Source organism: Chlorocebus sabaeus, chromosome 14, assembly GCF_047675955.1.
Source record: "Chlorocebus sabaeus isolate Y175 chromosome 14, mChlSab1.0.hap1, whole genome shotgun sequence".
Lineage (NCBI taxonomy): Eukaryota > Metazoa > Chordata > Mammalia > Primates > Cercopithecidae > Chlorocebus > Chlorocebus sabaeus.
The window spans coordinates 41,713,096-41,785,184 of NC_132917.1; the positions used below are offsets into that span (position 1 = coordinate 41,713,096).

The window sequence follows — 72,089 nt, forward strand, 5'->3', positions numbered from 1 at the left end:
CGACCTGTAAATAGAGCAAAACATGGCAGCCCAGCCCATCGCAATATTATCGTTCATTTCTCTTTCCATAGTGGAGGTGACAGCCCCCATAAGAAAATCGGAAGAGACACAAGCACATTGCAGATCTAAAGGAGAGCTAAGTGTTTTCAGTTACACACCAGCAGGGCTTCCCTCTCTGCACAGCCCTGGAGTCTCTTCCAAGTGGAAAATCACACTCTGTCCTTCAGCCTGAGAGTGAAGAGAGAAGGCAAGTAAAACAAGGACCTCCTGAACTTGGCCAGCACTCCACCCCTGCTACCCCCCACCCCACCCAGCTCAGTTCCTTGGCCAGTGAGATAATGGAAGGTTCAGCCCTTGCAGCTGACGTGGGGTGGGGAGCAGACGCCCACTCTGGGCACTTCCAGCTGACACTGACCTTTCAGTCATGGAAACATTCCCCAGACCGACACTAATCGGGGGCACATCTGGCGTTTGGACTGCATCCAGATGGGGGTTTGTGTTAGTCGAGTCAGCATGATAACCCGCTGGGGAGGGAGGGAGGGGAGAGGACACAGCAGCTGAGAGCAATCCCCATCCTTGGCTGCGTGAGGGAGAGGTGGTCATGCTGTGGCCAGTGAGTCATAGACTAGAGACCACCTAATCCCTGTCCACCCCTGCTCTCCCTGCTCCCTCCAACAGAGGACAAAACTGGATCCACCCAGAAAGGCAACTCGCCAGAGTTGCACAACTGGTCAGCAGCAGACTGCGATCTCAGTGTCCCGGGAAACAATCTCAGTGTCTCATCCACTCTATCGCACTGCCCACTTTCTACACTCTCTCAAAGTGTAGCGTGTTATTTCGGGATAAAATACATGCTAAGGTGATGAAAAGAGTCCAGCTGTTTCTTCTCTTTCACTTCCTCTGATTTGTAAAAGTATAGGATGATTTTCTAAGACAGTGACAAACCACCATCGCTCACACCCATTCCACCCACCCCAATTCTTTCATCATAGCTTCTTTTCTGGATTTGGAAGAAGAGGCTGCCCTTTCTGACTGTTTCATGGACTTTGTCAGAAATCAACACAATGTCTTATCTCCCATCCCTAGAACGAGCAACTGCAATTGGGAATAAGACTTCATAGTATCGAAGGTCCAGCTACACAGGTCAGGAATGACAAATGGTCTTGGCCAGCTCTCAGCCTCTGCCTTTACAAAGTCTGACACCTGTTGCAGTCACGAATTGCACTGCTAAAGAGGTAATCAAGCAAACCAAAGCCAGGATAAAAGGGATTATGTCTCCACTCACCCACACAGAAAGAAGGCTGTCTCCAACGGCAGAAGGAAGTTCTTTCCATGGGCCCTGGAGCGCCCTCCCCACTTGTGGGCACCATGGTTCAAGTCTGCCCCAGTGATCCTCTCCTGTATAAACCTCCAGGTCCAGATTATGGAAACCAGGAATCTCATCCAGCTGCTCAAATAACAAAGAAGTTAGCGGGATCTTCTGGTATGAATAATTGTAACTGCAGAGATCTATTTAGCCTTAACCCTTTGCTATAAACCTATAGAGAAACAAGGAAGCAACCCAGGTAAAAGCAAGACAATGGTCAGTGGTCAACTTCCCAAGGTAGGTTTCAGCTTCCACATTAACTAATCAGCTTGCAGAGCTTGCAGCACCTTCTACATCCAGCCTCTAGACAAAGGGCAACTATCATCCACCAACCGATTTTATCCTCTTCTGGAAGAATCAGAAAGGAGAAATGTCTTCACTCCATTTCTCCTACCCTCCTCAAGATCACCTCCTCCCCAAACCCCTCACTTCTGTTGTCCTCTCTAAGAAATATGCTTTATCCACTCCAATGGGCAGGACAGTAGTAACTGAGACAGGAGAATGACCCTCCTCCTTGCTTTAGGGAAGTTATCAGTTCCACCCTCCTTGGGAAGCTCTGTAGTCTCTGAGAAGAGGCTCACAGACACCATCACTCTACCTAAGCCAGTTAGGTCTTCTGCTGGTGCCAGCCTCTTTTTTCCCCACCAATGAGTTGGTACAAAGCCATTCCGTGTTCCATGCCAAACCAGTTATTCGCAACACTCATCAAAATCCACCTCCGTCCACTAACTCAGCACTCCTGCTTTCCTAGCATGGCCAACCTTCCTAACACCCTGACATCCTGGCCTTCAGCTTCACTATTTACATCACATGAGAGATTTAGGTTTTGAAAGCCCAGTTCCCTCTGAAGAAAGTATGCAGATGATTCATCTTCTCTGAAAAAACTACCCATCCCAGGCCTTAATATCCATGCCAAAAAGCTCCTGAGATGGGGCTCGGAGAGGACAGAGTGGGGGAGTTCTGTTACATGGGAGAGCACTGTCTCAGTTTCCAAATGAAAAAGATGACACTCTGTTCTTGGGGCACTGCTTTGCCGGGGTGTCCTGCAGAAACCAAGGAAGCTTCCGTCCTGGAGCCACTGTGGACACAGCCTTGGATCACCGTGGAGCCTCAGACCACACTGACTCCTCCCTGTCTCCGTGTCTAACCCCCTCTCACATAGAGAGATCTGACCGACCACAGACATCCCCTCTGGCCTCCCGAGTGGTTTCTTCAGCACAGCTTCCAGAGCCAAATTAAACGTTCACTCTATGTCTATAGACAAAAAGGGTTTTGACTAAACTCTGTGTTTTAGAGAGGGAGTTAAATGCTGTTAACTTTTTAGGGGTGGGTGAGAGGGATGACAAATAACAACTTGTCTGAATGTTTTACATTTCTCCCCACTGCCTCAGGAAGGTTCACAACGAGGTCATCCATGATAAGGAGTAGACCTCCCAGCCGGACTGTCCCTCAGCCCCCAGAGGACACTCCACAGAGATATACTAACTGGACTTGGAGACTGACTCACACTCCAGAGAAAAGCGTGGAGCAGGGGTGCAGGGAGTGGGGCCAAGGTCCCAGGGACAGGATGTCTAGGAGAGAGATTGGGGTGAGGGTAATCCAATGCAATTACTGTGGCAGCTCAACATTGAAGGGAGGGGGAAGAAAGATGTGCAGCAGAGATGGTAAGCTCCAAAATTTGAGGCTTCAGCTGCTGGAAAGTCTTAGGGGCAGAGATAATAAGACATAACAGACTTTGAGGGTTTACTACACACTAGACGCTCTATGCATTTACTTACTTATTATCTCTTATTTATTACTTCATGTAACTCTTATAACAAACTTATGAAAACAGAAACCCTCACATAGCCATTTTACAGATGAGAAAAGTGACATTTTTGAGAGGATAGCTAAGGATAGCTAGTAAGTAAAGGAGCTGGGACCTAAATCAAAGCCTTTCTAACCAGAGTACACACTCTTTTCTTTTTCCAGGGTAATTTTTTTTAATTTTTATTTTAAGTTCTGGGATACATGTACAGAAGGTACAGGTTTGTTACATAGGTATGTGTGTGCCATAGTGGTTTGCTGCACCTATCAACCTGTCATCTAGGTTTTAAGCCCTGCATTCATTAGCTATTTGTCCTGATGCTCTCCCTCCCCTCCCCACACCAGACAGGCCTTGGTGTGTGATGTTCCCCGCCCTGTGTCCATGTGTTCTCATTGTTCAGCTCCCACTTATGCGTGAGAACATGTTGTGTTTGGTTTTCTATTCCTGTGTTAGTTTGCTGAGGATGATGGCTTCCAGCTTCATCCATATCCCTGCAAAGAACATGATCTCATTCCTTCTTATGGCTGCATAGTATTCCATGGTATATATACCATATTTTCTTTATCCAGTCTATCATCGATGGGCATTTGGGTTGGTTCTATGTCTTTGCTATTGTAAATAGGAGTGCACACTCTTGACCACTACACTGGAGCACCAGGCCCTAGAAATCGTGACTATATTCATTAACCAATTAGAAACTAGTATGTGGAGGGTATTGGGAGCAGGTTTAAGACTCTGAAAGATAGTCTGGCTTCATTTTAACCAGGGAATTAATCATCCATTCCATGCAGCACCATTTTCAGAAAAGGCATTCCCTGGCGCTCACCCTAAGTGTTTGTATTCTATGGCTAGATAGGCCAGTGTATAACCACTCCTTTTTTCAACACTTCTTCCAGCAAAAACACAAAAGAGCATGGTGAGCTGAGCTTATACTCCTTACCAGAGGCCTCTGATGTCCCATCTGTTAGTAGGATACCAATCCATGGCTCCTCACTTTCTAGGAGTCTCAGAGGAGACAGTGGACCCTGGAGACACCCAGGACACAAAACCAGAGGAAGATGAAGAAGCTCCACTCACCTCTCCCCTCATTCTTGTCCAGAAATTTGCTCTATCTTCCCCATTTTTTGCCCTGTCCAAATTACCCACCACAATTAGACAAAAGGCCTCAAGAGGTCTGCAGAGGGGCAGGATGAGGGCAGGGGCCAGCTTTGATCCTTCAGTTGATTGTTTTGTGATTACTTTAGACTTGGTCTAGTCAGGAAGAATCCGTCACTCTCAGCAGGCAGTGGGTGGGGAGAGGTACCAGCAGACTTAGAAGTATATACGGAATGTATTAAACCGTGGTGCAAAAAGAAAGGCCTGAGAGGTTAAACCAAAGAGGGAGATGCAGTTGCACAAAGTTAGGGGATTGAAAGAGTCCCCAAGGTACCAGAAGGTCCAACATAGTAAGAATTTTAAGAGGTGATAAAGGTAACTTGCTGTCAGAAGAGGCAGATATTACTAAAGAAACAAGTGAAATTGATTCCTTTCTCACGCCACCATAAAGGTGAATGGCTACCAGATGGTCAGACAGAAATACCTGTCCACAGGCTGCTGGAGAGAAAAATAAATGCAAGAAGAAATCAGATCCTCCTCTGAGCAGGTGAGCAGGAAATTAAAATATCTGTACACTGACCACAAAGCAAGACCACACATGGTCGTCAAGAGGCTGTTCAGAAGACAGCAGGAGTGGAAGTTAGCGTCTATCCTGTCTGCCGCCCCACACGCAGCGAGCCTAGTCACAAACCTCCCAGTATCAGAGGGAAAAGCCTTTGGAGAAATCCCAGCAGAACCAACAGGAATAAAGATGGGACAGCAGAGACCCAGGCCACTGTGGGAAAACCAAGCTCACATCCTAGAAGAGTCGTTGGTCCAAGTAACAATTCCTTGAGCACGTGCTATGTGCCAGGTCCTCAGCCGGGAGCTTTTTCAGTGTTTTTCTAAGTGTAGGCAGTTTCTGAAATGGCTCTCAGTGATTCTTGCCTCCCATGTAATCCCTTCCTCTAAGTGTGGGCAGGACTTAGGGACTTGGTTCTAATGAATAGAATATGGTAAGAGTGATGGGGCGTCACTTACTCCCATCAAAAAATCTCCCTGGATTTGTGCTTCATAGACTCCCATCTCTCCACTCCAGCATGTCTTTCAGATTCTGGGCATCGGTGAGTAAATCTTCTTCCTCTCTTTGAATAATCATCTTTTCTGTGGGCTTGTTGCTACATTTCTCCCAGAAGACACCCACATACACACACACACAGCATGCACGCACATCATTACACTAGTTGGAGGAGGGAGCTCAGCCTCCTCTTGCCCTTGCCATTGTCCTGCTCCTTCCCAATCAATCTGCCAACCACAAATTAGCATTACACAGGCATTTACAGTGTAGCCTCCAGGGATAGATAGAAGCTGCTAATCCTTAAGAAGGAGCGCTGGTACAATAGCAAGTGGCCTGCAGCCTCATCTCCGCTCACGGGGGTGTTCCTGTGCAGCAGCATCTTGCTCCTTTGTGAGCTGGCCAAGTCAACCACAGATGGTGGAGTCACTGGGCCTTGGGCAAAGAGGAGACACTGGAAATCTAAGGAGCACCAAACTTTGCAAATGCCTGCATGACACGCTGTTCGCTGTTCGATGACTCTATTTATCCTCAGCAGCTGATCCTCTTGGAACGGATTCCTTCTCAGAGCTTCCAGCCTGGTCTTTTGTCAGTATACCCTTCCATTTTCCATTTCTACTGGTTAACATTAATGAATGGCTCCAACTGGGACCAATCCAGGGCATGAAATCCCTGGGGGGGGGCAAGTCTGTAGTTCCCACCTGCTCCACCCTCTCAGCAACTTGGATTAACAAAGCTGGGGTTTGTTTTGTTTTACTTTTCTTAAGGGATTGATTTGGCCCTCTGAAGTATGATTGAAATTCCTGATCCCAAAGGAAGGCAGCCCTGGCTGGGTTCCCAGGGTCGTTTCTATCCCCAGGCATGGTCTTCAGAGCCCCCAGGGGCCTCTGATTGCAACTCTGCCTGCTGAAATCCCAAGGGCTGGCTCCTGCAGCAGCCTCCTCTGAGGCTTCCTGCTCAGCTCCTGGGCCCTTATCCTGCAGCTGGGTCTGGAAACCAGAGGAGCTTGCAAGAGGCAAAGCCTCTTATCACAAACATTTCCTGCCTACTCCCGCCTGACCCCGCATACCATAGCCTTTCCCTGGCTAGTTGGGCCACCAACGCAGCCCTCACACAAAAGACTTGAAAGGCAGGGTCCCCAGACTTGTCTCTACTCCAGATTCTTCTCCATCCACACTGTCTCCTTTCTCTAGGGAGCTCACAGGCTCTTCCAGGCCACCCAAACGGTTCAGTCGCTGAAAAACATGGAAGGAATTCAGGTGGAACCTGCAAGAAAGAAGACAAAAGGCAGGTAGGATTTCTAGTTCAAATAGAAGATGTGACTCACAGCTGGAGTTGGGCCCACCTCCCTGAGGACCCCACTGTGCTATCTCTGACCAAGAGATGGAGACAGAGTTGAGAGAAAGGCCTGCACACCTGTGTGTGTGTGTGCATCTCCCTGGCACCCCCATGTTGTGGCCTCCCCATGTTGTGCTGCAAGTGTGGCTGAAGCCATATGGACTGTTGATGGTATGTGCTGAAGGTCTAGGAGACAGGGCCAGAGGGTCTAGCCAGCCCAACCGAGCCGTGCTCAGCAGGTCACTAAATTCCACAGCCCCTGTCCCCTCCCCACACCTGGGGCACCCTAGTCCCACCCCTTCCCCCGGCCTACACTGGCCTTCCCTCTGCCTCCTGCCCCCAGCTCACTGTGTGGTCCAAGCCCTCTGCCACAAGAAGAACCAGGGAGGGAGGGATGGGCCTGCGTGTTTACAGTCAAGCATAACTGAGCCTTTATTTTAAATAAATAAAACTTTTAGCTAGTTTTTATTTTCTCTTTCTTTCCAAAAGCAGTTTTGTCCCTCCTCCTCCTCCTCCTCCTCATCATCATCATGGCTGAGCCTTTATCTGTGGGGCCACCCAGGGAGGGGCTGTGGGAGGATGGAGGAACAGAGGCCAGACTGACCCTGATGCTTCATGTCTTCTCAGGCCGTGTGAAGTTCTCTCTCTCTGTCTGTCTCTCTCTCTCATCCTCACAGAGCCTCAAGGTTATTAAGAATTCAGGGATGTCCAGGTCTGAGGAATAGAGACTAAACAGGAAGCCCAGGCTTCATCGTCAGCATATTGTCCATCTGTTCCCCCCAATCACAGGGTTGCCCACCCCCCATATGAAATTGCCATCCATCTGTCTTCCTCTTTGGTCTGTCATCTCTCTGTCTCCCCTGTTGGACCCTCATCCATCTGCCCCTCCCATGGGACACCGTCTCTCAAGGTCTCTTTTGGGTTGTCATAAATCCGCCTTCCCCATGGGATGTTCCATCCGCCTGTTACCCCATCGACCTATCAGTCTATCCGATCCCCTTGATCACCCTTTTTTGTCCATCTGTCTCCTCCCATAGGACTTACTTTTGCCCATCTGTCTCCCCGAATGGGGCCAGCAATGGTGAGTCTCTGAGGCATGGAAACAGTTGGGATTCTGTTCTGGTTTTGATCCCAGCAACCACAATAGTAGCTACCATCAATCAAGTGTCTATGTGCCATACACTCTACATACATTATTCCCTTTTGCCCTCCAACAGCCCCGTGTGTGCTTATTTCCCTATTTTACCAGAAGGAAACAGAGGCTCAGAAGGGTTAAGTGTCTTGCCCAAGGTCACACAGCTCCTAACGGGAGACACAGGGTAAAAACCGGCTCTGCCAGTATGGAGTAGGGGTGAGGACACAGTCTTCTTACTCCACCCCCAGAATGTAAGACTCCCCTTCCCCTGGCCTCCCTGCACATTTAATTTACACTTTGCTGCTGGATGTTTTCAGACTGATGAAGTTTCCTCCCTGCCCTGGCTCTGCACAAAAAAAGTGAGGGAAGAAAAGCAGCCAGATGTGAGAGCATTTTGAAGGTCTTTTTGGGGGGATGGAGAGTGATGTTAAATAAACATCCAATGGTATTCTTTCTGCAAAACGATCCATTTTCATGGCACCCAGGAGTTCGTCCAAGGGTCTCTGGGTCACTGGGGAAAAGTATTCCGTGTGTTTTGGCTCCATATTCTTCCATTGGCCACAAAGAGCTAATTCTTCCAATTAATGAAATCAGCACCACTGATGGAGATGTACTGACAAATTATTTTCAAGATGAATACATTCACACCCATGGTGGGACTGATTGGCCTGAAGGATTTGGAGGCTACAGAATGAAGGTCCCCCTGCCCACCGAAGACACTGAGGTCATTCATGGTGGCCGGGATGTTGGCCACCACCTCAAGGGACGCCTCTCTCCACTGGAGCCATGGAGACTGGACTGGGTTGTCTGTGTGGAAGGGCTGCCTATCAATGGGCTTCTGTATGGCCTCAGCAGGTCCCCAGCACCCCCCACCCCCTACTGCCCCAGCCAAGTCCCCTTCAGGGCCTGGTCTGAAGGGCCTATTCAGCATTTAGGACTCCCTGATGGGAAGTGAAAGAGAGACAGACAGATGCTTCCGTGGAGCTGGGGAATAGCTAGAAGCCTGGAGACAGGAAGGGAAGCTTGAAGCCACCAGGGAGGAGCCCAGAGAGAAGAAAAAAGGCAGGCCAGAGGTCCTATAGGATAAGAAAGAGAAGAGGGGAGGAGGGGAGGCTGTGAGGGGGAAGAGAGAGGGTGGGAGAACCAGAGGAGGGGGAGGAGGCCGGAAGGAGGCCTCCATGCCGAGGGAGAGATCCCAGTTGGGAGACAGACCAGAGCCAGAAAGCAGTGTGGGATTTTTTAAGCCACAGATTTAATTTCCTGATGATATTTTTTTTCAGGCTGATATTCACAGCATTTTTCATTCCCCAAGCAGATCTACCAGTCATGAAAAAGTGATCCAGAGTGAGCTGAGTGATGGGCCCAGTTTGAACCTGAACAGACCCATCAGGATAGCCCAAAGTCAAGGCAACATGTCCTCTCTTTTTCTAACCACTAGAGACTAAGGACAAATTTTGCTTCTGGCTGGCCTTGGAGGAGGGGAAAAGAACAGTTTCTAGGCAGCGCTGGTGAATAAGTGACAATGCAACTTCAAGGGCTAAAAGATCTCTGTTAATCATCTCTTTGGTTTCTGTTTTCCTGTGTGGGCCCTGACTGAATCAGTATTCTGAGCTTTGAGAGTTATAAGTTAGGAGCTAAAGAAACCAAAGCCCAACTTTCTCCAGGGCATCTTATACCACTACCACCAAGCCATCTTTCTAAAGCCTTATTTTCCTGCTTAAAAATCCATCTGTGCAGCCCTATGCTTACCAAATAAAGTCTACACCCTTCAGCCAGAAAAGCAAGGCCCTCTAGAACCCAGCTGCTCCAAGTGTGGTCCAAGACCAGCTGCCTTGGCATCACCAGGGGCCACGCCACGGACCTGCTGAATCACCAGGCAACCCTTGTGCGGTGACAGCACGAGAAGCCCTGCTCCTTACTGCTTCTGACCCACTCCAGATAATCTCCTGCTGCTGCCATGGAGGAGGGCTACTTCCGCAGCAAACTGGAAGTGTAAAAGTCTTCAAATATACCTTTCGCTTATCCAGTTCTGAGTGCTGGTTCCTGACTTTCCTTTATCTTAAAGATGCTTCCCCTTGTACCCCCTTGAGGAAATCTCACCCACATTTAAGACCCAACTCAAATGCCATCTCTTCCAAGGATCCTTCCCTTCTTACTGTCCCCTTTCCTTGCCAGAGGTTAGAACTTCCAAGGCAGTTTGTTTGAATCTCCCTTGGAGTGCTTTCTACCTTCTGTCTTGCATTTTGATTACTCATGTACTTATCAAGGGGCAGCATTGTGTAGTGTTTTGCAGGGTTTCCTGGGTTCAAATCCTTGTCCCATGGCTTCCTAACAATAGCACCAAACAAGTGCTTAATCTCTTTGGACCTCAGTCTTCTCATCTGTAAAATGGGAGTAATAATGATACCTCCTCATAGAGTTGTTGCAAGGATTTTTAAAATATATTTATTGAATACCTATGTGCCAAGCAATGGAGATACAAATGTGACCAAAACCATATAGTTCTGTTCTCATAGTGGATTACAGTGCTTGTACAGTGTTTAAAACACAGCGAGTGCTCAATACATTTTAGCTATTATTATGCCTTATCACATTCACCATACCCTGGGCATTTGTGTAAGGCAGGGAGCATATCTACAAAGATACATAGGTGTTATAGCCCCAATATCTAACACAGAGCTTGGCATATAGTGTGCACTCAAAAAGTGATTGTCAACTGAGATGACCCAAAGAACAATGTTCTTAATTGCACAGGAAATGAGAGCTGTCATCCCTAAAGCTCAGTGCTTACCCAACATGGCAGTCTTCCCAAGGTTGACTGTTTTGTGCCCCTTTTCCTAGAACCATAATTTGTTTAATCAATGATTGCTGTTATTTTTCTAATAATCGTTGGTTAAAAGTTCTGTTTCCTCAGTGTGGTTTCCATGCTGTCCTCTCATTGGTTTCTTTCTGTGTCCCACTCCCTGCTTCTCCTCTGAAAGCTCAATGTTATGTTTTGGGGTGGGTTTTTAGGGGAGCAAGTGAAATATTTCCACTGGACGTAGTATTTATTTTATTTTTAACTTCTTTGTATAACTTAATCAATTGTCTCATTAACATTCTTTTGACTCCCCCAAAAAATGGTTTCTTAAAATTCTTATTCTGTGTTTTCATCTCCAGGGGAACACTTGGGCTGGGTTTTCTACCAAGAATGACACAATTCTTTCCATAGCTACATAGAGGTGGAATTTGAAAACCAAGAGAGTTGTATTGGTCCAGCTCTATTGCCTTAGTCCTACGCCCCAAAGAATTCCTCATACACACAAGACCCCAACTCTCCCACTGGCCACGTTTCGCAATGCTGCCTCTATTAAAAATGTTCTCTTTCTGGTTAAATCCTAATGGAAAGTGAAATAAATACCATTTAAAAAGCTCTTTCAAGATGAGGGTCATTCCAGAGTCCAGTTGCCTTGAATTACAATGATCCTTGACATATCACTATTTCCTTCAGACTCAGTTATTGTATTTTTTTTTTTTATTTCAATCAACAAGCATTTTAAATTTCCTTTCACATTTCCTTGTGGTGACCTGGTTTTGTTTATTTCTCCTTTCATTTTTTCAAGATGGGGTCTCACTCTGTCACCCAGACTGGAGTACAGTGGCGCAATCAGAGCTCACTGCAGCCTTCAATCCTGAGGTCAAGCGATCCTCCCACCTCAGCCACTCAAGTAGCTGGGATTGCAGGTGCAGACCACCATGCCTGCTTCTGGTTTGGTTTAGAGGCAATACAAATATCATATGTCTCCTATAGTTCTGTCCCATCTACAATTTGCATGTCTCAATCTTCTTTTTTGTTATCCACAGGCAAAATATTATTCAGTGCAAGCTCCTTCCACCGTGATAGGAAAAGATTTTCCCCTGTATTGCCTTGGCTTTAAGAAAGGGAGAAAAAGACAACTAAAGTCACTTGTTTGGGATTTCAAGGAACTGGGAAAAAATGGAACCTCTGGCAAGTGGGAATGTGATCTACATGGGAGAATCTCTGAGAAGACACCTGCTCTTCCATTCGTCTTTTTCTCTGAGGCTCCTGGAGCTGCAGCCTCATAGGAGTGACTCCTTGTTGGAAACTGGGGCAAAAAAAGTACAGCACTGGTAAGGACAGAGGGCTCTGTCTGTGGAAAGGGGACAATTGGTGAACTTTCGAGCCCAGGGGCAGGGGCAAGGTTTCCAATGTGAGCTAGACGTCTGGAAACTCAATCTCACCTAGAGTATCGGTTACCTCACAGACTCAAACCCTCTCCTGCATAAAGGGTGGCAGTAGCAGGGCGGGCCTCTGACATGAAACCCTCTGTTCACTTCTTAATTAACTCTAAGAAATGTGCATCAGAATCTCTTAGAAAGGGAAATTGTTCTGCCCGGTAGAAGGACAGTAGTGTCATCAAGATAGGAGTTTGAGTACGACAAAAATATCAAGAACTTCCCATGTCTGCCTTGGCCCAGAGAATTAGACATTAGTGGGGTCACTCTTTAGATCATGGGACCATTGCTCCCTGCCAAATTTCTGCTCAGGGCTTGTTTTCTAAAGAGAATCATAAGAGTTACCCTTGCCCTGCCTACTGTTTTGATATCAAATGTCCTTGGTACTCGAGCATGAAAATATGAGGAACTCTCAGATCCTGATTCTACACACTTTGGCAATTCCAGATAAGCACCTGAATTACAGAATCCTATTTAACATCTGGGTGTGAATTCTCTCCCCATTCACTCTGAGCCTGCCACCAGACTAGCCCTCTCTAAGCCTTCATTCACGTATTCTCCATCAGCATTTAGTATAGACCTATCAGTATGCTTGACACTACACTAGGGACTTGAGGTACAAACAGGCCCAAGACATGATCTATGACCTCAAAGGGTTTATTTTCTAGCAGAGAATACAAATGTATGGATTAATAATAGCAGCTACTGTTTATTAAGCCCTTATGAAATGCTTTTTCTTTTAGTGACAACATCTCACTAAGATACCCAAGCTGGAGAGCAATGACCATACAAAGGTGTGATCATAGTTCACTATACCCTCAAACTGCTTGGCTCAAGCAACCCTCCTGTGTCAGCCTCTTGAGTAGCTGGGACTACAGGCACACACCACTGCACCCTGCATATGATATGCTTTTGATAAACATTGAGCTAAATAGTTGTAGTAGACAGCCTCTAAAATAGCCCACAATGATCTTCTCCTGAAATTCACATGCTTGTGTAGTGCCCTTCCACGTTGACTAGGGCTGGTATAAATGATAGGATCTATGGAAACAACAGTACATGACTTCTGAGACCAGGACATAAATGACAATGCGGCTTCCACCTTGCTCTCTCTTGGATCATTCACTCTAGGGGACTCCAGATGCCATGTGGTGAAGATACTCAGGAAGCTCTATCCTGTGGGAAGGTCCACATGGAGAGGAACTGAGGCTGCCCACCAATAGCCAGCGAGGAATTGAAACCTTCTGCCCATAGCCATGTGACTGAGTCATCTTGGAAACAGTACCTCCAGCCACAGACAAGCCTTCAGATAACTGTAGTCCCATCTAACATCACGACTGCATCCTCACGAGGCAGAACCACCCAGCTAAGCTGCTCCCAAATTCCTGACCCACAGACAGAAAACAGTGTTTATTATTGGTTTAAGCCACTAGATTTTAGGGTAATTTGCCATGCAGCAATAGGTAACTAATACAGAGCTTTGTGTTCATTTTCTATTGACTCTTCAGGCCAGTCCTAGTGGGTATTTATTATTATCCCAACTTTACAAATGAGGACACTGAGATTTAGAAAGGTTATCGCAAGAGGCAAAGTCACAGCTAAATAGCTAAGTCTTCTGAACTTCAAACTCTGTGTCTTTAGCCTCTATGTAATAAAATGATTTTGGCGCAAATGCAGAAGTCTATACAGGGAACAAAAGGTCACAGTGGGAGTAGTGAACTCTACCTGGGAAGTCTGGAACTGGAGGGGAGGAGGAGGCAGGGAAGACTTGTTATAGGATATCAGACTTGCAATGAAAAGGAAGGATGAGCAGATGTTCACCAGGTGGGCAGCAAGGAAAGGGATTCCAGATGAAGCAGCATGAGCAGGGGCGTGGAGGCACCAAACAGCCTGTGTTCAGAACCTCTGAAGTTTCCAGACCTGGAAGAACTGAGGCCTTGTGGCTTGTACATAAGGGGATACTCTCGGTTCTTGCCCAAGGTCTATTCTTGCAGTCACAGGACAGAACCCTGTGCCCCCCAAATAATTAGCACATTTCCTACAAACTAGTGTCCCAATCTCTTCTCTTGATTAACTTAAATCCCCATTCACTCCCCATTTCTTTCCTAGGTCAGTTCTTTTTTTTTTTTTTTTTGAGATGGAGTCTCACTCTGTTGCCAGGCTAGAGTACAATGGCGTGATTCAGCTCACTGCAACCTCTGCCTCCTGGGTTCAAGCGATTCTTCTGCCTTAGTCTCCCAAATAGCTGGGACTACAGGCACGTGCCACCACACCCAGCTAATTTTTGTATTTTTAGTAGAGACAGGGTTTCACCATGTTGGCCAGGTTGGTCTCGATCTCTTGACCTTGTGATCCGCCCACCTTGGCCTCCCAAAGTGCTGGAATTACAGGGATGAGCCACCATGCCTGGCCAGTCAGTCTCTTTTAAAGACCCAGCTCCCTGGCATCCCCATCATGCATACCACTGTTCTTCTTGGCAGGCAACTCTTGCTCCTTACAAAAATGTGGTTATGATGCTTATATTTGAATTCATAACATCTCTTTTCTACTGCAAAATACCATGTAAACTTTACTTTCTTCTTTAGCAGGGTCGCAAGAATGGCAAATTAGGGAGATTCATGGGACCAAGTGTATTGGATTATAGAAAGGTGCTTTTAACTTTTATTAGGTTGGTGTAAAAGTAATTGCGGTTTTTGTCATTACTTTCTTCGAAAATAAACAATTACTTTTGCACCAACCTAATACCTTTTCTCATAGCAGCCTTCTGGATCCTTGGTGGATTATAAATTAGAGACGCACAGTACGAGGAATTAGTAGCTGGTTTAATAACAGTATCCACACCCCAAAAATATTGACCATGGGTTTATGTCAAGGTCTAGAGGACAATCTATATTGGCATGACCAACGGTTCTGCCCTCAGCCCTCTCCCAGGCAACATCTTTTAAACTAATAACTTGAATGAAGATATAGAAAGTAGGTTTATCAAATTACCTAATGGTTAAAACAGGTAGGTAGCAAGCCCATGAGATGGCAGAACTAAAACTGTCTCCCAAAAGGCTAACATGAGTCAAGTCTTACCAAGACATCTTTACTTGACATGTAAAGTCCTTCACTTGAGTTCCAAAAGTAACTGCACAAATACACAATGAAGATTTCTGACTCGGGGTAACTGTAAAAGGGAAGAACATTAAAGAGTTTTAGCTCTAGTTGAATGGAAGCGAAGACACAGCCTGTGCTAGGGGAGAGGAGGAGGGACAGTTGGATTCTGAAGGTTTACTGCTGAGATTCGACAGCCTCACCACCAACCCCAGGCTGTATTTAGTAACTCGCACTCTACTCCATTAAATCTGTTTGGGTTTCCAGCCCCCTCCCCGTGGCCCTCACCCCAGACTGAGCCAGGAGCCCTTAGAAGGTAATGAGAACACTGAGAGCTTGGAGTCTGGGAAGAGCTTGGAAATGAGAGCGCTCAGAGCCTCTCCCTGCGCGGCCCTATCCCTGCTGATAAGGCTGAGAGCAAAGCTGGCTGACAAGTGATTGGAAACAGGAGTTCCCAAACCCTTTAACTCTTTCCTACCCTGCTCGTGTGCTGGAGTCTCCATCTCCCTTGGCTTCCCCCTCTCTGTATCAGGGCTCTCTTCTCCCTCTGCCAGGCTTTCCATCTACTCCGCCTTTTGTCCTGATGAGTACTGAATGCTGTCCTTCTGCCTGAAAAGCAGTCACTTTCACCACCAAAGATGCAGGCTGCCCAGACAAGTCAACCAGGGAGTCTCCCTCTGGTCCAGACCCTACCAAGCTCACTTAAACAACCACACCTGTGCTTGTCCAGCGCTGCTGTTCAGCAAGCAGCAGGAACCTACCAGGGGAATGTTGGTCCTGTTTGGTGTTTGGGGTTTCTGGGAGCGGAGACCCCAAGGCAAGTCACAGAAACCTAAGCCCAGAGCCATTCTCAGCTGCCCCTGCTGGCTGGGGAACCCTATCAAAGGACTTCAGGGGTCACCCTCTTAAGCCAGACCTGACTTTGCTAGGTGATCCTAAAGGCCTTCCATTCACTTAGCTATTGCCTGCTTCGTGGACAGACCTCTTACAGGCATGGATGACGAGGGGTCTGTCTGTGACAGTGGCCAGCATGACTGAAGCTAAGAGGTAAGCTTCCCTCCTTACCCTGGGGATGGGCATTAAGGAAAAGCCAGGCTTAAGAGCCACAGTAATTAAGTGTAAAAGAAGCTTCCTTCAGTAGAATGGAATTCAGATAAACTGCCATTATCATGCAAAGCAGCTTTGCACCTAAAAGCCCTTACTCAAACAGGCAGTTTAATTAAATCCCTAATCTCCTCTGGCCTATTTGACCCCTTCTCTCCTCCTCTTATCCCCTTACCACCCCCACCCCCTGCCTCAACCACACCCTTACCTTCAAGATTCCATTTAAAATACCCCACCTGTAAGTGTGCAAAATCTACCCAAAAAAGGTAGGTCTGGGGTCCTCTTTAGAGTTTGGTCGCTGTGTCTTAGGGGTTAGCTCCCTGAGGCTCAGACAGCTCTGACTTGGGTGCTGGATGCTGGCAGCAAGAGTGAGCATGATGGTGGTGATTCCCACAATGGCCGTGGTCAAATGAAGTGAGGGGAGTCAGCATCACACTCCCACCCACTGATTCCGGCTCAGCCCCAGGAGGCTGATGCCCATTTATAACCCACCCCGTGCCATGAAAAGTCTGCAGTCTCCCTCTCCACAGTAAGTGTGAGGCAGCCCTAACAGGCTTGGATGTTAGGACCCTGCTGTTAAACCAGGAGGGACAGGGATGGAGAAATTGACCTGTCTGTGGGCATCTCCATTTCTGAGGCCACACTGGTGGCTGCTCTGAAGCCTAGGAGGGATGCTAAACCTGGTAGTGAGATTTGCAGGGAGAAGCCTGCAGCTATGATCTGGAGTAGACTACCTGCTGTCGGTAGGGGGAGAGGTTAAGAGAAGGAAGACTGGAATGGGGTGGGAGGGTGACGAGGCTGAAGTGCACTGATAAAGAAAAACCTAATAGTACCTTCTGACATCTGCAAAGTGCTTTATAAGTTTGTGCCTTCGTTCAGGAAAAGAAAGAAAGAAAATCATGTATAGAGTATGCCAGGCACCATGGCCTGCTTCTCTCTTCAATTTGAACCTTGTAAAGTAAATCTCCCTCCCTCCCCACTCCACACACAGGAGAAAAAACTGCGATGCAAGGAGGTGAAGTGACTTTCCCAGTGGCACACAGCTCATGACTGGCAGAGCGAGGATTCAAACACTGGCCTGCCTTCCTGAAAATCGACGCTCTTTCTGCTAAACCACAGCTCACCCACAAGGATTACAATGTTGGAGCGGGGATTAACCACCCAAGAATACTCATGGCATCGTGGGCCAAACTCCATCTCTTCTCCTTCATGCAGCAAGAAAGTTTCCATCTCAAAACAAGCCATTTCCTCTGAGCAGCGGTCTCGGCAAGGATGAGAAAATCAGCCCTCAGCCCTGTGGATGCAGGCCAAGGGAGCTGGGCTTGTGGAGGGCTTCTTGGGGTTCAAACCCAGGAGAATAAAGAGTCCCAGAGGAAACTTTTCTTTGCAGGAAAGAAGTGTCCGGGGCCGTGGTGGGGGAGGGGGCATCTGTAAGTCATATAACAAACACCAGACCTCTCCATTTTATACCTCATTCCTTTGGTGGGGGCAAGCAGTGGAGCCATCTCTATTTGGGAAACAGTGAAACTCAAATCACCATGAACCCTGCACTTTCTCTGTTAATCGTGTGAACTTCACTGTGCCTGGAGAATGCATGGACCTGCATTAGACGAAGTTATATTTCTGGAATATTACATATATATCTGTGCAATATATCAATTATATGGAATATATATAGAATATATTACATATAATATATGCGAATAACATATATTCCTATACATTATTATATATAATATAATCCTAATATATATTATAATGTGTATTATCTTCTATTTCCTTGTATTGTGGGTTTTCTTTGCAAAGAGTAGATACCCTTTCGGGAGGTTCCAATAAATCTTATGAATAAATGACTGAAGCTGGCAGTGTTTGAGGCGGCACAATACCCAGCCCCTGAGGGAGCTCCTAAGCTTTTGATTCTCCGGCCCTGAGCTGGTTCTCCCCAACCGGCCCTGTCAATTTGTGGCCACCTCGCTCCAAGCCAGGTATTTCCAAAGGTCATCGACTTGGAATAACAGGTGCTACTGTTTTGACTTCAGCAAGACAGCCTGGGACCAAAGAATCCTCCATAGCTTCAGGGCTGATGTGGGTGGGTTAAGAAAGTTGGATTTTGGATGAGATCTGTTACAGGGTCCTTTGTCTCTCTTATAGCAAAGAAAACTGAGAAGAATTTTAAAAGGCTGCCTTGGTCTCCAGAATCCCTCTGGAAGCAGATGGCATGTCAACAGGTTCCAGGGCAGGCTTCAGAGGCCCCAGACCTGGGAGCCTTATTGGAATGTAATTAACCTAAGTGCTGGCTGTTAGGATGAAAAGGCAGGAATGCAATTATGGAAGGAGCATGAGGTGAGCTTTCATTGATTAACCTGTCCTGTCTGATTCCATTCCCTACTGAGGTGATTTTGGGGGCCCTCTGAGGGTTGCCCTGTGCCCTCAGGGTTATGAGAAAGGAAAACAATCACTGCAGAAAGTGAATACCTAAAACAGAGTTCAGGAGGCCTGTGTGGACCCCCAAAATTGCCTGGAAAATGCACTTGTGCAAAATGCAAAGTGTACATTTTCGAGGAAGAGGCTGGACACTCTTATCACTTGCTTGAAGGGGTCTGCAGCCCCCAAAAGGTTAAGAATCTCTGTTCTAGAGGAGCGAAAGCTCAGCACAGTTGCTAGAGTAGGACCTCAGGAAAAGTTCCTTCAGTTCTCAACTTCAAATGGCCATCATCCATCTGAGTTCAGTTCTGGTTCTACCACTTACCAGCAAGTCATTTAGCCTCTCTGCACCTCAGTTTCATCTGTAAAATGAGGGACATCCCAGGGTTCATAAGATAATTGAATGATGTGCAAATACAAAACATTTTTATTTTAGACAGAGTCTCGCTCTGTCACCCAGGCTGGACTGCAGTGGCACGATCTCGGCTCACTGCAACCTCTGCCTCCTGGGTTCAAGCGATTCTCCTGCTTCAGCTTCCTGAGTAGCTGGGATTATAGGTGCCTGCCACCACGCCTGGCTAAGTTTTGTATTTTTAGTAGAGACGGGTTTCACTGTGTTGGCCAGGCTGGTCTCGAACTTCTGATATTAGGTGATCTGCCCGTCTTGGCTTCCCAAAGCTGGGATTACAGGCGTGAGCCACCACGCTGGTCAGAATGCAAAACTCTTTTTCTCCGTCTTGCTCTGTCACCAGGCTGGAGTGCAATGGCATAATCTTGGCTCGCTGCAACCTCCACCTCCCAGGTTCAAGTGATTCTCCCACCTCAGCCTCTTGAGTAGCTGGGATTACAGGTGCCCGCCACCAGGTGTGGCTAATTTTGGTATTTTTAGTAGAGATGGGGTTTCACCATGTTGGCCAGGCTGGTCGCGAACTCTTGACCTCAGGTGATCTGCCCACCTCAGCCTCCCAAAGTGCTGGGATTACAGGCATGAGCCACCTTGCCTAGCCAAAACTCTTAACCCAACATCCAGCTCTTGGTAAGCACTCAATAAATGGAAGCCATTTTGATTATGATTATCAAAGTCTAGAATATAAAGTGGACTGTGTACATGTACTCTTTAGGAGCAGTCTTTTGGCCCCAAACTCCATTCTATGGGAATCCCCAGGTAAGATGCTCCTCCAAAATGAAGTGGAGCCGTGTGACCCAGGGTCTTTAAACATTGCTTTCTCAAACCCTCCCCCAGTAGGGTACTTCTCCCCTAGAGGCACAGGGATCTGGCCACACTGGGAGACAGGCTTCTGGAAGTGGGGGCACATCAAGCATCTGGGTGGTACCAGTGCCTGGGCCTGACCTGGAGTCTTCACCAGCCTGCCCCTTTTGGGGAAGCTTCTGACAATTTTGATTACCAAAATCTTCCTGCCTTTTGGGATAATACATTCAAATGCTCCATTGAGACAGACTTCTGTATCTTTACAGGCCCTAGAATGAGACCAACCCAAGGCCCAGCATCTGCAGAATGTCCAAGGTGGAACCAGGAAGGAAAAACTAAACCACTCCTTTTCCCCTCTTCCCAACACACCTTTCTCTCCTCCCAGATCCTTGGAGCTCTCCTCCCTCAGAACCTACAAGCTGCCCAGTGGTCTTCCAGACCAGCCCCAATTGCTTCCAGCCTCCTTCCTCCAGCACATCCCTGCAGCCTTGGGCCACTGATCCTACGCCAAAGCCTCCCCCACCTCTGGGCTCAGAAGCAGGTGTAATCCCAACTCCAGCAGGGAACACCAGAGGGGAAGGTCACGGGAGAATCTTTAATCTTCAGTTCCCAGGAGAGAAGATACCCAAAGAACAGGGAGCAGGAGCCAGCTCCAGGCCATCCATTTGTTTATTCATCAATCATTCATTTATGCATTAATCATTCATTCCCCCACCCATCAATCACTCATCTGCTTATTTATTCATTCAGTGTGTTCATACCTTGTCCTTGCTTTGGTTACCGCAGATGTTGGTCCTCTCCTGCTTTGATCTGTCCCCTGTTTCTCTGGCAGTTGCACAGCAGAAGCCTTCTCATGTCCCTTGTTGGGTACTTGGCTGAGAGGCTGTCTCCCTCTCAGAGGTGCCTGAGGAAAGCCAAAGGGACAGTGCAGAGCTGTCTGCTGCCTGCAATTTCCCTTCCATTGCAAAATCCAGTCTTCTGGTCCATGGGTCAGTGGGAGAGATTGGGAGGGGCTGCAGAGGGGTTTCTAGGGCCAATCAAGGAATAATGGTCTGGACATCCTCACCGTGTGCGAGTTCTGGCTGTTTAAAAAAAAAAAAGAAAACACAATATGCTGATCCTTCTGGGAGAAAGGTGACTGTAGGAGACTCTAAGCCTCTGTGCCTGGTTCTGAGGCCTGAGCTCCGATCTTTGAGGGGGTTCGGGGAACATGGTATGGGAAAACCTGGGGCTGGAGTTTCAGAGACCTAAGCTGTGAACCTTCTGACAGGTCTCCCATCTTCCATCCTTCCATCTACTTGGCCCCCATAAAGTCTGCTCTCAGCCAGCAGCCAGAGATCCTTTAGTAAAAGACCATGTCCTGCCTCCGCTCAAAACCCTGCCCTGACTTTCAGTTCTCTCAGAGCAAAAGCCAAGGCCCTACTTGATGGGGTCCCCCTCATCTCCCACTCACTCCCTCCATTCAGCCCCCACTGGCCCCATCCTTCCTGAACTCACCAGCCACACTCCTACCTTAGGGCTTTGGCTATAGTTGTTTCTTCTGAAACAGGCTTGACCTGGATGACATGCTTGAAAATGACTCACTTTCTCACTTCCTTCAAGTCTTTGCTCAATTGAAACCTTCCCCATGAGCCTACCATGACCCATCCTATTAAAAATTGCAAAGCACACAGGCGCGCGTGCACACACACACACACACCCCACTCTCAACCCCTCTGCTCCTTAGCACTCATCTTCTAATGTAATACATAATTTACTTATTATTTTTACCATTTATTATTGTCTCTGCCTGCTCAAGAATAACTTCCAATAGGGCAGGGGTCTTTGCATGTTTTCTTCACTGATGTGTCCCGAGGGTGGGCCATTCCATGGATGCCTGGTATATAGCAAGAGCTAGTAAAATATTCCTTGGATGAAAGAATGAATGAGTTAATGGGCTGTAGGAAGCTCTGAGGATGAAGCTTGTGAAGCCACGGGCTGTGGAGTTTGGGGCTTCTTGGGGGTAGAATTTAGGAGGCCCACAGTGGCTTCTATCAGCTGTGCTGAGGAGAGAGGAGCCAGGCAAATTGCCCACTCCCAGCCTTCTCGGGGAGGAAAGGTAGGCAGCAGCGTCGGTGGGGATTGCGCTAACTCAAGATGCCAGCTCCATGCCGCTCTGGGGCTGGCCAGCGCTCTGGATGTCATTAGCTGATTTGTTCTGCTCTGCAGAATGTACTTTTCATATTTAGGCAGAAAAAACAGCTTTCGATCCTTGTGCCCTTTCTGCTGTGAGCTGTAGCACATGGCCTGCTTATTATGAATTAATCCTCTAAAGAGCATGTTCATTCTTCTAATTTAATTGTGCTTCGTTTCAGAAAATAACTAAACCCAGTGCGGAATAAACTCCAATGCTGATCGGTTTTCAAGACGTTAACCTAAGACAAAACACTGCTAGAGGGCAGCAGCAATTTGGAATCATTAAAGGGAACCCATGTAAATAATAAAAACAGAACTAAAATGCAGAATTAAATTAAGGAATAGGAAATTAAATTTGGGAATCTAATCTAAAATTGAGGCCTTATATGCCCAGGCTTACCCTGGCTTGGCTCTTCACTCAGGAGTGCCCAGGAGAGGAGGTTCTGCAGAGGTTCCCACGACCGGGGAAGCGGCAGCCCCTCCTGGGTGACAGTTTGCTGCTCTGGGAAGAGAGATGTGGGCTGAAGTGGGAGAAAGGGGACTTTCCTCCCACAGGGTCAACTGTGATGAAGACGAAAGCCACACTGTCACAGCTGCATCTGGATGGCTCGTCCTGAGCCCTGGTGACCGGTTCAGGAGAACTGCCTGCAGCCAAGAGTCCCAGCTGCCACTCACTAAGAGGAAGCGCAGGAAATGAGGCAGATGGTGCTGAGTGGCTGCTAGCCTGAGATGCTGGGAGTGGTCAGCCCTGGGCAAAGAAGCCGCACCAGCCCTCCTTCACCTTTGGGCCCTGGGCACCCTCCCACAGGTGACCCAGCTCAAGACAGAGGCTGAGGGAGTTTCCTCCTGCCCCGGCAATGGCCCCTAAGCAGAGTCCTGGCCTCCCCACCACCACCGTGAGAGCCCAGTTCCAGATGGAGGAGCCCCAGACTCCAGCATCACCATGGCAGGTCAGGCCTCCCCCAGGCAAAATGAGAAAGGGAAGATGGGAAGGATGGGGGCTGGGGATGAGAAGAGAGCCAAATTATAAAGTGTCTGCAAGTCAGATCACTCAGGGGCAGAGTTAGCACCTTGGCTCAGGCTTCATTATGTATTGATTTTTTAGACCCTGTCCCTGGGGTAGTCTCTCTTTTTTCTCTCCATATTTGTACCTCCTCTGGCTCTCTTCCTCTCTTTCTCCCACCTCCCTCCTCAAAGTGAAAAGAGATCAGCCTTCTGAGTCAGACAGACAGATTTGGAGCCACAGTTCTTCCTCTTACTTGGTACTAGAGCTTCAACAAACTATCTTGCCTTCCTTGACCTCAGTTTCCTCATATGCAATGCTAATAATATCTGCCTCCTTGGTTTGGGCTAAATGCAAGAAAGCACCTGGCACAGAGCAGGCACTCAGGCACTTCTGCTTTTTCATTCTCTGTTTCACCAGTGATTCTTTACACGCCACTCTCTACACACACATGCACACACGTGCACACGTGTGCACACACAGGCTCCGCAGGCTCCATCCTCTGCCAAAGGCCTTAGACTGTGTTTCTAGAGCACCACAAGTAGTTAGAAAAAAAAAAAAAAAAGTCCAGTCAATCAAATGCAATCAACTGCTTGCTTTGATTCACAAAGGCAAACATTCAAACAGACAGCCATATCCCAGTATCAAAGTGAAGTTTTCCATTGCCATTTTCATTTGGAGTTCTACATGGATAAATTAGCCACCTTAAAATAGATCTCTTTTTTGAAAAAAGAAGAGAATACAAACAAGCAAAAAAATAATAATAATCACTTGTTCTCATTTAATTCACATTTTGATCAAGAAACTGATGCACAAAATTGAGGCCACAATGTTGATTGGTCAGTTAAACAGTGATTGCGTCTAAAACTATCCAAGATGGAGACCACAAGGACAAAAAAGGCTAAGAGTTCTGTCTTGAATTCCCTGGCTACTTTGCTAACTGCCTGCAGACAGCATGCTAGTCTCTTGCCTGTCTCCTGATTTATACCCATAAATTAAGGCACTGTGTGGCACAACCAATCTCGGTTCTCCCAGAACAAACCCAGAAACCTCAGAGAAGCCACCTGGTGTGGATCCAAAATCCGTGGAAGATCCACCTTCAATGTCAATAGAAAAGAAGCAGGAGAGCCACACCCTGGCCTGAAGCTACTAGGGAGAAGGAAGGGTTACCCTGAAGGTGAGGACCAGGGCCAGGTAAGCCACAAGGTTGGCCTACACTTGGGTCCAGGGGCAAATACTGGAAAATGACCCCTCAGCCTTTAAAAGTTAAAAAGGTATGCAAATTTCTTAGACAAGTAAAACTCTTAACAGAAGACTTATCCAGGGAGCCCCACCTGTTGAGGAACTCAGTTGATGGGGGGTTAATTTCTAGAAGGTTGGAGTAAGTGTGGTCAGTTAAATGGTATTATGGACCGCACATTTCTATCCCCCGAAATTCATATGTTGAAACCCTAATTCCAAATAGGATGATATTAGGAGGTGGGGCCTTTGGGAGGTGATTCGGTTTAAATGAGGTCATGAGGATAGAGCTCCCATGATGGCACTAGTGACCTTACAAGAAGAGAAAGAGACTAGAGTCATTTGAGGACACAGAGAAAAGAAAGCCATCTGTCTTCTCTCCAGGAAGAGGACCCTCACCATCTGGAGGTGCTGGTGCCTTGATCTTGGACTTCCTAGCTTCCAAAACTGTGAGAAACAAGTGTTTGTTGTTTAAACCACCCAGTTTATGGTATTCTGTTGTAGCAGCCTGAACTGATAAAGACAAATGGTTTCTGTATTTCTGATCTTCAGTGAAAACCTCCGTTTCCAGAATATGAAACTGCCTGCCTGGGAGGGCTTTTGTGTGGAGGCAGTTTCCCCATTTTACCATGAAGCCTCAAGTCGTGTCTACCCAACAGAAGAGCTTTCAAGGTGGCTACACTTGAGAGGGAAATTAATTTGTTTCCCTAAAACAACTAAATTCCCTTCCATCTTAAGTCCATATAGCTTGAGTGTGTGCAACCCATCCAACCAAGGATCCTTTCCCCATTGGTAACTCTAATATTATTGCTGATAACACTAGTGAAAATAGTCAACATTCATTGAGAGCTTACTTGATGCCACACATTTGTTCTAAATGCTTCATAAGAATTATTTCATTTAATCCTTACAACAACCATATGAGGTAGACATTATTGTCCCCATTCTATAGATGAGGCAACTGAGGCCCAGAAAACAGAGCAGCTAGCCCATTATAACAACAAAACACAGCAGCACCAGGGTTTGAACCTAGGCGATGCCCCAGATTCTGGAGTCTCCTCACCACTAAACAGCACTCCCTGTTGGTCACCAACTCCCCCCATCCACACATCTATCCATAGTGACCCTAAATATAGGCCACATGGAAAAGAGAGTTCACCAGGCCTTTGGGAACTCATATCTGGAAGGCAGCCTTGTGTTTACAAAATGCCTTCCCACGGCTTTTCTTCCCTGGTCCTTGTGGAACATGGTGGCTAGGTCTTCAAGGTCATCCTTGCCTTTCAGCAAATGCTGTGTCCTGGGCTCTGTGGGGTGTATGGTATAGAGACAAGACCATGCTTTATTCTGTCTCATGGATTAACTTCTCACAGCCCATAAGGGCAACACAAGCTTGGCACCCAGCAGAACATTCCTGGAGGAAACAGCCTTGTCAGTGTACAGGTACTCATTTAAATTCCAGACCCTGGTTTTTAAGACACACATCTGCAGTGGGCATATGTAGTGATAGATGAAAACAGAAATGGTTTTCCACTGTTTCTGTATTATTAGATGTGACCTACTATCGAAAGAGCAAAGAAAGAGTGGAAAATTAAAGGTGATTTGATATTAGCCTCCTATTCATATTAGAAAAAGTAACTGCTCTTGCGGTTTTCCTCACAGAGGTGTCTTTATTCATTTGACATGCCTTTAATAACTAATTCTAGTTGTCTGGTTGCCAAGAAAGATTTCCTACGGGCAGACTTGAAAGTGACTCGAAACTCTTTGCATGCCCGGCTTCAAATGATCCCAGAACAGCAAACATTCAGCTTCCCTCCAGACTTCTGAAGTGTGGGAATAACATGAAAGAATGAACAAGAATCATTCTGCAGCCTGCATATGCTATGAGCAGAGCTGTCTGGCAGAGGTTATGGCTCTGTCTACATGGACCAGGCATAGTGAGATTTGGAAATAATCTCATGCATTTGATCCATGGAGTCAGCCAAACCAAATGATTTATTTCAAGAAAATAAATCTACTTTGGGGCCAGAATGGTGTAGGTCAGTCATAAACAGACTGAGCTTTCCTCTCTCTGCGTAGACCTGGAGTGGGCAGAGAAAGGCTGGGAAAACCACCACAATTGCTCTCATAGGGTCACAACCAAATAACCCATGCTATGAATGTGTCCATATATTCACTACAATGGTCATTCATCTACTTATGGCAGGCTAAGTGGATGACATACATACATAAACTAATTCTCACAAGAATCCTACTTATGAGGTAAGAGTACCATTATTCCCATTTTACCAGTGGGAAAACTGAGCCTCTGAGATGTTCAATAATTTGCCCGGGACTCACAGTTTTGGAAGTAGAAGTTGGCTAGGTGTTCATCAGACATTTCTTTTTTTCCTCCTGGGCACACAACAAGATGCCACTTTCCCTCCCGTGAAGTTAGATGCAGCCATCTGACTGAATTCTGACCCATAGAAAGTGGATAGAAGTGACATACGTCATTTCCAGTTCCTGCCCATACATGATTCTCTCTTTTCCTATTCAATGACTGAATGGAGATGATTCTGAGGACTTAGAAAGGATAGAACCTGAATATGGAAGAATACAGGATTCTAACCAACTGCTTTGTGCAGAACCCCTTCATCAGCCTGCATTGGATGGTGATATGAGCTAGAAATAACCTATTGTGTTAAGCCACTGAAATGTGATGATGGTTGGTTCCAGCTGAAAACCTAAACTGATTATTAATGCAACTCATAAGCTGCTTCCAAACTCAAAAACTCTAACATTCACGCTCTTAACCTTTTCTCTTGTCTGTAACCACACGGGGTCTCATCAACTTATCCCCAGGGGACAATAGGAGATATCCCCTTTTTTGAGTATCAGTTTCCTTTCTGCTCTAGAGGTCCTAATGTGGTGGTGTGTTTGCTTTTCGCTTTTCTACCTAAGCAGACACACTTCTGTTGTTGTTGCTTTTTTTTTTTTTTTTTTAAGAATCTGCTAAAAGCTACACCTACTATTTCTTGGTTAATCTATCCCCATCGTGGGGCTCTGCATATTCAAGTTGTCTTTGATTTCTCCTCTGCTATGTTATTAGTAACATCTGATCAGTTACTTGTATCTCTTCCATCCTTGTCCTTCACTCTATTTCCCCTTATCAGTCTCACCTGGTTTAATCACAGCACTCTCCAACCTTGCCTCTTCTCCTCCTGCCCATCATCCCATTGACTCCAAAAGGACCTTCCTAAAACAGAGCTGGTCCCAGTATCCCCAGCATCAAATTTTTTCATGTAAAGTCTATCAATACCATAATGCAAATACCCTGTAATCAAGCAATTCCACTTATGTGAATTTATAGATACATGCACAAAATGATGTACATGCAAACATATTCACTCCATCATTGTTTGAAGTGGCACAAGATTGGAAACACCAAATGTCCATCAGTAGAGTCTTGTTACATCAACTATAGAATGCAATGAGCTCCACCTAAAAATCTCCAAGATTGGCTGGGCGCGGTGGCTCACGCCTGTAATCCCAGCACTTTGGGAGTCTGAGGCGGGCGGATCACGAGGTTAGGAGATCGAGAACATTCTGGCTAAAGAGCTTGCAGTGAGCCCAGATCGCGCCACTGCACTCCAGCCTGGGCGACAGAGCAAGACTCCATCTCAAAAAAAAAAAAAAAAAAAGTCTCCAAGATTTATGCTTAAGTATAATGTGCAAGGTACAGGACAGTGTATATAACATACTAATATTGGTGTTTAAAAAGTAACAGGGAGATATATTTACATATATGTTTACAAAGACATGGAATACCTTTGAAAGAATGCACAAGAAGCCGGGCGCGGTGGCTCACGCCTGTAATCCCAGCACTTTGGGAGGCCGAGGCGGGCGGATCACGAGGTCAGGAGATCGAGACCATCCTGGCTAACACGGTGAAACCCCGTCTCTACTAAAAATGCAAAAAATTAGCCGGGCGAGGTGGTGGGCGCCTGTAGTCCCGGCTACCCGGGAGGCTGAGGCAGGAGAATGGCGTGAACCCGGGAGGCAGAGCTTGCAGTGAGCCGAGATCACGCCACTGCACTCCAGCCTGGGCGACAGAGCGAGACTCCGTCTCAAAAAAAAAAAAAAAAAAAAAAAAAAAAAGAATGCACAAGAAACTGGTAATAACAGCTGCTTCTGGAAAGGGAACTGAGTGTCTAGGGCTCAGGGATGAGAAGGAGAAACACTTTTCAGTGAATATACATTTGTATTGTTTGAAGACTTTATGCATGTATTAACTTTAAAAAAATCAAATAAAACTGTGCTTCCTAGTGCTTATTTGATGAAATCCAAATCCTGCAGGAAGAAAGAAGAGACTCTTCAAGTTCTGGCTCCAACACGTTTTTTCTGCTTGCTCTCTCACTCGACCGCAGTGTTCTCTGAACATTCCTGGTACTCCCTCATCTCTGTGCCTTTGTTTAGGTCTCTCCCTCCCCTGGAAAGTCCCGTCCCTATTCAGCAGAAACTAATCCATGTTATCTCCTTCATTTTCTTTATAACTCTATAAGATGGCCCTTTTCCCCAGTTTGCTCTGCACGAGAGATGCATCTTTCTTTCCTACAAGATGATATGTTGTCTTACACATTGAAAGTGTTCAAAATGTGGCTGTGCCTTGAACCAAAGCTATAATTCTACATGTCTCAGCAACAGCTTCTAGAAATGGCTGAGAAGGGGGAAAGGGATGGGCTCACCCTTCCCCACAAAGAAGGAGTCAGATCTAAAATCTATCCCATTAGGTTGGGGGCTGGACTAAGTAAGTAATATATCTCAGCCTGGGATACTGGAACATTCTGCAAGAATGAACCTCCTTCCTCTGGTTCACTCCCAAGGCCACTTCCCCATCCCCAGTCTCTTTGCCCAAAGACCAACAAGTCAATGGTACTGCTATGCTCGAGACTGAAATGGTCTCTTTGGCATCAGGCTGACTGCATGATGCTTTCTGGGGAGAGAGACATCCATTGCCCTAGACCACAGTCTGGGGTTTAAACTCAGTTGTCACAATTATTTGAAGCCTATTAAGTTTATTTATGTTCCAAAGCAGGTCCACTAGAGAAGGACCATCATAGTCGTAAATATCAGGGCTGCTGTTCTCCAGACCCAGCTGTGCCTCTATGCCCCTCCCTTTCTCAGCACTACCGGCCCTGCTTACAGACTGGAGCCAGGCACTCTAATTCGGTGCAGTACCCATGCCCTGTTCAATCAATTCTGCCAGCCCAGCTAGTCAACACGCACTTCTGCACGTTCTGTGTAGTGGGAGTATGTCTGAACAAGACTCGGATATCCGTGGGAGTGATGGCATCTTCTAGTCCTGTCCATGTTAAATACATAAGGTTCAGGATCCAGGCTTTTGCCTCCAAGACTCATGGGGACCTAAGGACTGGCACTGAACCCTGGGCAGAGTTAGGGACCCTTCTAACTCAACTAGAAGTCTTTGAGAAAACTAAGGACTGATTGCATGTCTGCTGAAGATGCTTGCAGAGTTCTTGGCTGTGTGGGGGTTTCATCATTTTACCCATTGGTGTGGTGTAAAGGAGACCACTTAGTCCTAAGAGCAGTGTTTTCCAAAGCATATCCCATTGTACACTGGTCTTGTAAAATGAAAAAGTAAAGATGATTGTGTAGCCAAAAGGTTTATGAAACACTGGATACTAGATCCTCGTCTGGGGAGATTCATAGTGTACTTCACATATTAGAGGGCCTGAGAAGTCCTGCCCTAAAGAAAATTGTTTAACTCAGTGTGATCTAAACATGTTTCCCAAAAGAATCCTCTTTTGGTGACATCGATGGGTATCCCTTGGTAGCAGTGTTGCATGAAGTACCTTTGGGAAAAGCTGCCCTTGGAAATGCATATGTGTGTGTGTCCCTCACCGGCAGAGCTTCCTGAGGCTTGGTCTAGGGGGAGGAACACGTCGCTAACTTCTGCCTCCCTGTCTTCCAGTTCCCAAGTCTTGAGCTGGCCAACACGCCTGCCCAGGTACAGGTGTTCTTCCTTTCTCTGCTGGCTATTTTTTCTCTGCCCCCGCCCAGGATGTTGGAGGGAGGAAGGGGAAATGTCAGCTTCAACTTCAACCAACTGGCCCATTCCCCACCTACCTGTAGTTTCGCCCACAATCTAACTTCATATCTACCGTTTCTTGTTTCTTGTTTTTAAAGAATGAGATTGAAAAATTACTCTTTACCCTTCTTCCCAAGTTTACTTCTCCTAGGAAGCCTCACCTGCGAGCATGCACAGTTGGTTTAGGGCACTGGTTGTCAAATTGTGGTTCCTGGATCAGCAGCGACGCAACCGCATCACCTGGGAACTTGCTAGAATTGCAAATTCTCAGACTACCACTGAATTAGACATTCTGGGGTAGAGCCCAGCAATTTTTGTTTTAACAAGCCCTCCAGGTGATTCTGATGCAAACTATTAGTCTAGGGTGTTGGAAATCTCTTTCACTGAGCAGGTTCTATTTTTCCTCATTCGTTTTCTGCACATGTTTTTATTTATACCACACCAAATTCCGAAAAGGGTGAGGACAACCAATACTGAAATACTTAGGTGCTAGCACAATTAAAACAAATGTACAGACACTCTTCCTCCCAATAACTGCCCAGCTCACACCCTCACCTCCTCCAGGTCTCAGAGAGGCCCTCCTTGATCATTTCCAAAATGTCAATCTCCTCTCACTGCCCTCCTGCTCCCTATCCTCCTCTGCTTTATTTTTCTCGTTAGCATTGATTATTATGTATATACAATTGATACAATTTATTTTATTTTCTCTCTCCTCCCTTGAATATAAGCTCCATGGGGCAGGGCTTTTCATCTATTTTGTTCCCCACTTCATCCCTAGCACTAGAATGATTCCTGCTTCAATACACAGTTGTTCAATAGATGACCCTTATCATAAGGAGGAGAAGTCTGCTATGGTGATGAAACATGGAATTTTACTCTGAGCTTCCCAGCAGTCAAGGAGTTACAAAGATCTCTTTATCAAATAACAGGAAATCAGAAAGTCCTTTTGGGAAAGACAGAATCAGCCCAGACCCCCTTTTTGCCATGTGTGCTCCCTGGGTGGGTAACAACCATTTCCGATAATGTCCCTGGGAGGCTCTACGCTCAACTCAGAGCAGTCTGGAAGTCTCCACCAGCTTCTATCTCCACCGATTCAATCCCAGGGAAGGTTTTCTTTTTTCTCCAGTGAGAAATGGGCAGACTCCTCCCAAAGATGTCTGTGCTGAACTGGTCTCCTGGCAGGAGAAGCGAAAGGGCACACAAATTACAGGAAAAGGTCTGCTTGTTGAATCAGTTTTGTAGGTTAAACATGGTGGGACAGAAGGGAAGGGGCAGGAGAGCGTTCAACCATATTGAGTTCTTTTTTAAACTGCCTGGAAGGGTAGCCCCCACCTGGGAGAATGTATCTAGCACTGATAAATTCATAAAGTATTTGACCTTTAATCAATCCTAATATTTTCAATCCACAGAGCCTTCTTAAACGCCTGCAGCCCTGCCCCTAGGCCCCTATTCATCACAATTACTGCTCCAACTGTCGGAGGCAGGGCATGAAATGGCGCACGCTGACGTCCAATATTTTATCACTAATAAAGAGAAACATCCCAAGTATTTGCACAGTTCTGATACTTTCCAGCCCCGAGCCCAGGAAAAGGGGGAGTGTGGTGATTTATGCGTACTGCCAGGCATTGTTAATTGGGCTCTGGGCTAGAGGCCCTGGAGCTGCTTTTCTTTGCTTCCCAACCATGAACCAGGATGTGCAGAGAACAGTGGGTCAGGGGAGCAAGAGACACCCGCAGAGCACACAGTAGGCCCTCACTCAGTATCTGGGAAGTGCTGGAAAACACTAGAGGGCAGTTTTTCAAAATCAAGGCTTGGCAAGTGCTCACCTCCACTGGTGGCTTTGTAAACAGATCCAATGTTTATAAGCAATCTCCTTCTACTTGTTGCCACGGCTGGGCTGCAATCCTCCCCATGTTCCTTGTCTCGCCTTCCCGCCCTTCCCCCACCCCATCCCTATTCAGGGTCTACAGTCCAGCCCCGTTTCCTTCTCAGTTCAAAGTCCCTCCCTGTCTGCCTCCCAGCTCCAAGCAGAGGGAAGCTCAGTTTCCAGTCACAGCATTCAGACAACCCACAGGCTGCATCTATATGGCACCCAAACATCTGGATGAAATGTAAACAAAACAAGCAGATGTTTCTCTTTTATTACAGCAGGTGCCTTAGCAGTGCCCTCAGCCTGGGGTTGAAAGGGAAGGGCTCCCTCTGGGAACTAGGACACCAGAGTCCAAGTTCCCAGAGGGAGTTTGGGAGGGCTGCCTACCCTTGACCTTATCAAGGAGCTAGTCCCTTGGGTGTCATAGACAGGGATGAGTGAAGAAAGCCAGATACTCGTAGGGAAAAGATGCTGGTGAAACTGACAATGGAGGATGGTGTCTGTGTGGACAGAATGAAAGGTTCAGGAATTGGGAGCAAAAGAAGGAGATGCCAGTGCAAATCAGTGGAGGAAGGCGTTGATTTCAAATCCCTCTCTAATTTCATTGTGACGAAGAGTTTCCTGAGCCTCCACATTCCACACCACTGCCTTCCAGGAAAAGAAACAAGACGTGGCCTGCACAAATCTCCATCTTCACCCAGGGTCTCCTGTGCAAGAGGAGTTGGGCTCCAGAAAGAGAGGATGTCCTGGGGGCTTGGATGACCTGGGGTTTCAAAAACAGCACACACTTCCACTTTCTCAGGAGACAAAGGGATGCATCACATTTGACTAACAAAGGTGGGTTGAGAGGTTCATGAAAGGGATAATTGAGGAAGGACAGGGGGACAACAGACCATGAAGAACAGAGTGATAATAGCCACAGAGAACCAGAGGTAAAAACAGATGAATTGGTTTCCATTTGCCTTCCCTTCACTCCTGCCAGCCCCTCTATCCTGACTCTATGTGGCCCACTAACATACTCCCCCAGTGCAGTCCTGATCCTCTTCCCTGCTCCCCCAGCTCTGTGTGTGACACTCACACTCCCCCAGGTCTCTCCTCTACTCCTCAAACCCCGGGTGCACTGACACTCTCCAATCCTGTCCCCCACTTCCCTAGTCGCTGGGTGTAACACTCAACACACTCCCAGTCCTGTCCCCTCTCCCCAAGTCCTGTGTGACACTGAACACACACCCCCAGTCTTCTCACCCATCCCCTAGTCTCTGTGTAACACTGAACACACTCAGTCATGACCCCTACCTCCCCAGCCTCTAGGTATAATGCTAAACACACTCCTAGTCCTGTTCCTTACTCCCCCAGCCTCTGGGCGTGGCATTAAACACAGTCCTCCAGTCCTCTCCCTCACTCCTCTAGCCCTGGGTGTAACACTGGACATGCTCTCCTGGTCGTCTGCCCTTTCTCAGTCTTGGATGCAACACTAACACGCCCTCCAGTCCTGTCCCCCAAGCTCCCAACCCTTGGGTAAGGCACTGCTCCCACACTCAATGGGGAGCCAAGGAACAGTTACGTTCCCCTGGGTCCTCCACGGTCTGTCACAACAAACACATTCCTCAGGGCCACCTTCCTTGGTGGCAGCTATTTTACCCTACTATCTGCAGAAAGACTCTCAGGTCCGTACTGTGATCCTGTGTGCCAGCCCAGCACCAAGCATTGTGGAGACAGAGGGAGACAGAGAGAAAGGGGAGACAGAGGAGAGAGAGTGGGGATGGCAGCAGTGGTGAGGATTGCAGCTTCTCATGCATCCATTGATTACTGGACTTTGTGTCAAAGGCAAATATTTTCCTTTGACCTCAGTGTTCCTGTCTGCAACACTGAGCTGCAATCTGGCATCAAGCACCCTGGGAAAGGGGCTGATTGCCACAGAGAGTTGAGAATTCAATAACTGGACTCTGGTTAGGACCGGGTCAGACACAACGTGGAGAAAGAGGATTATATTTTGGGAGGGAGGTAGCATTTTTGTTTTGTTTTTCTTGCTTTTTTTTACGAAACAGTAACTGTCAAGCAATGCCTCCAGGCTTTGGGGCTTCCAAGTGACAAATTTTACCTCTGATAACCACAACAACCCCTGAAAGAAGTGGAGGCTTTCCTTCCATATTTTGGGGGGCTGGGAGGGGCAAGGCATAGGAATCAGACACAAAGAAAACTGAAGTATGGGTGATCCAATTCCCCTTCCCCCAAGTAGCCTTGCTTTTTAGCTCCATGGGTTAGAAGTTTATAGGAATTCTGGATCCATGGTTTCCTATGGTCGCTTTTACAGATCTTGTTAATTTATTACCCGTGGTTACACTTTTAATGGAAATCATGAAGAAATGGCAAAGGAAACATGAGCTAATTTTTTTTCCAGTGACACATTTCACTGCTATTTAAATAGCTGTTTTGCCAAACCAAACACAGCGCTTACAGCCAGCGGTGACACATGAAGGAGATCACTGTGGCCGATCCTGCCTGCGGCATCCAGAACAGGCGAGACTTTCTCTCAGCTTCCCCAAGGGCCGGACGCCAAGGGGGGTGGGTAGGGGAGCTGGAGCCTGGGGCACAGCTGGAGCCCCAGAGCTGGGTGAGTGTAGCTTCCACCCGCCCCGGGCACGGCTGCTTCTCCGCTGCCTCCTGTCCACTGCTCACCCCTGACGGGCCCTGGGGTGACTGTTTTCTCCCACCAGCCTGGGGGACCCCCACAGAGTGGGCCACCAGCAAGGCCTCCTGGCCCTCACTGCAGGATGATCTGCTCAGGCCTTTAGCCGGGAACATTATCGGGTTGTATAAAACCAGAGATAGACTTTGGGGAAGCCCTGGCCAGCTCGGTTCCAGTTCTGTGATGGCAGCAACAGTGGTACTGTGACCACGCTCACACAGGGTGCCTTTGTTAGGCAATCGCAGAGTCTGTGACTTCTCCTCCTCAGAAATGTTGGCCTCTGATGCACACTTGCTCCCCAACTTGGGGACTGTGATGTCACCAAGCATTTATGAGCTTCTCAAGAAGCCCGTTGAGACTTGTGGCATTTGGCAAGAGAGACTCCAGGGCCTGGGATGTTGGAGAAGAGGAAGAGGCCACAGTCTGTGGCGATGGCTGGTGTAGGAGGAATGGAGGGGAAACTGTTCACAGCAGCCAAGTCAGAACTTCCCCAGGGTTAACAAATGCAGTGGGATTGAGGGAGGCAAAGTACTTAGGGTCTGACATGAGGGCTGTGGAGACCTTGATTCATTTGTCCAATCTCAGAGGCCCTGTGACAGAGAACCCAGGGGCACCAACCTTCTGCCTGTGAGCTCCACTAATGAACAGCAGGAAGGGGCGATCCAAGAAGCAGGCACGAAATGGGGAGAGAATATTCTGGAGGGAGGAGCCCGAGCCAGCAGGAACTAGGATTTCAGCCCCACCCAGGCCCTGCTGGATCCTGAACAAGTCTAGCTACTTCTCAGATTCCCCCTCCGTGGGATGCTCTGTGGCCCCCAGAGCCCACTGCCAGTGTCAAGGTGGCAGAGCCGAGGGACTGTGACAGAATCTGGGCAGCAGGCCTGCTGGCACCCTGGGAAAAACCAGTCTCCATCCTCTGCTTTGCAGGGAGAAAACCCACATTAGCGAGGCTGGGGAGAGAAGTGAACTGTCATCTTCCCTTTGCCAAAAAGTATATTAAATTCACTGACCACATTTTTCCAAACCCAAGTGCAGAGGACATTAGATCAATGCACACTGGCTGGGCTCTGGTGCGCCGGGCACCCCACACATTTCATTTTGCATTATTAATATTTAAACCAAAGCAGCTGTTTGCACACACAGAGCCCAGAGCCTGCCCAAGGCTCCTGTGGAGACTTCTTTCTGGGATCAGATGCACTAGCTAGAAAGCCCATTGTTGACCCTCAGGATTTTGAATTTCCCCAAATAGACATTCACTGGTCAGAGATGGATGAGATTTCTGGGATATTTCCGAGCAAGGGGAATTGGTGGTTTGTTGGCAAGTGCAGATTCTGATGATCTGGCTTCCCTGAAATTCCTTGAGGAACTAAGTAGTAGGGCCCACCCTGAGCAGATTTTTGGGAGGGGTGAAAGTATCTCTTTAGGCATCAACCTCCCCTCTGAGCCCTCTTCTGCCAAGTATTTTGCACCATAGAGCCTGGAGTCCTCCCCCTGGGCGTTTGCAAGTTAAAGCCTCATCTCTAAGCCTGGCTGGGAGACTCTTACCTGAGTCCTGCCCTGCAACCTGATGTACACAGCCCCTTCCCAAGCTGCCTCAACTCCCAACTTCAGCCTCGTGCTCCAACCCCCAGAGTCTGCTCTGTTTTCCAGACACACTAAATTCTGTTCTTCCACAGACCACCTGCTATTTCTGCTTGCCTTTGAAATCTCAGGACAAAATTCACCTCTTCTCTGCTACCCCCACTCCCCGCTAGGACAAATTAATTACTCCTCTCTCCTTCCATCATACTTTGTCCACCTTTATTTTGACATATATCTCAGTATATTGCAAATCTTTGTTTTTATACCTGCACTTTCAATGCACACCATGCTTTAAATAGAGTATATTATGTAATTTTTTTTTTTTTTTTTTTTTTTGAGATAGAGTCTCACTCAACGTCATCCAGGCCGGAGTGCAATGGTACGATCTCGGCTCACTGCAACCTCCATCTCCTGGGTTCAAGTGATTATCCTGCCTCAGCCTTCCGAGTAGCTGGGATTACAGGTGTGTGCCACCATGCCCGGCTAATTTTTGTATTCTTAGTAGAGACGGGGTTTCACCATGTTGGTCAGGCTGGTCTCAAACTCCTGACCTCGTGATCCGCCCACCTCAGCCTCCCAAAGTGCTAGGATTACAGGTGTGAGCCACCGTGCCCAGCATATTTATGTAATTCTTACAACAACCCTCTGAAGTAGGTACTATAATTATCCCCATTTTACAGATGACAAATCTGAGACTTAGAGATCCTGAATAGCTCATCTAAGGTTACATGGTTAGAAAGTATGTGTTTTCCCCACCACCCCAAAACTATGAGCTCCTCAAAGAAGTGGCCATTGTCTTATGCATCCAGGGCCTGCGTAACACACTGTCTCATTTTAAGTGCTCAGTGTCTGTCAAAATAATTTTTTTTTTTTTTTGAGGGAGTTTTGCTCTTGTATCCCAGGCTGGAGTGCAATGGCACGATCTCAGCTCACTGCAACCTCTGCATCCAGGGTTCACGCAACTATCCTGCCTCAGCCTCCCAAGTAGCTGGGATTACAGGCATGTGCCAACACCCCTGGCCAATTGTTGTATTTTTAGTAGAGACGGGGTTTTGCCATGTTGGTCAGGCTGGTTTTGAACTCCTGATCTCAGGTGATCCAGCTGCTGCAGCCTCCCAAAGTGCTGGGATTTCAGGTGTGAGCCACCACGCCCAGCCTCAAAATAAAATTAAATAGAGCAAACAGAAGTATTTTCTCATTTTGGGACCTTCTGAGATGCCCTCGTGTCACCATTTTCTTCAGGGTACAGCCCTAACCCTGGCTCCTGGAGAAAGAGGAGTAAAAATGCAGCAGTAAGCCAGACCTGGATTCAAATTCCCATTCCACCTGAATTTAAACTAGCCATGTCTCTGTTTTTCCATTTGCAAGCTGGTGAAAATAATAGTACCAAACTTAATTTAATTATTACAGGCCGGGCGTGGTGACTCACACCTGTAATCCCAGCCCTTCAGGAGGCTGAGGCAGGCAGATCACGAGGTCAGGAGATCGAGACCATCCCGGCTAACACAATGAAACCCTGTCTCTACTAAAAATACAAAAAATTAGCCAGGCGTGGTGTCAGGCACCTGTAGTCCCAGCTACTTGGGAGGCTGAGGCAGGAGAATGGCATGAACCCGGGAGGCAGAGCTTGCAGTGAGCTGAGATTGTGCTACTGCATTCCAGCCTGGGTGACAGAGCAAGACTCTATCTAAAAAAAAAAAAAAAAACTATTGCAACAACCAGTTCAGTCCTGCCTGAGCCGGATTAGAGAAGAGAGGAGGAGGTCATGGCCCACAGGAAAATCGTAAGGATTAAATGAAGTGATATGTGGGTAGCATCTAGCCCATCTTGCCACTTTTATAGACATACGTGTTGATGTCTTGGGACACCGAAGCGCTTTGACGGCAACGATGATGACAATGTGATAGATTGCCATATAGTGCCTTATAGGGCTCCACATGGATATCTTCAATTAGCCCTCACAACTATTATAAGCCTAGCATTACTGTCATAATCCTATTCTAGACATCTGGAGCTGTGGAACAAACCACCCCCCAAAAAGTAGTGCCTTAAGACAGTAATTTGTGTTGCTCACAAATCTGCAATTTGGGCAGGGCTCAGTGGGGAAGCCCCTTCTCCCTCCTCGGTTCAGCATCAGCTGGGCCAGTAGAAGACTGAGGGCCAGAATCATCTGATGACTTTCATGTGTCTGGCCGTTGATACTGGTTGTCGGCTGAGACTTGAGCTGGGACCCTCAGCCAGAACCTATATATACCCTCTCTGCATAGCCTGGGCTTCCTCACAGTATGATGGGCAATTTCCAATTCTGGGGTGGTGGCGAAAGAAAGAGAGAGCATGCCAGCGGAAGCCACGTGCGTTTTGTAACCTAGCCTAGGCAGTCACGTGAAGTCACCTCTGATGCATTTATTTGTTGAGACAGTCACAAAGACCTGTCCAGATTCAAGAGCAGCGAATGTAGACTCCACTTCTCAATGGAAAGTGGCAAGGTTCTAGAAGAGCATGTGGGACTGGAAATACTGCTGTGGTCTTTTATGAAAAACACACAGGGGAGAACATTGAGGCTCAGGAGGCTGTGACTGGCACAAGAGCACAGCCAGAACCTGAACCCAGGTCTTCTGACTCCAAACCCTGTGCTTTTCCCACTGCACAATGGGATGGCTGATCCCATTGACTGGGGCTTCAGAAGCATCTTGCCCCTCTCCACATCACAGGGCCTTTCAAAGCACGAACCTCCTCATACAAACCTGCCCACAGCCTGCCTGACTTCCAGCCGTCCTCCTCCTTGCTGGGCCTGACTTACTTCCAGCCATCTTCCTCCTTGCTGGGCCTGGCGAGAAGAGCTCCTGAATGGGTTGGACCCACTCTGCTGCTTCACTGCCCAGGCCAAGTTGGGGGAAGCCAGTGGGAAATGGGGCCCACCAGGAGCTAGAACTGGGGAGGCCCAGTACTCCGGGGTGAGGGCGGGAGGGAATGACAGTGAGAGCAGTGTCTGGGATGTGTAATTCCAGACGACAGCAGGAACTAAGACTGGGTAATTTGGGGAATTTTTGGAAAATGTGAGTGTGATGTCAGCCTCAGTGAAAGAGAGAGGAAGACTGGAAGGGGGCCGGGGGCTGTCCTGGGGGGCCGGCAGAGGAAGGCGAGGGGAGTTGAGTTGTAATGGGAGGAACAGTTTATTAGTCTAGAAAAGTTTAACTTGAAGCTCACAACCCCCACCCTGTGCCACCCCTCTGCCCAGTGCCAGCAAATCACACAGATGTGGTGACAACCCACGCTGGGGAGCCCTGGTTGAATCCAGGGGAAGAGATGGGAATGCACTGATTTCTTCATAGATTGTTAAGCGACTGAGCACAAAGCCTTTTGCCAGTCCAGAGCCAGAGCACTGAGGATCATCAAGGAGCCCTGAGAAATCCATGCCGAGGGCCAGCAGCAGGAAGGAGGAGGCCGTAGAGGTCAGAGTTGGGGCAGTCTGAGCTTCAACAGACTCTTTGGGGAATTTGGTCGGTGCCTCTAGGAGCATTTTAGATTGACCTGTTAAACTCCATCCTCAGAACTGTGTGCCATCCACACAACCTGCCCAGAGGTCACCTCAGGCCTGGAGTTCAGATTCATGTCTGAAGACTCAGAGGCCAGATCAGCTGTGATCATACTCTCCACTCTATTCTCTACAGCTTTGTAACCTCAGGCAAGTCACTGGACCTCATAAAGACTCAGTTTCCTCCGTCCTAAAATGGGAGCAATAATAGCTGCCCCAAAGAGCTGCTGTGAGCCTGAAATAAGATAGCAGAGGTTAAGTGCCTACCACAGGGTCCAGCACATAAGGATTCAGTAAACGGTCATTCTCTCTCCTTCTTTTTCTCTTCTGTTCCTTTACATAAACCCAGATGATGATTCATCCTAACCCTTGTTCAGTCCAGACTTACAGAGCCAAAGAGAGGCAAAGCTGATAAAGCACTGGGGCAGGGAGGATGGACAGGAGGATGCTCGTACTCTTCAATCGTATAGCCACTTTTTGCCTTTAGGAGTCCATGGTATAGGGGCCCTGGCAGAGCAATGGGAAAGCCCCTAGACCCAAGTGCCAGCCCCCAATGTGGGGAGGGAAGCTGGAGCTGGAGGCTCCTCTTGTCACCTTGTGCTGTCTGTCCTTAGGGTCCAGTCAGTCCCAAAATCTGTTCTTCAAACCTGCTACTCCATTAGGCCCCAGCAGGGTACCAGCAAGAAAGACAGAAGCACAGGAACTACGGGAGGAGCTGCTTTGTCCCGGTGCTGGAGACGCGGCCCCACGCTCTCTATGCCTCTGTCTCCTCCCCCAGAAAGTCAGGGGGTTGCATGGAGGGTGCTCTGCCTGCCTGACATCCTGGTGTCACATATCTCCCCACATCCCTCTCTATCCTCTTGCAACCCCCCTCCCAGCCCTTTCGACGAGGCCTCAAACAGAGAAGCCATGCTCGTCACAAGGGAAGTCCTGGGCTGAGGCCTAGGAGGACTTCTCTAAAATCTTTTCTGTGGCTCTGACTTAGGCCTCCAGGTTCCTCTTTCCTGAGTCACGGCTGGGGTTTGAGTAGAGGGGACTGTAGCCTCTGACTTTCCTGGAGGACTCTGATCCTTTTCTTACTCCTGTCTCTCATGGGTTTCTGTCCCTCAGGCATTCTTGGAAGTCTTAAGCCACCTCTCAAAGTTCCTGTGTTAAAAATTCTTCCCTAGAACCTTAGGAATGAGGGTGAAAAGCAAACAACCTCAAATCTTATCTGTGGCTTTATTTTGAGACTTCTAGCAACCTGAAACACCCCACCCCCAGACACCCAAGCTCTTTATCCTCTCCTGGAAGCTAGGGCATCCTCCATTTCAGACCTGCCTGAGCCGGACTGGGGAAGGGAGGAGGTTATGGTCCATGGAAGAGTTATACCCTGAACTTTATGGAGTTTGCAGTGGCCAGGTGCGGAGCCAGGTCCCGCCTTTCTCAACAACATCCAGAGAAATGAAATTCTGGCTCCACAAGGCAAGAAGGAAAGGGGGATGGGAAGACAAAAGGAAGAGAGAGGATAAAAGACAGTTTTTGTAGAGAAGGCAGAAGGTAGCCTCCAGGTAAGAGGAGAGGTAATGGAGAGGTTAGTCATGTCATATCCAATAAGTGATGGGGGATAGGAAGTTTCTGTGGGTTGACAGAGTTACTGACCATGGAAGCATGTTTTAGGCAAATGTTAGGAGCTAAGTTGTGTCTGAGAAGAGCTCATGGACCTTCCAGGGGCCACGGCTCATGATCATCCACCCGCAGAGGATTCATGGCCAAAATCTTCCTTGGGAAACCCACTCCTGTCTTCAACGCCAGATCTTTTGCTCCAGGGAGGAGCCTCTGGGCAGCTACAGCCAAACATTCTCTGGACTCCTCCAGGCCCAGCATTTATCTTAGGGTTATTTTCACTCCAAGAACAAAGAAGCTTTCTATTCAAGTGGTGAGAACCCACACCTCTGACAAGCCATAGATCACCCACAGGGAGGGCCAGAGGGGCTAGTCCAGCACGTGACGCTGCTTCTCCCTCCCATCCAGACCCTCAGAGCTGGTGTCTGGCTCACCATGGCTTGCAGTGGGATCCCAGGCAGAGGGCAGAAACTGTATAAGACAAATTGGTTCTGAAAGCCAGAAGCCAAGACAGGGCAGGGAGAGGAGGAGAGGGAGGCTGACTGACTGGAAGAGTGAGGGCACCAAGGAGCCCCAAGCAATCCCTGCTTAGATCCAAACTCTATAGACTTAGTCCCCTTATATGAGATATATGACAATCATCCAAATCAACTGGGGAGCTTTCAAAAAAGGTAATAAAAGAACATGGTATATAAGGGTCAACTGTACTAGAATGATGTATAGTAGACTCAGCACTCCCAGTGACACACACTGTAGCCAAGTTTCTTTTCCCTTCAATAAATATATTTGAATATGGTAGCATATATATAGATATACATGCATATAGATAGAAGTGTGTGTATATATATATGTATATGTATAAACTCTATTTCTACACATCTGGTAATACATTAAACATTGTTCTACAATGTCCTTTTTATATTTAACCATATAATTTGTAGGCCATTCCATACGTGTACGTATAGAACTGTCTCCTTTTTACTGAATTCTTAATATTCCATTGCATGGCTATTGGGAGGTAAGTAAGTAATTTCCCATATTTTTCTATTTCAAATAATGCTACAGTAAATAGAGTGCAGTAACACACTGTTTCATGCAGATTCATGAATACTAATAGGGAATATTCCTAGAAGTAGAACTGCCAGACAGATCAAAGGACATATGCATGGGTTTTTTGTTTTGTTTTGTTTTGATTAATACGCTAAATTGCTCTCTGTAGGTGTGGTATTTATTTACACAGACACCAACAATATATGAGACTGCCGGTCTCTGCACATCTTACGCCAACATGATGTTATACAACTTTTCATCCACATTAATTTGATAGTTAAGAAAATAGCATTTTAGGCCAGGTGCGGTGGCTCATGCCTGTAATCCCGGCACTTTGGGAGGCTGAGGCAGGCTGATAACTTGAGGCTAGAAGTTCAAGATCAGCGTGGCCTATGTGGCAAAACCCAATCTCTATTAAAAATACAAAAATTAGCCAGATGTGGTCAGCCTGGACTACATGGCAAAACCCTACCTCTATTAAAAATACAAAAATTAGCCAGATGTGGTGGCGCGTGCCTATGGTCCCAGCTATTTGGTGGACTGAGGTGGGAAGATTGCTTGTGCCTGGGAGGCAGAGGTTGCAGTGAGCGGAAATCACGCCACTGCACTCCAGCCTGGGTGACAGAGCAAAAGCCTGTCTCAAAAAAAAAAAAAAAAAAAAAAAAATAGCATTTTATTGTGGTTAAAACTTACATTTCGCTTATTCCAAAAATGTTGAGAAACTTTTAAGGTGTCTAAAAGTCATTTATACTTGCATTAGCTTCAAAAATATATAGATCCCTGAGTCTTATACTCAAAAGCCTGATTCAGTAAACCCCCAAATCAGTACTTTTTAAAAATACTCAAGTGATTGGGGTAAATATTTCTTAAACAAAACATAAAAAGTACAAACCAAAAAGAAATGATTGATAAATTGTACTTTGATTAAAATTTTACATGTCTGTTCACTAACAGAAAGTACAAAGTCAAGCAATAGACTGGGAAAAAATCTTTGTTAAAAGTACGTCCCACAAAGAACTCATAACCAGAATATACAAAGAAAGCTCCTACAAATCAACAAGAAAGAGAAAAAAAATAACAACCTATCATTTTAGGTAGACCAAAGACATAAATAGACAATTTATAAATGAAGATATATGAATAATCAATACGCATATGAAAAGATGCTTATTTCATAACTCATCAAGAAAAGGCAAGTTAAAACCATAATAAGATACCACTACCGATGGTAAACTGGTAAATACTTAATAACTGATACTTCAGGGGAAAAAGCCTGATTTGTAGTTTTTTGTTTTTTGGTTTTTTTGGTGTGAAAATTCCCACCATGGCTAATTTCAGGCCACCAATGTGACATCACTGAATGCAGAATTGGGAAGAGGTGTATGTAATTGACTCTCACAAGCCCCACAGGCTGGCTCCAGCACATCACTGAGATCACTGCAACCCATCATGAAGGCTAAAATGAAAAAGACTGAACATATCAAGTGTTGACAAAAATGTAGAGCAAGGAGAATGCTAACACATGGCTAGTGGGAGTGTAAATCAGTTTAATCACATTGGAACACTGTTTGGCAGTATCTACTAAGGCTGTGATCCTATGTCTGATCCTATGACCCTGGAGGCCCCATAGAAACGAATGCATATGTGATGGTTATTTTATGTGTCAACTTGACTGGACCATGAGGTACCCAGACATTTGTCCAAACATTATTCTGGGTGTGTCTGTGAGGGGATATCTGGACAAGATTAGCATTTGAATTGGTAGATTGAATAAAACAGATTGCCCTCCATGGTGTGGGTGTTCCTCATCTAATCAGTTGAAGACCTGAATAGAACAAAAAGACTGAATGAGAGGGAACTCATTCTGCTTGACTGTCTTGAGCAGGAATATCAGTTCTCTCTTGCCTTTGGACTCAAACTGAAACATCAGCTCTCTCTGGGTCTTGAGCCTGCAGGCATTCAGACTGGAACTACACCATCAGCCCTCCTGGGTCTCCGGCTTGCTGACTACAGATCTTGGGATTTGTCAGCCTCCATACCCACGTGATTCAATTTCTTATTTCATATATATATGTATATAAAGTACTGATTTTTAAAAAGATTTATAGATAGATAGATATCTCCTATCGGTTCTATCTCTCTGAAGAACCCTGACTAATACAGCCAGGTAGCCACCAAAAAACATGCACATGACTGTTCATAGCAGTTTTATTTGTAATAGTCAACAAACTGGAAACAATCCAAATGCCCATCAACAGTGCTACACAGTGCTAGATTTCTACCATGGAATACTAGATAGCAATAAAGAAAATAAACTACAGATACACACAGCAACGTGGATGAATCTCACAGACAAAAACATTGAAAGAAAAGGGCCAGACACAAAAGACTATATATATATGTATATAGTATATACATATATATACACAAACTTCTAGAATAGATGAAATTATTTTATTGTGAGATAAGTTAGAATAGCAATTACCTTTGAGGGGGTTGATATAAACTAGGAGTACACATGAGGGAATGTTCTGGATATTGGAAATATTCTGTATTTTGATATCAAAGTAGTTACAAAAGTGTAAAATTTCACCCAGCTATACACTTAAGATTTGTACTCCTTTACTGTTTATACTATATATACCAATATAGTTGGTTAGGTTTTTTGCATTTTGGGGGTTTTTTTGGAGACAAGATCTTGCTCTGTTGCCCATGCTGGAGTGCAGTGGCGTGATCATATCATAGCTCACTGAAGCCTTGAACTCCTGGACTCAAGTGATCCTCCCACCTCAGCCTCCAAAGTAGCTGGGACTACAGGCATGTGCCACCATACCTAGCTAGTTTTGTTGTTGTTGTTGTTGTTTATTTGTTTGTTTTGTTGTTGTTGAGACAGGATCTTTTGTGTGTTACCCAGGTTGGTCTCAAATTCCTGAGCTCAGGTGATCCTCCCACCTTCGCCTCCCAAAATGCCAGGATTTACAGGCAAGAGCCATTGTGCCCAGCCCCCCAATATAATTTTTTACATAAAAATAAGTTTTAAAAACCACCAGGTATTTCTGATGATCAGCCTGGTACAGGAAACATTGGACTTGGCAATCTGTAAATTCTCTTAAAGCTAACATTCTGTGAATATGAGATGAAACAGACATAATGGTGCCAGAGAAAAGGCAAGAAGAAGAATCAGAGAGTCAACACAGGGCTAAGCAGGAAAGAAAGGGAGACCTACAGAAAATTTAACTCACCAACATTTGTTTAGCATCTGCTATGGGCAAGACACAATGCTCAATAGCCAGAAGGTTAAAAATGAGCAAAGAGAAGCCCCTACCTGCAAGGAGCCTGCCTTCTTCTAGGGGACATGATTCTACATTACAAAGTACAGTATAGTAATCACTGAAAACCAGAGGCACCAAGAGAAAGCTCCATAAGTGGACAGTGGCATTCAGTTGGGCATGGGGATGATCTGGAAAGAATCTACAGTAGAGCAGGTACTTGAACAGAGCCTTGAAGAATAGATAGAATTCTGCTGGAGAGAGACAGCTGGAGGTAGACATGTGTTAATTCCCTCTCACACTGTCATAAAGAAATACGTGAGACTGGGTAATTTATAAAGGAAAGAGGTTTAATTGACTCACACTTCCACCTGGCTGGGGAGGTCTCAGGAAACTTACTATCACGGAGGAAGGCAAAGGGGAAGCAAGGACTTCCTTCACATGGTGGCAGGAGAGAGAAGAGAGAGCAAAGGGGAAAGAGTCCCTTTTAAAACCATCAGACCTTGTGAGAACTCACTCATTACCACAAGAATATCATGGAGGAAATCGCCTCCATGATCCATTCACCTCCCACCAGTTCCCTCCCTCGACATGTGGGGATTATGGGGATTATAATTCAAGATGAGATTTGGGTGGGGACACAGCCAGACCATATCAACACTGAGGATTCTTTATAAATGCAATTTAGACTGGCCAATGCCTAGGGCCAGTGTAACCCTTTAAAATCAAAACTCACCAGACTCACCATAAGATGGATGAATAATCCACCCTAGAAGTGGCTAGCAGATGCAGAATGAATTCCAAATCCTACCAAGGGACAAGAGGTTTCCCAAAGAACCATCAGAGACAATGTCCTCAGCACAGAGGGTAAAATATAATCATTTGTTGTTATCCTTAAAGAATAGGGAGGAAACTGCATGGAGACTATAGGCAATAAGATCAGGCCAACCAGAATATGAACAAGGAAAACAGCAGTGACAAGGCAAAGGATGGGACACAATTGAGTTGTTATCAATAGACTATGACTAGAATATTGCTCCCTGAGGGTTAAGACTCTGTCTTTTTCATCAGTGAATTTCTGGGGCCTAGCATAGTGCACGGCACAGAATACCTACACAATCATGTTTGCTGAATGAACTAAATAGGTGAGGAACAAACAAAGGTGACACCCGTTCCCCAGGTTTAAAATATGTGTGACTGGGAAAATGGGAACTGAGGAGCAGATGGTTTGGAGAGGAGAGAAGATTATGGGTGGACAGTTACAGAAGCAAGACTGGAGCTTAGACCAGAAATTCTACTAGCAATTCTCTTTTTTTTTTTTTTTTTTTTTTTTTTTGAGACAGAGTTTCACTCTTGTTACCCAGGCTGAAGTGCAATGGCACGATCTCAGCTCACTGCAACCTCCGCCTCCCAGGTTCAAGCAATTCTCCTGCCTCAGCCTCCCTAGTAGCTGGAATTATAGGCATGTGCCACCATGTCCAGCTAATTTTGTATTTTTAGTAGAGACAGGGTTTCTCCATGTTGGTCAGGCTGGTCTCGAACTCCCGACCTCAGGTGATCCACCCACCTCGGCCTCCCAAAGTGCTGGGATTATAGGCATAAGCCACTGCAGCCGGCCCCTTTTTTTTTTTTTTTTTTTTTTTTTTTTTTTTTTTTAGATGAACTCTCTGTCGTCAGGTTGGAATACAGTGGCATGATCTCAGCTCTCTGCAACCTTTACTGCCCGGGTTCAAGCGATTCTCCTGCCTCAGCCTCCTGAGTAGCTGGGACTACAGATGCATGCCACCAGGCCCAGCTAATTTTTGTATTTTTAGTAGAGACAGGGTTTCACCATGTTGGCCAGGATGGTCTCGATCTCTTGACCTCACGATCTGCCTGCCTCAGCCTCCCAAAGTGCTGGGATTACAGGCGTGAGCCTCTGTGCCTGGCCCCTACTAGCAATTCTACAGTTGAAGTCATCCTCCAAGAAATGACAACTGAAGCTATTTGAGTAGATGGCAGAGGCAAGGGAGAGAATTTACAGAAGAGAGCTGAATTTGAGGGTGAGAAACTACAGAAGGCAGCAAGAAATGAGAAGACAGAAGAATCAGGAAAGTGTAGCATCAGCAAAGTCAATGGAAGAGCTTTAAGAGGAAGGCCCTCTCAGTTAATTCTATTTGAAGAATGACAGTTGTGTCCCTGCTCCCCATGCAATCCAGAGACAGAAAACTTAGTAGACAAAGTATGGACTTGAAAGAGAAACAGACAGGCCTTGGATCCAAATACAGCCCTATGTCATTTAATAGTGAAATCTTAGCAAGTTACTTAAAGTTCTATTTCCCAATTGGTTGGGTCTTCCGTTTTCCAACTGGTTAAAAGTGAGAGTTAATATGATCTATATCCAGGTTGCTGAAAGGATTAAGTGAAGGTATATGAAAATCAACAAAATATATGAAAGTGCCCAGCACAGGGATTGGAGCATAGTGGGCACTTGGTTCTTACTGATTCCTCTTTCCTTCCTTACTGTGCTAGGATCTGGTGTTTGTGGAAAATGATGCCGAACAAGTAACACTTGAAATGCAATGAAGGGGAGGAGACCTAAGAGTATGCATGGACCACACACGAGGACTGAGCAAACCATTGCATGCTGGTCAACCCAACCTGATAAAGCTGTCCCAGGTCCTTCAATTAGTAAGAAGATGTGAGTGACCCTGCAAAGAGCGGTTTTAACAGGATGCGGACAGGGTGGGATGAGAGAGCAGAGGCAGCAACTGTCTTTCTTGGGCAGCAAGAGAAATAGCCACTGAAGAAGTAACTGCAAAGACAGAAATGTGCATAGGTGGGGAGCAAGCTGAATGTGTATGTGTGCAAAGGAACCAGGAAGGAAGGAAAGATGGAGGATGAAAGGGAGAGAAGGGCTAGTTGATGAGGGACAAGTCACCCACAGAGGCAGTGAAATAAAATCAAGAAAATCAAGGGAGCACTCAAACCCAAGGCTGCTCCAGGTTTCATGACTAGGGCCTATTGCTGGTATAACCTGAGGGGTGGTCTTTAAGAAAACGCAGGCAAGTTTACAAATACAAAATCAGATATGACAGTGTAGTTTTTTAGAATAAGGAAATCATTCACAACATTTTTAAACTAAATGTTTAAGCTGATAAATACCACAAACATCACAAAACCCAGAAAAATGGCATGTTCAGTAATTAACTTCCTGACATACCTCTATAACACTTTCAGAGAAAAATGTATTTGTTTTGCTGTGTACTCTTTTATGGACTCCTCTTACATCAAAGGTTTTGTGGTATCATTTTTTATAGCGGGTATAGAAAAATAACTCAGGCCAGGCACAGTGGTTTATGCCTGTAATCCCAGCACTTTGGGAGGCCAAGGTGGGTGGATCACCTGAAGTCAGGAGTTCAAGACCAGTCTGGCCAACGTGGTGAAACCTGGTCTCTACTGAAAATACAAAAATTAGCTGGGCATGGTGGCGCTTGCCTGTAATCCCAGCTACTCTGGAGGCTGAGGCAGAAGAATTGCTTGAACCCAGGAGGCAGAGGTTACAGTGAGCTGAGATTGCACCATAGCACTCTAGCCTGAGCAATAAGGGTGAAACTCTGTCTCAAAAAAGAAAAAAAAAAAAAGAAAGGAAAAGAAAGAAAAATAACTTTCCTCTAAATTGCTTGATCAAAATTTGTTTTCTATTATTGATGGTTCAGAAAAATTTCTTTCAGCTTCATAACTTGATATTGGTAATACATAAGTTTTTAGGATTCTCATATTTGGGAAAGCCACTATTGAGGTCCTTTCATGTATGAGCTATAATATTTCAGAGGATGTCAAGTTTTCTTGCACAGTGACTCATCTTAAAAATTATTTAATTGGCAATAGTCATTAGTTTGTTGATATCCTCATTGCAGTGTATTATGAGTTTTATATTATCTCACTGTATTTCATCTCAAACAAGCAAAAAATTTAATATTGTTCACATGATTCAGTGATAACTTGAAAATCATAAACATGTGACTTTATAGGTAAGCATTCTAGCTGTGTGCAGGACTGTTGTAAATTTGTACCCCGCAAACATATGAATTCTGACGAAATCTTATTTCACATCAAGAAAAAAAAATGTTTGATGCATTTATGCTTGAGTATATTCCTGGAAGGAAAGAATTTTTATTTTGGCTTGGCATTGATAAGAACCAATAACTTACAGTTTTATATTTCTGATGAAAAAAAAATATTCCTGGACTAGCTTATGGTTCTGAAGTGGGTTGACTGATAGCCCCCAAAATGATATGTCTACATTTTAACTCCATCAACATGTGAATTTGATCTCATTTGGAAAAGGAGTCTCTGCAGATGTAGTTAAGGATCTTGGGGATCATCCTGGATTACCAAGTGAGCCCCAAATCTAATGACCAGCATCTTTAGAAGAAACAGAAGAGAAGACACGAACATGGAAGAGACAGCTATGTGAAGACGGAGGCAGAGATTGGGGCCACACAGCCACGAACCAATGAACTCCCAGAGCCACCAAATGCGAACAAGAAGAGGAAGCATTCTTCCCCAGAGCCTTTGAGAGGAGTGCAGCCCTGTCGACACATTGATTTCACACTCTTGGACTCCAGAACCATGAGAGATTGTGTTTCTGTTGTTTTAAGTCACTCAGTTTGTGGTAATTTGTTATAGTGGCCCTACGAAAGAAACTCATACCAGTTCTATACATTCCAAACCTGGTCTCCCTTCTACTACCCAAATATTGGGTAAATGGGGTTGCAAAAAGACACACTCTTTTGTGAAATGTCCTCCAGCCATGCACCTCTCCACGGCCAGGTAGTACAGAGAAGGCCCCATGAGCCCCTCCCATTGTGGATGGCCAGCAACAACTTAAATACCCGTGAAAGTGACTGCAGGCCACATAAATACATCTCACTAAACCCAGACTAAAAGCATCCCACACTCAGCTTCCCCTTAGCTGAATCCCAACAAATCCTCTTACTCCCTCCAAGGCCACTCAGCACAAACAGAAATGTGAAGGCAAGGAAATCAGAGTGGAAAGAGACAGACATCTTAGTGGTCATGGTTAAAATATCTGACTTCTGGTCCAGACGTGGTGGCTCATGCCTGCGCCCTTTGGGAGACCAAGGCTGGTGGATCACTTGAGGTCAGGAGTTTGAGACCAGCCTGGCCAACGTGGCAAAAGCCTGTCTTTACTAAAAATACAAAAATTAGCTGGGCGTGGTGGTGCACATCTGTAATCTCAGCTACTTGGGAGGCTGAAGCACAACAATCGCTTGAACCCAGGAGACGGAGGTTGCAGTGAGCTGAGATCATGCCACTGTACTCCAGCCTGGGCAAGAGAGAGATTGTCTCCAAAAATACATATATATATATGTATCTATATGAGCAGGGTGTGATTCATGAGCTCTTTGTGCACAGCTGTCCCACTCCTAAGGAAGGTCTCACAGATCCTGAGCACAGCACTCAAGCCAAAAGGAATCCCTCTCAATTTAGAAATCTTCAGCCACTCCCTGGAAAATGAGGAATAGAGCCTAGGTATGTGGGAAAACCATGACAGGCACCTGAGCCTCAACAGATTTAAAATTTTTTAAACAGTTTAAAAAATTTTTAAAACAGTTTAAAAAAAATTTTAAAACAGATTTAAAAATTGTTTGGGGTTCTATTAAAGAACAACAGGGTCTTTGAACACAGAGTGGGTTCTTTAAAGGCTCCTCTGTCCTGCCAAGTTCACTTCACTTTTTTTCATAGACTCCTTATACCGCTGGATTAGTAGAAGAGAGTGGACGTGGTTCATCTGAATTTCTGCATGCTCTTGATAAAATTTCTTAGAATAGGAAAGAAGAAATGACAGGGATTATTTGAAGATTCAAAGATGCTTCCGTGTCCACATTTGTCCTAATCTGTTCAAACTTTTTATCAGCGATGAGGATGAAACCGATGATGGCATGTTTACTAAATTTGTATACAATATCAAGCTGGAATTATCGGCCTTTCCATTAACAAACTTTTATCAAAAGCTTCTAAAGGAAGAAGCCAAGGGGATAAAAAGCACTTCTTCCTACAAGAGCTCAGAGTCCAAAGACAATCAATAAGGACACAATTATGACGCACCTGTGGCTTACACTACCACAGAGGGATGCAGGGGGGCTATGGGAGCCCAGATAATAGGCCCCTAGCCCCACTGGACTTGCCACGTAGGAGGTGACAGCTGAGAAGTCTGAGAAAATGTAGAGGTTAGCCAAGCAACACTGGAAGAAGGGCAACCCACCGGAGGAAAGAGACATGCAGAGGCCCAGGTGCAGGTGGACACTGGTCTGTTCAGGAAGCTGATGTGGTTCTAGATAGCAGAAGCACCAAGAGTTGGAAGGGAGATGTCTGGGAACAAAGTCACAGAGTTAGACACCGGGCAGATCCTGCAGGAACTGGTTAAGGTTACTTTAAATTGTGTATTTTTGGTTGTTGTTCTAGAATGACGTACACTTAAAACTTTGGAACAGGGCCCCAAGGAGCTCCCATGTGGCAGGGAACACAGATGTGGAGCTCTTTCAATGCAGCGGGGAGAGTTGTTCACCAGAGTCAGCCACATGCCCCACACTTCCAGCCTCATTGCTGGCTACTTCCCCTCCTCACTCTACTCCAGCCACATGGGCCCCAAAGCATCGAGCAACTTCCAGCCTTTAGAACCATCATACCAGCTCTTCCCTTAGCCCAGAATGCTCTCCTACCCCTGTGCCCAGAGTCCTGTACCCAACTAAATCCTTCAAGTCTCAGCTCAACTATTACTGCCTTACAGAAACCTAATTTGACTCCCCATTAATGTTTCTCTTGGCACTTTTTACTTTGGCAGCACTGATGACTTATACCTTTTAAAGAATATATGTATTTGTATTATTGTTTAATGCCAGAGCCCCTGAGGGCAAGGTTGAATATGTTTTGTTCATGACTGTATCCCTTGTGATATCAAAAACTTGTATCAGTTTGAAAGAAAGAAGAAAGAAAGAAAGAAAAAATAATGAAGTTCCAATTATCTACCACTGCACAACAAACCACCCCAACATTTAACAACTTAAAACAACAACCATTGTATTTTATCCCCCAACTTTGTGGGCTGGTAATTTGTGAAGGGATCAGCTAGGCAATTCATGTCTCTGTGGTCTCCATGAAGATCATTCGATGGCATCAGATGGCAAATGGTCTGGTTTGGAGGGTCCAAGCTGGCTTTGCTTACATTTCTGGTGCCTTGATGGTTGGGGGGGCCAAACTCATTTAGAACTACTGATGTCAGTGGCTTCTCCAGTATGTTGCTATAAATAGGTTAGTCAAACTTTCTACGAGGTGGCTCAGGGGGAGGATCCCAAGAGACCTGGGTGGAAGCTTCAAAGTCATATATGACCTACTTGAAAGTTCCAGACAATGACTTCCAATGCATGCTACTGGCCAAGCAAGTCACTAAGGCGATCCCAGATCAAGAGAGAGAATCAGAACCCACCTCCGATGTGTAGAATGTCGAAGATGTTGCAGGTATCTCTAAGCCACCACAATGCGGAGGGGGACAGGGGAATGACATTTATCCTTTCACAATGGTCATCCTGACTATAGTGTCCAGAAAGGATGAAAAAAGGATGGAATATGCTTAGGGAGATCAATTCAGAACATACTAGAAATAAAAATACAAAAAAAAAAAAAATGAGGGCTTAAATGATATCTACTGGAAGAGAAAAGGAGGCATGAATTTGAGAGGTATTTTAGGAGCAGTAGAAAGGAACAGTAAGAGCGTGGACTGGAGCCACATCATCTAGCTTTGAATCCTTGTTCTGCCACACACCGATGGTGAGAACTCTGGAAAACTAGTCGTTTTCTCTGGTCCTCAGTTTCCTCATCTGTAAAATGGGTATAATAACTGTACTTATTTCACAGGGTTGTTGAGCAGATTACATGACTTAATACATGGAGGGAAAAGCCTAAAACAGTTTCTGGGTATACTAAGGGTACAATAATATTAGCTCGTAAAGGCAAAAAATAAATAAAACTTACTAGGAGTCAAGTTTTGTCAGAAAGCCAAGGCATTGCTAGGGGAAACAGGAAAGGTTCCCTCTACCTATGTGTTCTGTTTGTCAGTGATGTTGAGGAGGCATTTTCAGCTTCCAACTCTGCAGCTGTAATGTACTTTGGAGTGTTGCATACTCCCACACCACCTAGATATGGTTACTTGTTAGGTTTACTGAATTCAATACTAGTGAAAAAAAGGGAGCAAATAAAAACACACAGAGATGTTTGAAGTATGGAGGAGCTGAAGATGCTCCATAAAAGGACCTAAGTCCTAATAAAATAGGTATAACTGCATTAGCCTGAGGGCCTGGTCTTTCCTGCTCTTCCATCTTTCATCTGACATTGACCTTGCATCCACTCTCTTCCAGTCCCTGTGCCAGCTTCTGGGGATATGGTATGAACAAGACACTGTCCCTACATTTAATCCATAAACAGAGACATGCAATACAATGTCACAAGGGCTGGATCTGGGAGATGAGGGGACCCTGTAGGCGCATGTGAGGGGACATTCCAGGCTGATGAGTGGCTTTCACAAAGCTATGGAGGCATGTCGGGTTGGTGCCTAGGGTAGCCTTGGTGTGACTAGAGTGTGGGGAACAGTGGGCTTGGCAAGAGCAAAAGCCCAGGGGGCATCATTCAGACTATAGCGATGTCTGCAGTGGTAGGCAATGGGCTGGGAGCATGTGGGCTCTTTATCTGAGTCTGCCTGGTGTCTTTTTGCAGAAATCACCCAGAAAGGCACTGAGATGCTGCCTGTCTGGCCCTTTACAGAGACAGAGGACCAAAATCAGTTTATTGCCATTCTCAGATACTTCTTCAAAGTGCTTGAAGAGAGCAAACTGGTCATCCAGGCATCAGGTACAAGGACAGGAGGAGTTTGTGTCTGGCCATTAACGCTCCCGGGGACCCAGGAGGCCCACTCTGTGCCTCAGATCCTGAGACTGAGTCCTTCAGTCCTACCCCAGCTTCCTGGCAGTGGAGGAGGACAGACAAACATCTGAACCCTCTGCTGCCTTCACCCGCCTTCCTGCCTCCATGGGAGCCAGAAGAGATAAACCCCAAGGTTGGGTCTTGCCAAGCTTCCCACGAGTTAATATGTGGAACCTAAACCCCAAACAACCCCAGAGGGAAAACAGCATGCCCTTGCCTCATTCAGCCTAAAACTGCATGGCAGGACCAAGGGTTTGGCCCCATGAGAATGAACATTGAGGGGTGGTGTGTTAGTCCGTTCTCATGCTGCTATAAAGAACTGCCCGAGACTGGGTAATTTATAAAGGAAAGAGGCTTAATTGACTCACAGTTCCACAGGGCTAGGGAGGCCTCAGGAAGCTTACAGTCACAGTGGAAGGAGAAGCAAACACCTCCTTGTTCACATGGTGGCAGGAAGGAGAATGCCAAGCAAAAGGGGGAAAAGCCCCGTATAAAACCATCGGATCTTGTGAGAACTCACTATCCCGAGAACAGCCTGAGGGTAATGGCTTCCATGATTAAATTACCCCCACCAGGTCCCTCCCACAAGACTTGGGGATTATGGGAACTACAATTCAAGGTGAGATTTGGGTGGGGACACAGCCAAACCATATCAGGTGGCAAAATCCCCAGAGAGAGTTTCCCCACCAATGAGCATCCAGGAGTCCAGCAAAGCACCTGATCCAGCCCTAATACTGACCCCAACAGCAAGCACACACTGACCCCAGCCCCGCATGGGAACCCTAATCCAACCCAACCCTAACCCTAACCCTACCAGACCCTCACCCGCCGTGCTTTAATACCATAGCAATCTGAATCCAAGTCCCAGCCTCACTAACCCAATGCTCACCCTGAATAAAATAACTAAAATAAACTCTAACACCAACATCCACTCCAATAAATCCTAGATTGCCCTCAGCCCTAATTTTAACTCCGATTCCAACTTCACCCTAGGTCAAAGGAAATACAGAAAGGAATGGTCTCTGGGGAGAGAAGCGCTGCTGCCCCACAGTCTGGTGGTCTTGACTGACAGTTGTCTGCCATATGTAGCTTGAAATGTACCTGGAACAACTGTCCTTTGGGTTTAAAATCTGATAGAAGACTACTGCCATTATTAAAGGATTTAATACACAGAAATCTGTTTGGAAAGAAACAGACCTCAGAGTTCACAGCTGAGAAATAGAGGCATTTGAGTTATTTCCTCTGTGAATAACAAGACAGGGTTGGAAGTTCTTAAGAAACTCTTCTCCTCCAACCCCTGATCTGCAGGAGTCATCAGGAAACGGGATTATCTTCAATTTATAAATGATGAAGAATTGCCAGCTTCTAAGCAGAGAGAGGAAGGGGGTACTGTGTCACAGACAGGAGAATCCAAAGGGAGAAGCTAGATTTTTAAAAGAGACACCAGTATGTTTAATTCTCACTGTTCAGCCTCCTCCTAAGCCTGGAAGGCTGGTACTGGGTGCCCAACCTGTGGCCCGTAGGGTGAGTGAGGGCTCCTAACCCTGGCTCAGAGCATGAGGCCCCAGGGTAAGTCCCAGAGTTGCACTCTGCTGGAGAAGGCAGAGGTCAGCCTGGAAATGCGACACCAAAATGGGCTGTCAATCAAAGAGAAGACAAATAACAGAGGCTGAGACACAAAGCCCAAAGGCCGAATGGCCGGAGCCATAAGGGCCAGAAGGAGAAACAGCGGGTTGGGACAGGAAAATGGGATGGGGGTGGGGGAAAGCAAGCAGTCTGAATTCAACCCAAGGGTCCATGGCAGCACCCCAAGAGCTTTTACACAATTACAGCACAAGTGCACATGGAAAAGTCAGATTCCTTTTATAATAACCCCTTTCTCAGACTCAAAAAATTTAGAAGATTTAGAAAGTACAAAAAGTGTATAGAAGCCAAGTAAATTGAACTACAACCCTTGACTTGAGTGATGGTCATTTCAAGAGGCAGGACATTACTAGGACTTAAATTGTTTTAAGAATTTATCCCTTCACCCTCAAGTTTCAGCTACTGACATCTGAAAGGAAAAAAAAATACTCTTCCCTTTCTTTGTCCAAGAGGACAAAGCCTCCTGAAAGGAAATCAAGGCCACAGCTGATGCTAACAGACCAGATTCTGTTTCCTGCACTCCAGAAAAGGGGAGGCAGCTGTTCATTCAGAAAAGGGTTATTGATCATCTCCTGTCTGGCACTATGTTAGGCCCTGGGTTCCAGCACAGCAGATGCCATCCCTTCCCTTGGGGCACTTATACCTTCTGCAAAGGCCGCTGTGGTCCCTGAGGTCAGTCCTACAGCACATCCCTGACACATACCCACATACGCTGTCACACACCCCCACACACGACAGCATCACACACAACTTGCACACCCGAATACACAATCATCCACAGATACTCCCACTCACACACCTGTATATCCACATCACATCACACTGACATATACTTACACAGACTACACTCACATGCATGCACTCACCACACACACACCTCCTACAACACGCTCTCACACATGCAGTAACTGCTAAACACACATGAAGCAGTTATCCCCTCCTTCCTTTGTACTCCCTTAGCTCCTGTGTAAAGTTAGCTGTGGCATTTACCATACTGTAATGTGATTAATTACATCATGCCTCTCCTCCACCTCAACCTCAACCTGGAAACTTCCTAAGTTCATTTCTGTAAGCCCCTCTTCCCGCGCAGTGCCTGGCACATGGCAGGTGCTCAGTAATGTTCACTGTGTGAACTTTGAAGGCCACAACTATGGACTTTGGTCCAAGGAGCAAGTCTCACCCTCTCCCCTACTGGCTGGAGTTGGAGTTAAGGGGGGAGAAACACCTAAGGGAGCCCCTCAGCAAATGTTCTAATACAAGGCTCTCCCAGCTCAGCTCTACAGCACCCAGCGATCCTTCCTGCTTGTCCCACTTGTTGGAGGGAAGCCAGTGACCTTGTGAGAAGAGGCAGAAGAGACTTTGTCAGATTTGCATGGTGGTCTCAAGGTTCCTGCCCAATTCTCCAATTTCTCCCTTTTTCTTTTCACAATATTACTCCCCAGTAAACCTTTTGCACACAACTCCAAAAGAAGGAGTGGGAGGGAAAGGAGGAAGAGGAGCATGAAAGAATAGCTGCATCGCCACAGCACACACCCATTAGTGACAGCCACAAGCCTAGGTCTTACCTTCAGCTTCAAGGAGCCAGAAATCTGATTTCTCAGCCCTCTGAAGCCTGAGCAGGTGTCAGGAGACTGAGATGTGCTCACCAGTTCCATGTAGGATGGTAGGTAGACTGAGCAGTTCATAAATCTCAGGGGAGGGAGGGGAGGGGAGGGGAGAGGAAGTGAGGAAAGGGGAGGGGAGGGGCGAGTAGGGGAAGGGGGTGAGGAGGGGAAGTAGGGAGGAGGAGGGCAGATGAGCAGAAGGGAGGAGCAAGGGGGAAGGCAGGCAGAAGGGGAAGCAGGGGGAGAGGAGAGGGGGAAGGGAGGGAGGGGAGGGAGAGGAGGGAGAAGAGGAGGGGGAGGGGAGGGGTGTGGGGGAAGAGGAAGGCAGGGGAAGGGAGGGGAGAAGGAAGGGGAAGGGAGGGGAGAGGGAAGGGGAAGGGAGGGGAGAGGGAAGGGGAAGGGAGGGGAGAGGGAAGGGGAAGGGAGGAGAAGGGAGGAGACCAGCAGGGGAGGGGAGGGGAGGGGAGGAGGTGGGCAGGGGAGGGAAAGGGAGGGAGAAGGGGAGGGGAGGGGAGGAGATGGGCAGAGGAGGGGAGGGGAGGGAGAAGGAAAAGAAAGGGGAGGGAGAAGGGGAGGGGAGGAGAGAAGAGGGGGAGAAGGGGAGGGGAGTGGAGGAGGTGGGCAGGGGAGGGGAGGGGAGGAGGTGGACGGGGAGGGGAGGGAGAAGGGGAGTGGAGGAGAGGAAAGAGGAGGGGGCAAGAAGGGGAGGGGAGGGCAGAAGAGAGGAGTAGGGAAGGGCAGGGGAGGAGAGGGTAGGGGAGGAAAAAGAAGGGGAGGGGAGGGGCTGCTGAAGCCCCACTATTCCTACAACCTTCTAGTGTCTGGTCAGCTCCAGGCCATGCCCAGGCCAAATGGAATACCAGCATAACTTCAGAGCTACCCACCCCTTCCCTGTCACAATATCTGTTGGGTTTGGCCATCGTTAGCCATCCCTGATGCTCTGCTGAGGTTGTGTGACACCCCCACCCACAAACTCCCACCCCTCCCAGACACCTTCACACACAAGCACAGCCCTGGGGGGGCAGCTCCCTTTCCAATATCATGCTTAGGAACTTGACTCAGGCTCAGCTTGCAGAGACCAGGACTTGCCCACGTCCCCCTCCCCCACCATAATACACCAATACTGAGTCCTCTCTTCTTTTCCTGCAAGAAGGCAGCAGCAAGCAAGACCTTCTACTCTTTGGGGCTGTTTCCCCACCACCAGCCTGAGAGCTGTGCTCCACCTTGGGACTCATTAGCATTTTTAAGGTTCTTATTCCCATACACATCCTGCCCTGGGATTGTCCTCTTCCTTGAGGCATTAGCACCTTCCCTTCCCCTTTCTCAACCCAGCCCCGCCTGCCTGGGGTCAGCCTTCAATCCACACAGTGTCTGGGGAAGAGCCTAGAGGCCTGGTCACACTTCCCCCCGCCCCCCGCCCCATGTTTCACAGCCCATCTCTTCCTGTCGGAGGCACGTCCTGAAGTCCTGAGCCCCCCTCCCATCTTTTCTCCCTCCCCGCACAAGAGGTGTTCCCATAATCAGTAGGCATCAGTCGGCTCTAATCAACCCCCTATTTTGACTACTTTAGCAGCAATAAAAGGGCCATAAAGAGCAAGTCAGTGGGCCCTCTAGGAGCATGGCGCTCCTTCACTGTGATATAATGAAAAACACCAAGTGCTTCCTCGGAGCCCTAAGTGACAGCCCTGGCAGCAGAGCTATTGGGGGAAGCCTAATTATGCTATAAATTAAAGGGCTTTTTTTTTTACCCAACATTATGACCTTTAATAAGATTGTTTTTACAACCAGCTGTCAATAAATCATCCAGGAGCACCAGTGAGAAGCATTCTCTGAGAACTTCTGTGAATTTCATTAGCTGCAGTTTATTTGGTTTTGGTGAGCTATGATGTTTTTTAAATCTCAAATTAAAGGCTCTGAACCATAAAACCTAATTCAGAAAAGTTCCTGTTTCAGCCTCTGAAAACAAGCCCCCTAATTGCAGAAATTAGCTGAGATGTGGCCAGGCCAGGAGGTCATTACTTGGGAAGCAATGACAAGTGCCTGAGGCTTCCCCAGGCTTGGCAGCCATGGGCCCCCATAGAACCTGAAGGTGACAGTCCCAGGGTGGACAGCTGGCCCTACCATGGCCAGGCCCTGGGAGGTCACAGCCCTGAAGACTGCTGAACTCAGGAGAGACAGGCCAGCTCACAAGCTCGGCCTCAAAGGGGCTAGTCCTTGGCCAACTGATTTAGGAATCCCGCAAAACTGTTTAACCTATTCCTTGGAATGTCCTGCCTCCAGCTTTCTTAGAGTCCATTTATTGTCCTCAGAACAGTGACAATGCATGTATGTGACTGCCTTTCTGAAATACATAACCAGTGATAAATGAAGAATACATGTAGAAATGGTATATTCAGAGGTGTTGGCTATAACGATAAAGTCCATGGAGTCCATGAAGACATGGTCAATAGAAGCAGAGACGATGATGTGAGGGTGGTCGCCCACCTCCTAAGAGAGCCAGCGGGCCTGGTACATGTGATGCAGCAGCTAATGTGCTGGTGCAGGCCAATATCAGGAGGCCTGGATTTAAATTCCAGCCCTACTATGAATTCTGGAAACTTGGGAAAGCACAGTTAGATAATGAAGCCAGACAGACCTAGTTGAAATACTGGCTTCAACCCTTGCTGGCTGAGCGGCCTAAGGCAAGTTACTTCATCTTTCTGGACCTCAGTTTCCTCATCTGAAAAAGGAAGATATTAGTACTTCCCCCAGAGGGTTGTGGTGAGGGTGAGCGAACTGAGGCATATGAATCACCGGGCACAGTGCTGGTGTCTGTAAGCTCTCAATTAACATCAGCTGGTAACAATTGTCGTAAGAGGCGTGATCGTACTTAACCTCCCTGGGCCTTAACTTTATCAAATGACTTCTCAAGCCACTTGCATCACTGTACAGAAGTGATTCTGAGAGTTGTAAACTCCACTGCTTAAACCTGCCAGAGGCCTCGCATTGCCCACAGGATTCAGTCAAAGCTCCTTGGAAACAGCCTGCCTGATTGGGTCCCTGACTGCCCCTCCAGGTCCATCTCCTGCCAGTTGCAATCAACAGAACGTGTGTTGACTCTACCTCTGGGCCCAAGCACAGTCTCCCCACTGGCTGGAATCAATCCTTCCAGAACCTCTTCACCTAGCTCATTCCTACTCTTTCTGCCAGCACCTAAAGTCACTTCTCCTAGGAACCTTTCCTAGCCCCTCATCCCCACCCCTCCACTCCTACACGTGCCGCTCTAAAACCTGCTACTCCTGCTCTCAGAGACCTCATCACTTTGCACTGAACACATTGTCTAACCCGCTGTCCCCACCAAAGTAGGCAGCATAGACCGTGTCTCTTTTGGTCTCCTTGGATCCCCTAAGTCAATACTGTCCTTGGCATATGGTCTGTGCTTAAAATATCTGCCAACGCAATGTTAAATGATGCAGCATTTAGAGACATATTATATGGGAAGAAAACTATATACAGAACTAGAATAAGTTATTTTGTAAGCAATTATTTGATTTGTAATTAGAAATTGGGTTCGTTCTTTTAACTGATTATCTTAGAAGGTTGTCAGAAAATAAAACTGTTAATACATCTTACTATGGCCTTAACTATTTGACCCTCATCTCCTTTTTTCTCAGAGAATAAGGCAGAGGAAAAGAGGAGAAACTAAAGGCAAGGCTGTACCAGAAAAGACTGACTTTGAGGACTAACAGAAACTGAGGCTGGGACCTAGCAGGGTGCTATTTACCTCCAAGTCCTTTCCCCACATTCCCCCATCTGCCCAACTTCCACAGCTCAGGGGTCTTTTCTCCTAGGGTAGAAATATGAATGGCTCTAAAATTTCCCAATGAAAACCATCCGTGAAGTTGTGCGTGGGAAATGAAATGCCAGCCTGTGGGCGTCAGCAACCGTGAAGAAAGCGTGGCATCCACGCTCACCTGGGCTTCCTTTGGTTTGCCTCATTAATCAGCTCCCCAGGTCATCCGTGCGTCTCGCCTCAGGCTCACAGGTCTGGTTTTTGTATAATACACATTTCCCCCAGTTTTTATTTCATCTGTTTTTTTCAAGCAGCCTTTCCATTATTTCTGAACATTTGAGTTAAAAAAATGTAAATTACAGACGCCTGCGGATTGACGTAATGTGAAAAGAAGGCGGCTGTTTCCCCTTCCTCCAAACAGGGAACATGATTTTTCAAACTAATAAACCCCTTAAACCTCATGAAGCCCATTTCGACCTTTTTAAATGGCTACTTTCAGAAGGGGAAGGGAAAAAGCAGCAGCAGGAGAAAGTGTTGGGGGCCGTGTCATGGCGGGAGAGGGAATGATCCCAGCTTGTGCAGATGGAGTCTGTCCCTTCCCTCAGTTGGAGGTTGCAGCCACCAACAGACTGGCCATGCTGAACCTGGGAGGGGAAAGCCCACAGCATGGGGACAGGCCTCTGAAGTCCTGGTCAGAGGAGAGACTGAGCAGACGCAATAGAGAGGAATTCTGTGGTATGGGGGGTTCTGGAGAAGGTGAGAGCAAAGGGATCAAGTGGGAAATAGGAGGGATTCGCTTTGACACTGTGGCTGGGATTGTGGGTGGGAGGGCATTGGTGGAAGCAGGGGGGTTGAAGCTACCAGGGAGGCAGAGCCAACATTGCCTGCCTTCTCTAAAAGCAGGAATTGAATTTGGAGGAGACCATGGAGTTGGGGTTATGGACGGTGGGGAGATCTGAAATAGAGCAGTGAAAAACTCCAGGAGACAATCAAAGCCAAAGGACTAATCGACCTCTAATGGGCAAGACTCTTCTGTTTTGAACACTCAGAGAGGAGAGGCCCACTCAGTAATCTCTAGGGATAGAGTCAAGGGTCACTTTCCTCATTCCAGAGGGCTCTGGCTGTCTACCCAGGCATTGGGTCCTTTTCTGCCTACGGTCCTGAACCAAACAGAGAGCAAGACACATAGGAAGTATCCAGAAATATTTACTGAATGAATGAGCTAATACGTGAATGGATGAATAAGCAAATGGAATGAGCAGTTTCTAAACAACTGTAATCCTTCTGACAGGAAGTGTGAGTGCCTTTTCTCCAAGAACACCAAGATTACTCCCCCCAAAAAACAGGGCTGCCATGTACAGTTCCACAGGTACTAGGGATCCAAATAAAATATTTTCCTTTCAAAGCAGCCTATCATTCAAGAAGCAAAGCATTCTAATAACAGTTGAGGAGTCTCTCTCTTGCTTTGTCTCTCTCCAGAGTTCAACCAGCTGGGATGTGAAAATTAAAGAAGGCAGAAGGGACAGCAAAGTCCACTTGGAAACTTCCTGGGGAGAAGCTGGCAGGGACCACCCTGTGCCTCCCCCTCATGTTGATGATCCTCGCTGTTTAGCGGCTGAAAACAGGTCTTTGAAGTTTCTGGCTTTGCCTCCAGCAAATCAGCCACAGCTTCCCTTCTATTCCAGGCTGGTTTGAAAATAATTCTTCCAGTGCCTCCACCTCCCAATCCATGGAGGAGACTTAAAATTTAGCAAGCTTACCCCTTCCCTGTCACACTCACATCAAAGGACAATGCTAGTGACCTCCAAGGGAAATACTTGTGCACCCCAGGACCCTGGGATTCACACTTCCTTCTAGGCAGCTGCAGGGGAATGGAGGAAATGTATCTCATGAACAGAGGCAACTCTGGAACCAGCCCTTCCTCTACTGAGGCCAGGAAGACATGGACGGGTTGCTACTCAAAAGGAAAATGGAGGTGTCCCCTGCAATTTGAACAGGCTGTGGATGTGCTTTACCATCGTCATGCTACTTTGGCTTCTAATTTAGGGAGCAGAGGGTAAGGCCTCTTAGAGCACAACATCTTTGAGCTAAACAGCTTTGAGTGAAAAGTAAAATCACTTAAAAAAAAAAATACAACTGCTTATCAACTTTATTCAGCTCCTATTTAGATGTGAAAAATGCTCCAGAGGGAGGTTTCCTGAGCAAAGGCCAGGATTTACTGTGTATTTCCCACAAACAGGGCTCACTGGTTCCTTCTGTGAGAAATGAAACCCAGCGGACCCACCCAGCAGGCCTCACGGGCAAAAAGGAGTCTACGCCAGATTTAAAAATCCACTTCAGGACTTTTTTACTGCTGGAGTGGGCTGGAGAGCTGTCAATGGGCAGGAAAATAGCACATCTGGAATGTGGCTCTGTCCCCGTGCTGGCTGGTATAACTCAACATGTACGTCAGATTTTTTTTTCTTTAATGGCCAAGATTTATCTGGCTTCTATTCATTTTTTAAGTCCAGGGTGAATATGATTGTTAACTTCTATACTTTTACATTTGTGTAAATTAAAAGCCATATTTCACTACTGGGCAGATGGCTTGCTTGCCTTAAATGTAAAAATGGCAAAGCTAAGCACTATAATCCAAGACATGGATTACCCAACTCACCCAGAAGATACTAAAAGAGAAAGATCTTGTGATTTTCTTCACCAAAGCTATATTCCCTTTGTGCCTTTATAAAATCTGGTTCTGGAAAAGTTGGCGCCAAGATGCTCAAACTGCAAGTAAACTTTAGGATTAATTTAGTCAGTCGTGTTGTGACTGTGACAACAAGAGGTTATTACAGGCTTTTTATGATTATTATTATTTGATTTTATTTTTTTGTAGCAAGCAAATTGGTTTGTAAAACAGATATAGCCATTTTAACTCCTAAAGAGATTTGGAGAAGAGTGGATCCTTCCGGAGACAGCCATCTCTTGCTTTTTTTGGTTGGGGGTTGACATCCGTTTTGAGCATAAGGGAATGTCTTTTTCATGGAAGTCCATACTTGGCATTTTCTCTTAAGTTAAAAGCAAGAGCAATATAATAAACGTTTGCTAACAACCCCCCACATACTTAGATTTATTGGCTAGTTAAATCTTTAATGGTTAAAGTTAAAAACCTTTTATTTTAAGGGCTTGGGGATTTGCACAGCTGGAATGTTACATTTCAACATATTCAAATTGGAATGGAAAAGCCAAAGTGGCCAGGACATTGACTTTCTTTCTTGGATGTCCCAAGCTGACAACAGGCATAGCCTTGCCCCAGGGCCTCCCTCCTCACCCCGAGCCAAGTCCAAAAAGGGAAGGGGAGAGGAGGAAAGCAAGCATGCTACAGGGGCCAATTTGGGTGGCTCCCTTCCTACTTTCACTCTCCTGTTCTTGATCTGCACTCAAGTCACTGAGAAATCAAGGAGTCTCTACATTCTGATTCTGCCACTCAAGTGACCCATCTTGGCAGGGTCACACTCCACTGGTCTCACCCTTCTGGGAGCTCCCTAATTTGGTCGTCTGGATTAGAAAGGTGGTGTGCAGCAGCAGTGGTGAAGGTGCTAGGGTCACTGAGTTGATGAGGGTTGATACTGTGATGAAGAGAGATGGGAGAGAATGGAAGACTACCAAAGCACAATGGAAGGACATGATTTGAGATAAGAGGTAGGAGTGACAGAAGTGACAAAGAAGTGACAAAGGGTGGTACTGATGACATCTAACCAAACGTTTACTCTGCCAGGTCATTTCAAGTTCCTTTATATGAATTATTTCACGGATTCTCCAATCTAGTACTATGTTGACCTTATTCAGATAAGGAAACTAAGGTGTAGAGAACTAAGCAACTCACCAAGACTAGAAAGAGATAGACCCAGGCAATCTGACTGGACAGACTATAATTTTGATGCAGGCTTCAAAGAGATGGGGATGGGAATATCAGAGGCCTTGAAAATTGAGAGGCATGAGTGTTCAATCACTGCTAAAGCAGAACCAGTAAGGATAGTTCCATCACTTTCAGGAAACATGATTATGAGGAAATGCTAGTTCTCATGCACATCCCACAAGTGCAGACCCAGTGGTTCCTCATGTACCTTAATACACAGAAACATGTTCTGACAAAAGATATTTTACGCACTCATCTACTCACTTCACAGACACATGCTTCAGAAACACTATGGCACCAATACTTTCACACAGATGCGCCAACATTCACACTCACATCTGGCACCACACATGCACACACACACTTGTGTATGCCGAGGGGGATACGAGATGCAGTTATCTCTTGATGATCCCTTGGGATTCCACCATGACTTTGTTTCTCAAATACTGACTGACTATTGTCTGTCCTACTGACAATGATCCCCCTAGCCAAGGGTGGATCCTAAAGGATGCAGGATAAAGCATGTGGATCAGATGGCCAGAAATATAAGATGATCAAAAGGCTCCCAGACACAGTGGAGATAAAAGAATCTTCCACCCATCACTTTCAGTCTCCCATCCTGAGGGCTCTCACCTTGAGAAGAGCCACCCAGCCTTTGCTAGTGGCTTTTGCCATTAGGGGTTAAAGGTCAAAGTTGGGTCTTTGGTCACCAAACAGGATGAAGACTGCAGACAGCAGGCATGTGAGTCACTCTTCTTAAGGAAACTTGACTGCTGAGCCCAGGAAGAGAAGACTCAATGGAACACATCAGGCTCCCCGTGAATTTTCTAGCTCCGAAACGTTAATATTTCTCAGATGGAGGCTCACGACGTTCACAGGGTTTTCAATTTCAAGGCCATTTGTGCTTTTTTAAAATGGGGTTTGATGTTCTCTGCACAAACATAGGTTTAACAATCGACAAAGCACCAGGCGGCCGACCTTGGCACTTGTACGTCAGTCCTGCAGGACAGTAAGGCCACTCAGCTCGTATTGTCTGCAAAGCCATGACTCTGTGTTCCCTGGCACAGAGACCTTGCCAATTGCAGGAAGTTGGGAAATAAAAGAAACTTTTCAAATAAAAAGATGTCAATTTAACAGCCAGGGACCTGGAAACAGATGTTCCTTGCCTAGACCAAGAGCCGCCCACCCGCCGGCCCATCCGTCCTCCGGGTTTTCAAAGTCACTTCTTGTCAGGTGCCCTGGTTAAGAGACAGAATTAATGAGCTGTGCTCCATTTTACGGCTGCCGTCTGATGTGGGAGCTGTGTGCGGAGCACTCCGCGGACAGGCCAGCTCGGCCCAAGCCCTTCCTCCAGCATCTCAGCCTGGATCAAAGCGGCCAGCAGCTCAGCTTTTATAGCAAAATGATTAAAACCACGTGGGGCTTATTTCCTCACACGTGACCTCCCGACAAAGTGCAGAGCGGGGAGCCAAGGAAAGGTGAACCAAGGGGTCTGTAGGCCCAGGGAAGAGTAGGACCCACAATGCAGAGACATAACAAGTAAGCACAGATGTAGCAAGTAAGCACAGACGCGCATGCGCATGTGCTGCTTTACACGGACTAAAATAATACACCCTCACACGCATAAATAAATGCTCTTTCCCTGCAAGTGGAAACGGCCCAGAACGAGCAACCAGAAGGCCTAATGGGCCAGGTTAGCTAGGACCACAAAGATAAGTAAATAAATGTTCCTAGTTATTCAATTACTCCTAACACTTGTAGAAAGTACTACTGGATTATACTTGCAAAGTAAGGCCCAAATATCCCTCCAGCATCTGGACAAATAATCTCTCACCTGTCTGTAGTCTTCAGCAACTTCACCACACCTGAAAATTACAGCTCCCTGGTGGCAGGCAACTTTGCCTCTAAATTGATTGATTTGATCAAATGATCACCTGGTTGGTTCCCCTCCCCTAGTATTCCTGCGTAATCTCCTCTGCGCAGTGAGACTGGATTTACTGGCAGAGGTGATGAGATGTCGCTTCCGAGATTAAGTCACCAAAGGACTGTGGCTTCCTTCTTGGGCGTCTCTGGCTTTGGGGGAAGACAGATGCCATTTTGTGAGCTGAACTAGGGGAGCACCACATGGCAAAGAACCAAGGGAGACCTCCAGCCAACAGCCTGCGAGGAATGGAATCCTGCCAACAGCTCCTGGAGCCAGAGTAGAAGCCGACCTTTCCCATCAAGACAGGATAACTGCAGCCCCAGGCCACACCTCAGTTGTAGTCTTAAGAAAAGATCCAAGTTGTGCCTAAATTCCTGATCCCATAGAAATAGTGAGATAATCAATATTTGCTGTTTAAAACTGCTACGTTTTGGGGGTGATTTGTTGGGTAGCCATAGGTAACTAATACACCTACTTGGCTCCTTTTCCACCGCTGAAAATCACCGCTTCTTCGATCTTTTCTCCTCCCATGGGATATTCCTGTGCAGTCAGACAGAATGTACTGCAACCTTTAAGAACTGACACCATCAGCCTCACTGCTGCCTTTACCTCTCTGAGTTCATCCCTGCCACTCTGGCCTCTTTGCTGTGCCTTGAACACACCAGGTATGACCCAACTCAAGGCCTCTGCACTTCCCAGGGCTTGCTCTCCCACTTCCTTCAGATCTTTGCTCAAACATCACCTCTTCAAAAGGCTTTCCCAGACCACTCTACTTAAATAAATAAATAACCTCCATCTCACCCCTAGGGCTCCTTGCTCCCCTTTCCTCCTCAGTTTTTGCCATAGCCTTTATCATCATCTCACATACTATCTATCTTACTCATTTTATTTCTTGTTTGATTCTCTCCTCCCCAGGCCAAAAGATAGGAATTTTAGGGTTTCGTCTGTTTTGTTCACTGCTCCATTCTGTGTCTAGAACCCTGTCTGGCACAATGTAGGGTTTTTCTTAGTCCATTCAAACTCTATAATAATGTTCCATAGAAATTTTTATTTCTTACAGTTCTGGAGCCTGGGAAGTCCAAGATCCAGGTGCTGGCAGATTTGGTGTCTGGTGAGGGCCCACTTTCTGGTTGATAGGTGGCACCATTTAGCTGTGTGCTCACATGGGAAGGGGCAAGGTAGCTCTCTGTTGCCTTTTTATATGGCCACTAATCCCATTCCTAAGGCCTCCACCTCCATGATTTAATGACTTCCCAAAGGCCCCAACCTCCTAACACTGTTATGGAAACACCAGGGGTTCCATCTAGGTCCTGCTGCTCACCACACACAAAGCCAATCACTGAGGCAAGGAGTATTGCCAGGGAAGAAGGCTTTAATCAGGAACTGCAGCTGAGGAGATAGGAGATCAGCCTAAAATCCATCTCCCTGATCAATTAAAATCAGGGGTTTATATAGCAGGGAAGAAATGTAACTACATGCAGGGAACAGGAATTAGAGAAGGATAAAGAAGAGGAGTTGGTCAACAGGAAGCAGGTGGTCAGTTAGGCAGTCATGATGGCTGAAGGGTCTGGCCTCTCATGGCCCAGATGCAGTGATCTGGTCTCAGTTGCTTGATACTATCTGGGAGTCCTGATGACTGGTTTCCTGAGAAAGGAACTCAGATAAAACTATTGTAACTTTCTTAAGTTTTAAGACAGAGAGGGTCTATTTCTATGTTCATTCAAAAGAAACCTTAAACATCAGTTCTATGGGACAATTGGGCCAGTTTCAACACCGACACCTTGGGGGTTAGGATTTCAACATATGAATTTGTGGGGGGGGACACATACATTCAGCAGCATTCAACAAGTACTCATTGAATAAATTAATGAATGAAGATATCAAGCTCCCATTTTCTCAAGCACCTACTATTTGGCTGGTGCAAAGTAATTGAGGTTTTTCCCATTATATGTGTGTGTGTGTGTGTGTGTGTGTGTGTTTGAGATGGAGTTTCACTCTTGTTGCCCAGGCTGGAATGCAGTGGCATGATCTCGGCTGACTGCAACCTCTGCCTCCCGGGTTCAAGCAATTCTCCTGCCTCAGCCTCCCAAGTAGCTGGGATTACAGGTGCCTGCCACCATGCCCAGCTAATTTTTTGTATTTTTGGTAGACACGGGGTTTCACCATGTTGGCCAGGCTGGTCTCAAACTCCTGACCTCAGGTATCAGCCTGCCTGGGCCACCACGTGCATCCAGCCATTATTTTTAATGACTATTACAAAGCAAGTACTTTGCCTGCATTGTCGTTAATCCTCATAAAAACTCTGCAAGGTTGACACTATTGTTTCTCAATTTACAGAATCTAAAATCTGAGATTAGGAGATGCTGTCTTTTTCAAGGTCTCTCAAGGCTGTGCTGGGATTCAAGCCCCCAACATCCTTTTTCTCCCCTTCTCCATTGCTTTGGATAGCTCTTTACAGTTAACAAAATGCCTTCAATGCAGTGATCTCATCTGACCTTAACAATAACCCTGGGAAAGAAGAATTGTAATTATCATCTCCATTTTGACATATATGAGAATCAAAGCTCAGAGAGGCAAAAGTATTTGCCCTGGTTGACACAGCTGGTGAACAGCAGAGCCATTCTTCAGTTCATTCAAAAGACATTTGCTGAACAACACCCAGGTGCCAGACCCAATAGCTAATAGGATGTGATGCCTCAAGCTTTCTGCCTCCCCAGTCTTGTGGTGCTGAACCTTGGCCACTGCTATGTGTTGAGTACTCATCCAGGGTAAAATGTGGGTACATGTAAATGTTAACTTGTGCTGTCCAGACATGGCCTGAGAGGGGCTGGTCTGAAAGGAGATTGACAAGTGAGGGCTGAGATTACTGGGAAGCAGAACCGCAAGAGATGATGGAAGAAGGAGCTTTTTAAACACTGAGCCAGAAGATGTAGTAAGCAAGAGAAGGTTGTGGGTCAGAGCTTTTTAAAATCCCTTTTTATCCTTATTCCTCACTCCCATCCCCCCACAGGCAACCTTCTCAATGTGTTTGATGTGTATCATTTTGTTTCTTTGTGCTTTTGCAAAGCGCTTATTTTTCTTTTGTGCATAAGTGTTTTGATTCATGCAAATATTATTATGTTGTGTATTTAATTTTTCCACCCAGCAGTGTGTCAAAGATTCATGTGTGTTACTACATTTACACCTAATCCATTGCTTCTAATTGTTACATAACATGGTGTGTACCTATCACATCTTACCCATCTGCTTCCCCAGGGATGACACCCAGACAATGCTGTGATGCACATGCCTGCCATGTCCCCTCCTGGGCCTGTGTGAGTTAGACTGCTGGTTCATAGGGTATAGTCACAATTCAGTAGTGCCTGCTTGCTCTGCTCCCTGAGATACTCCCAGAAGCAGAGGATGAGCATTCATATACCCTCATATCCCTGCCAGCACTTGGTGTTATCCAGTTTTCTAATGCCTGCCAGTCTAATAGATGTAAAGTGATATCTCATTATTGCTTTAATTTGCAACTATCTAATTATTAATGTGTTGGAGCAACTCTTTATATATTTGTTGGCCTTTTAGATTCTCTGGAGTAAGCTAATCAGATTTAAAATGGAAGAGGGAAGAGCCATCTATTTAATTAATCTTGATGCCTAGGGAAGTCCAAAGGGTTGAGAGGTCTCCAGGCATAGGAACCAGGGGTGCTCAAGCTTACAAATGGAAAATGTTTCCAGGAGAACCACTGGACCTGAACTGGGAGGTTTTTCTTGGAAACCATCTTTTTGTTTCCCCCAAAATACAAGACAGAGCATGGAAAACTGGATTTAGCCGGTTTGACTGGATTTAACCAGCCAAAACGTATTTCCTGGAAACATAAATAAGTTGAATTACATTAAAAGGAAGAATTTCTGTTCTTTGAAAGACATGATTAAGAGATTGAACAGAGAATCCACAGCGTGGGATGAGATATTTGCAAATATATATGGCAAAGGACTCAGATCCAGAATATATGAAGAACTTCTACAAATCAGTAAGAAAAAGACAAACCACTCAATAGAAATATGGGCAAAAGACTTGAGAAAGCACTTCATAAAAGAGCATCTCTGTATGGCAAAAATCGTATAAAAATGTGCTCAACTTTTTAAATAATAAGAAATACAAATGAAAACATCAATAAGATGCCACTGCACACCCACCAGAATGACTAAAATGAAAAAGACAGACAATACCAAACGTTGGCTGGAATGTAAATTGGCACATCCTCTTTGGAAAACTACTTGGCCAATATCTTCTAAAGATCCGCCTGTG

General features: G+C 46.4%; 1 non-coding gene across 1 annotated transcript; it reads right to left on the bottom strand.

The window, feature by feature from the left end:
* Window positions 1–3,131: 3,131 nt before the first annotated feature.
* On the bottom strand, window positions 3,132–58,277 carry LOC103220410 (uncharacterized). Its single transcript, XR_012095269.1, has 4 exons — window positions 58,161–58,277; window positions 20,627–20,947; window positions 15,110–15,200; window positions 3,132–6,588 (listed from the first exon to the last, which is right to left on the bottom strand). It is a non-coding gene; the product is annotated as an uncharacterized protein (transcript).
* Window positions 58,278–72,089: the final 13,812 nt, after the last annotated feature.